The sequence below is a fragment of the Tursiops truncatus genome, chromosome 7 (assembly GCF_011762595.2).
Source record: "Tursiops truncatus isolate mTurTru1 chromosome 7, mTurTru1.mat.Y, whole genome shotgun sequence".
Lineage (NCBI taxonomy): Eukaryota > Metazoa > Chordata > Mammalia > Artiodactyla > Delphinidae > Tursiops > Tursiops truncatus.
Genome location: NC_047040.1, coordinates 13,070,798 through 13,142,886, shown reverse-complemented (window position 1 = coordinate 13,142,886; position 72,089 = coordinate 13,070,798).

The window sequence follows — 72,089 nt, the reverse complement described above, 5'->3', positions numbered from 1 at the left end:
CAGTAGTCGGATTGCTGGGTCATATGGTAGTTCTATTTGTAGTTTTCTAAGGAACTTGCATACTGTTCTCCACAGTGGCTGTATCAATTTACATTCCCACCAACAGTGCAAGAGGGTTCCCTTTTCTCCACACCCTCTCCAGCATTTATTGTTTCTAGATTTTTTGATGATGGCCATTCTGACTGGTGTGAGATCATACCTGATTGTAGTTTTGATTTGCATTTCTCTAATGATTAATGCTGTTGAGCATTCTTTCATGTGTTTGTTGGCAGTCTGTATATCTTCTTTGGAGAAATATCTATTTAGGGCTTCTGCCCATTTTTGGATTGGGTTGTTTGTTTTTTTGTTATTGAGCTGCATGAGCTGCTTACAAATTTTGGAGATTAATCCTTTGTCAGTTGCTTCATTTGCAAATATTTTCTCCCATTCTGAGGGTTGTTTTTTGGTCTTGTTTATGGTTTCCTTTGCTGTACAAAAGCTTTGAAGTTTCATTAGGTCCCACTTGTTTATTTTTGTTTTTATTTCGATTTCTCTAGGAGGTGGGTCAAAAAGGATCTTGCTGTAATTTATGTCATAGAGTGTTCTGCCTATGTTTTCCTCTAAGAGTTTGATAGTTTCCGGCCTTACATTTAGGTCTTTAATCCATTTTGAGCTTATTTTTGTGTCTGGTGTTAGGGAGTGATCTAATCTCATACTTTTACATGTACCTGTCCAGTTTTCCCAGCACCACTTATTGAAGAGGCTGTCCTTTCTCCACTGTACATTCCTGCCTCCTTTATCAAAGAAAAGGTGACCATATGTGCGTGGGTTTATCTCTGGGCTTCCTATCCTGTTCCATTGATCTATCTTTCTGTTTTTGTGCCAGTACCATACTGTCTTGATTACTGTAGTTTTGTAGTATAGTCTGAAGTCAGGGAGCCTGATTCCTCTAGCTCCGTTTTTCGTTCTCAAGATTGCTTTGGCTATTCGTGGTCTTTTGTGTTTCCATACAAATTGTGAAATATTTTGTTCTAGTTCTGTGAAAAATGCCAGTGGTAGTTTGATAGGAATTGCATTGAATCTGTAGATTGCTTTGGGTAGTAGAGTCATTTTCACAATGTTGATTCTTCCAATCCAAGAACATGGTATATCTCTCCATCTATTTGTATCATCTTTAATTTCTCTCATCAGTGTCTTATAATTTTCTGCATACAGGTCTTTTGTCTCCTTAGGTAGGTTTATTCCTAGATATTTTATTCTTTTTGTTGCAATGTTAAATGTGAGTGTTTTCTTGATTTCTCTTTCAGATTTTTCATCATTAGTGTGTAGGAATGCCAGAGATTTCTGTGCATTAATTTTGTATCCTGCTACTTTACCAGATTCATTGATTAGCTCTAGTAGTTTTCTGGTAGCATCTTTAGGATTCTCTATGTATAGTATCATGTCATCTGCAAACAGTGACAGCTTTACTTCTTCTTTTCTGATTTGGATGCCATTTATTTCCTTTTCTTCTCTGATTGCTGTGGCTAAAACTTCCAAAACTATGTTGAATAAGAGTGGTGAGAGTGGGCAACCTTGCTTGTTCCTGATCTTAGTGGAAATGGTTTCAGTTTTTCACCATTGAGGATGATGTTGGCTGTGGATTTGTCATATATGGCCGTTATTATGTTGAGGAACATTCCCTCTATGCCTACATTCTGCAGGGTTATCATAATCGGTGTTGAATTTTGTCGAAAGCTTTCTCTGCATCTATTGAGATGATCGTATGGTTTTTCTCCTTCAATTTGTTAATATGGTTTATCACATTGATTGATTCGCATATATTAAAGAATACTTGCATTACTGGAATAAACCCCACTTGGTCATAGTGTATGATCCTTTTAATGTGCTGTTGGACTCTGTTAGCTAGTACTTTGTTGAGGATTTTTGCATCTATGTTCGTCTGTGATATTGGCTTGTAGTTTCCTTTCTTTGTGACATCCTTGTCTGGTTTTGGTATCAAGGTGATGGTGGCCTCGTAGAACGAGTTTGGGAGTGTTCCTCCCTCTGCTATATTTTGGAAGAGTTTGAGAAGGATAGGTATTAGCTCTTCTCTAAATGTTTGCTAGAATTCGCCTGTGAAGCCATCTGGTCCTGGGCTTTTGTTTGTTGGAAGATTTTTAACGACAGTTTCAATTTCAGTGCTTGTGATTTGTCTGTTCATATTTTCTATTTCTTCCTGATTCAGTCTTGGCAGGTTGTGCATTTCTAAGAATTTGTCCGTTTCTTCCACGTTGTCCATTTTACTGGCATAGAGTTGCTTGTAGTAATCTCTCATGATCTTTTGTATTTCTGCAATGTACGTTGTTACCTCTCCTTTTTCATTTCTAATTCTATTGATTTGAGTCTTCTCCCTTTTTTTCTTGATGAGTCTGGCTAATGGCTTATCAATTTTTTTTATTTTCTCAAAGAACCAGCTTTTAGTTTTATTGATCTTTTCTATCGTTTCCTTCATTTCTTTTTCATTTATTTCTGATCTGATTTTTATGATTTCTTTCCTTATGCTAACTTTGGGTTTTTTTTGTTCTTCTTTCTCTAATTGCTTTAGGTGCAAGGTTAGGTTGTTTATTCGAGATGTTTCCTGTTTCTTAAAGTAGCATTGTATTGCTATAAACTTCCCTCTTAGACTGCTTTTGCTGCATCCCATAGATTTTGGGTCGTCGTGTCTCCATTGTCATTTGTTTCTAGGTATTTTTTTATTTCCTCTTTGATTTCTTCAGTGATCACTTCATTATTAAGTAGTGTATTGTTTAGCCTACATGTGTTTGTATTTTTTACAGATCTTTTTCTGTAATTTATATCTAATCTCATAGCGTTGTGATCGGAAAAGATTCTTGATACAATTTCAATTTTCTTAAATTTACTAAGGCTTGATTTGTGTCCCAAGATATGACCTATCCTGGAGAATGTTCTATGAGCACTTGAGAAGAATGTGTATTCTGTTGTTTATGGATGGAATGTCCTATAAATATCAATTAAGTCCATCTTGTTTAATGTATCATTTAAAGCTTGTGTTTATTTATTTATTTTCATTTTGGATGATCTGTCCATTGGTGAAAGTGGGGTGTTAAAGTCCCCTACTATGAATGTGTTACTGTCGATTTCCCCTTTTAAGGCTGTTAGTATTTGCCTTATGTATTGAGGTGCTCCTATGTTGGGTGCATAAATATTTACAATTGTTATATCTTCTTCTTGGATCGATCCCTTGATCATTATGTAGTTTCCTTCTTTGTCTCTTCTAATATTCTTTATTTTAAAGTCTATTTTGTCTGATATGAGAATTGCTACTCCAGCTTTCTTTTGGTTTCCATTTGCATGAATATCTTTTTCCATCCCCTTACTTTCAGTCTGTATGTGTCTCTAAGTCTGAAGTGGGTGTCTTGTAGAGACCCAAATATATGGGTCTCCACCCAAATATATGGGTCTTGTTTTTGTATCGATTCAGCTAATCTGTGTCTTTTGGTGGGAGCATTTAGTCCATTTACATTTAAGGTAATTATCAATATGTATGTTCCTCTTCCCATTTTCTTAATTGTTTTGGGTTCATTATTGTAGGTCTTTTCCTTCTCGTGTTTCTTGCCTAGAGAAGTTCCTTTAGCAGTTGTTGTAAAGACGGTTTGGTGGTGCTGAACTCTCAACTTTTGCTTGTCTGTAAAGGTTTTAATTTCTCCATCAAATCTGAAGGAGATCCTTGCTGGGTAGAGTAATCTTGGTTGTAGGTGTTTCTCCTTCATCACTTTACATATGTCCTGCCAGTCCCTTCTGGCTTGCAGAGTTTCTGCTGAAAGATTAGCTGTTAACCTTATGGGATTCCCTTGTGTGTTATTTGTTTTTTTCCCATTTCTGCTTTTAATATGTTTTCTTTGTATTTAGTTTTTGGCATATTTCTCCTTGGATTTATCCTGTATGGGACTCTCTGTGCTTCCTGGACTTGATTAACTATTTCCTTTCCCATATTAGGGAAGTTTTCAACTATAATCTCTTCAAATATCTTCTCAGTCCCTTTCTTTTTCTCTTCTTCTTCTGGAAGCCCTATAATTTGAATGTTGGTGCGTTTAATATTGTCCCAGAGGTCTCTGAGACTGTCCTCAGCTCTTTTCATTCTTTTTTCTTTATTCTGCTGTGCAGTAGTAATTTCCACTATTTTATCTTCCAGGTCACTTATCCGTTCTTCTGCCTCAGTTATTCTGCTATTGATCCCATCTAGAGTAGTTTTAATTTCATTTATTGTGTTGTTCATCGTTGTTTGTTTCATCTTTAGTTCTTCTAGGTCCTTGTTAAATGTTTCTTGCATTTTGTCTATTCTATTTCCAAGATTTTGGATATCTTTACTTTCATTATTCTGAATTCTTTTTCAGGTAGACTGCCTATTTCGTCTTCATTTGTTAGGCCTGGTGAGTTTTTATCTTGCTCCTTCATCTGCGGTGTGTTTTTCTGTCTTCTCTCATTTTGCTTATCTTACTGTGTTTGGGGTCTCCTTTTTGCAGGCTGCAGGCTCATAGTTCCCGTTGTTTTTGGTGTCTGTCCCCAGTGGCTAAGGTTGGTTCAGTGGGTTGCGTAGGCTTCCTGGTGGAGGGGCCTAGTGCCTGTGTTCTGGTGGATGAGGCTGGATCTTGTCTTTCTGGTGGGCAGGTCCACGTTTGGTCGTGTGTTTTGGGGTGTCTGTGGACTTATTATGAGTTTAGGCAGCCTCTCTGCTAATGGGTGGGGTTGTGTTCCTGTCTTTCTAGATTTTTGGCATAGGATGTCCAGCACTGTAGCTTGCTGGTCGTTGAGTGAAGCTGAGTGCTGGTGTTGAGATGGAGATCTCTGAGAGATTTTCGCCGTTTGATATTATGTGGAGCTGGGAGGTCTCTTGTGGACCAGTTTCCTGAAGTTGGCTCTCCGACCTCAGAGGCACAGCACTGACTCCTGGCTGCAGTACCAAGAGCTTTCATCCACACGGCAAGAGGAAGAGGGTAAAAAATCATAAATCTTGCTCTCAAAGTCCACTTCCTCAATTTGGGATGAATCGTAGTCTATTCATGTATTCCACAGATGCAGAGTACATCAAGTTGATTGTGGAGCTTTAATCCGCTGCTCTTGAGGCTGCTGGGAGAGGTTTCCCTTTCTCTTCTTTGTTCTCACAGCTCCCAGGGGCTCAGCTTTGGATTTGGCCCCACCTCTGCGTGTAGGTCGCGGGAGGGCGTCTGTTCTTCGCTCAGACAGGACGGGGTTAAAGGAGCCGCTGATTCGGGGCCTCTGGCTCACTCAGGCTGGGAGGAGGGAGGGGCACGGAGTGCGGGGCGGGCCTGCGGCGGCAGAGGCCGGCGTGACGTTGCACCAGCTTGAGGCGCGCCGTGCGTTCTCCCAGGGAAGTTGTCCCTGGATCCCGGGACCCTGGCAGTGGCGGGCTGCAGAGGCTCCCCGGAAGTGGGGTGTGGAGAGTGACCTGTGCTCGCACACAGGCCCCTTGGTGGCGGCAGCAGCAGCCTTAGCGTCTCATGCCAGTCTCTGGGGTCCGCGCTTTTAGCCGCGGCTCACGGCCCGTCTCTGGAGCTCCTTTAAGCAGCGCTCTTAATCCCCGCCCCTCGCGCACCAGGAAACAAAGAGGGAAGAAAAAGTCTCTTGCCTTTTCGGCAGCTCCAGACTTTTCCCCGGACTCCCTCCCGGCTAGCCGTGGCGCACTAACCCCTGCAGGCTGTGTTCACGCCGCCAACCCCAGTCCTCTCCCTGCGCTCCGACCGAAGCCCGAGCCGCAGCTCGCAGCCCCGCCCGCCCCCACAGGTGAGCAGACAAGCCTCTCGGCCTGGTGAGTGCCGGTCGGCCCTGATCCTCCGTGCGGGAATCTCTCCGCTTTTCCCTCCTAACCCCTGTGGCTGTGCTCTCCTCTGCGGTCCCGAAGCTTTCCCCCTCCGCCACCCGCAGTCTCCGCACGCGAAGGGGCTTCCTAGTGTGTGGACACCTTTCCTCCTTCATAGCTCCCTCCCACTGGTGCAGGTCCTGTCCCTATCCTTTTGTCTCTGTTTTTTCTTTTTTCTTTTGCCCTACCCAGGTATGTGGGGGGTTTCTTGCCTTTTGGGAGGCCTGAGGTCTGATGCCAGCGCTCAGTAGGTGTTCTGTAGGAGGTGTTACACGTGTAGATGTATTTCTGGAGTATCTGTGGGGAGGAAGGTGATCTCCGCGTCTTACTCTTCCGCCATCTTCCCGGAAGTCCTAGCCTGGATTTCTAATGCCTGCGACATAGTGATTGCTCAATTGTGTACATATTATAGAAAAAAGCTTGCTGGTCTCAATGTCCATACTACCCCTGGCCCAAGAATCTAGACCTTAATAAATTAATCCAGTAGCTCAAGCATGGTGGCCACATAGGACAGGAGCAGCCTTTCAAAAGTAGCATGAAGAAAAAATACCTTAGATTATGAATAGTTCTAGACCTCTTACTGTTCAAGCAGAGTAGAGGCAAAAAGCTAGAAGATTAAATAAAGAGAGAGAGAGAGAGCGGGCCATGCTGTTATCGGTCCCATGCAGTGAGGACAATTATGGGCCACACCAAATTAAGCTAATCTATTACTTCTTTAAAAGTTTCAGTCATAGAAAGTGTAGCCCAACCTTTGTTCTCAAATATGACCATCAGGTTCCTACTCTTTCTCCTGGCTGTAGCATTAGAGGGGCTGGAATAAGGGGGGCTGACATGAGGGGAAGTCAGGAACATGAAAGACTTTAGCTTCCCTGAAAGACCATTACCTTCATTGGTGATGTTCTCTTGAAGAGTTTAATATGAGAGGTAGTCATAACATCAGAAGCAACGCCAGTGACTAGGTCATCATTATGGCAGAACGCTAGAATGGGCAGCAGGGGACGCCTGCTATTGGGGGAGGGGTGTGTTAAGAAAATCAGGGTGCCCGAGTTATGTTGCACACAGAAAACTTTTCCAGCTCACCCTGAGTCTGTCCATGGCTGAACTGCTTCCTGTTTTTTCTTGCTTCCTGCTGTCTTTTTTTTTGTTTTTAATTTTTATTGGAGTATAACTGCTTTACAATGTTGTGTTAGTTTCTAGTGTACAGCAAATTGAATCTGCTATACGTATACATCTATCCCCCCTATCTTGGATTTCCTTCCCATTTAGGTCACTGCAGAGCACTGTGTAGAGTTCCCTGTGCTATACAGTAGGTTCTCATTAGTTATCTATTTTATACATAGTATCAATAGTATATATATATGTCAAGCCCCATCTCCCAATTCATTCCACCCCCCTAAGCTTCCTGCTGCCTTTACACTAAACCCAGGTTTACTGAGGCACTCACTGAAGCTCTTGTCCAAAGGTAGAACTTTTTCTTGTTTGGGGAAGCCTCAGTTCTGCTCCTAAGGCCTTTCAACTTATTGAAGCTGGCCCACCTGGATTACCTGCACTAATCTTTCTAATTTACAATAAATTGATTATAGACTTTAATCATATGGACAAAATACCTTCACAACACATAGATTAGTGTTTGATTGGATAAATGGGAACAATAGACCAGCCAAATTGATACATAAAACTGACCATCATACTCACCTAACATATTGAGTGTTTCCTCTTTGCCCTGAGAATGTGACAGTAAAATTTTTGGTAGTGTCATGAAAAGGCTCTTCCTAACGTAGCCCGTGCTGCCCTCTTGAGTTCCCATCAAAGCTGCGCCCCAGCCATCATTGAACTTCCACATGTATGTGTCTTTTGCTCCTTTTTAAAAATGCAAGCAGCTTCATTCTCCTGGGATATCTTTACCCTCATCTGCTCCCATTGTTTATCTCCTAGGTGTCCTTCTAGATTTAACTGTCACCTCTGTTAGGATGTTCTCGTGGGTCTTGTCCCTCCTGCACTCCCACCGCATTCTGTGCTGAATACCGTAATAGCGCTGATCACATTGTATTGTAATGACTTGTTTCCTTGTTTGTCTCACAATCAACAGTAAACTTCTAAGAACAGGGACCAGGTCTTATCCAAGGTGCATTTCTAGCGCTTGGCTCAGTGCTACACATACAGTTGATACTCATTAAATATTTATTCATTGATGAAGTAAATGAATCATGAAAGCTACTATCCAGGATCAGAAGCGTAAAGGCTATACCAAATGATCATATTTTCCAGTTTCAGCTGATGTTTTATACTTGTGTCAGGGTAAACTCCCCCACCCCTCCTCAAAAATGCTATAAACAAATCTTGAGCATGCTTATGATAGGAGAGCCAATTCTGATCAATTATTAAAGAAAGTTATGAAAATAATTTTCTCATTTATCTAAAGTTCTCAATCCAGCGCTCCCTTTGAAAGCAATGAATAGTAGATACATAAATATTACTATTGAAATTAAGATGATGTTTGTAAATCATTCCAAACACTCACTCATGCTATAGTTATCTGGCAAAATGAATTGACAATTTAAATATCAGAACTATATATAATATAGATAGAATATATATTCCAGTATTACTAGGAAGTAATAGTAAAATTAGAAGAGAAGATCATATGTCAGTTTTGAATATTTTGTGAAGAATCTTATTCAAAACTCTTCCAAGCAAATTGAACAAAACCTTACTTTGAGATAATTTAACATCTGTTTATTGAATCTACTGAAAAATAAATCTATCATGTAACAAGCACTGTTAGGGCTTTGGGCCTAAGAAGACATAGATTTTTGCTTTCTCGTGGATCGCATTCTATTATCTTTCTTAGGTTTCCTTCAAATTTTCAAAAACTGAGTTAAAATGTCTTCTTTTCTTTCCTGGAAACTGCTACATAAAAAGTATTGTGCTTAGGGTCTCGTTTTTTTTAAATTAAAGAATCAAAGACTATTTTTCTGTAAAATAGCTGGTGTGATGAAGTGCCACTTCACTTTGTTCTGTAAAATGATGTCTTTTTTTTTTTTTTTTTTTTTTTTCGGTACGCGGGCCTCTCGCTGTTGTGGCCTCTCCCGTTGCGGAGCACAGGCTCCGGACGCGCAGGCTCAGCGGCCATGGCTCACGGGCCCAGCCGCTCCGCGGCATGTGGGATCTTCCCGGATCGGGGTACGAACCTGCGTCCCCTGAATCGGCAGGCGGACTCTCAACCACTGCGCCACCAAGGAAGCCCAAAATGATATCTTTTTTGAACATAAAATATAAAATGCCTTCTTACCATATGTAGAAAAAGAGCCATGAAACTGAGATATAATCAATAAATGGTATGTCCAACACACTACTTTATTCTTTGATAATAAAGAAGAAATCCACCTTTAATTAAAGCTATCCCTTAACATTTATATCTCAACCTATATGTCTCTAAAGGGAGGTGAGGTAAGTTAGTGATGTAACACAGGAAAACTGGTAGAATTTATAAAATCTGGTCTTAAGCACTAGCCGGTTTTAGAGCCTCTGCAACTTGCTAGAAACCTCTTGGGAACCTCTCTCTGCCCAGGCTATACCAAGGGAAATTAATTGATTGATTGATTGATAGTCTTTGCTGGTTTCTACAAGACAAAGGTAAAAGAATCAGGGGTCAATAAAGTGAGGTTTGATATATAATAGTCCTGCATCAAATATCTGTCTCTGCTATTTACCATGACCTGGAACATATACATTATTTTGTCAGTTTCACTTTTTTATTCTATAATCTGGATTTATCTATCATACAAAATCATAGGGTTTAATTATTATTAGGTAAATGCACATAAGGAACAGTGTACATAATAAACACTCATTATATTGTAAGTGTCTTATTCGTCAGTATTTAGAAAAGAGTCCAGCAAGCAGTTGCTAAAAAAAGGAAAAAAACAAAACTTTTTGAGTAGCTAGTAGGTGCCAGGCCGTGCATTGTATGGTCCCACATATTTCACTTAGTCTTTATAAAAACACTGTTTCCTCCATAAAAGAGGAAACTGAAATACAGATTGTGACTTTCTCAAAGTCAAAGGTAATGAGTAGTGAAGTCAAGATTCAAATTCAAATCTGTTTTACTCTGAATCCTCTGTTACTTCTACACTTTTCCAAGTTCCACTGGAAAGAAATCTGAAGTTTATACTCTCTGTCTTCAATTCATTAATTATCTCTTTGGCCATATCTAATCAATTTTTTAATCCTTTTTGTTGATTTTTAAAAATCTTCCACAACTTTGTTTTGAATTTCTGAGTTACACTTTTTTTTTCTTTCACACCTGATTGTTTCTGTATTATAATCTCCTCTTGTTTTGTGTTTGGCATTACTTTATCTCACTGAACAGTTAACACATAGTTATAAAGATTCTTTCAAATTCCTCATTTGAGTTTCTCAGTTCAGTTATCTTCTTTATTGGGTTTCTAATCAATCTTTCTTGGTGTTGGACTTGCTCAAATTTTTGTGACATTTGTCTGTGACCTCAATTTCTGTGAAAATTTATCCTCTGAAAATGACATTTGAAAATTTCCTTTGAGCTCTGGTGATCTCCTATTGTTGGCAGTTTCAGAGTTGCCTCTGTCTGGGTGCATGAAGTCATTAGATACAAACAAGGTTTGACATTTATGTCCTGGGTTTTCTTTTCCACATGAGCATTGTAAATGTGGCACAGATGCCTGCATCCTAAAACTGCTATGTCACACCTTGCTTCCACACATGACCTGTGTGCCAAAGATCTGCATCACCTGATAGAAAGGTTTCATTTCAGTGAAAGACCCCATACTAGCTCTCTGGTAACAAACCCCATCCCAAGCAGGCATCAGTATACCAGTTCTTAGGTTTATATCTGGCTCTAGGACATATTTTGCTTTCTTGCTTTGAGCTCAGCTATGCATTTTAATTCTTTAAACACATTTTACTGAGCATTTTTCTATGTATAGAGTGAATAGAGGTGGTTCCCACATTTCTCAGTCCATCATCTTGCACAACTTCCTCCCTAACTATTTTTGAGAATCTTTTACATGCAGAGTAATATACAATTTATCATCTAATCTTTTTTAGTGACACTGGGCACTAATAATAATTATCCTGGGGCAGTTGAACTGTATTGGTCAGGGTAAATGGTCACTGTATTTCTGTGGAAACTAGTGTATCAGAACAGTCTAAGAGAATGGGTTTCAGAAAGGTCTTAATTAGTCTATTCACTGGAATTGCAGGGAATCTTGGAAACTGAGAAACTTAAATGACAGGGTTCCTTTGAGGGCATTTAAAGATTGAGGCTGCCTGGTAATTCTCAGCGTCCATATGCAGTCTGTACTCCCTGACAACTATATGCTATATATAGTAGCTTCTGTTCATTAAACTCCTTAATACAAATCTTTGCTAGGGTAATTGGGAAGAATGGTCTACAGAGTAAGATGAATACTATCTGCTTCAATGTAGTCACTATTCCCCACTCTGTCATTTAGCAAATAGACTGTGAACTTCATAAAAATAATCGAATGGATTCTTTATCACAGCTGCGGGCTTCTTACAAGATACCAATTTGCATAAAAGTCAAAAGGATAGAAAAACAACACGATATTAGAATTTTTATACTGGTGCTCTGAATCCGTTGTTCTAACAATTTCCCTTTTCTTTAGAAGAAATATATAATCAGGAATATTTAAAAAACCCAATCTACTTATTGGCTTGCCCATCTATCTATCTATCATCTATTTATCATCTCTCTCTCTCTCTCTCTATCTATCATCTCTATGTACTCAACCTCATTTCACAAAAGAATTTGAGGTAGAAGTAATTATATTAGTCAGGTGTCCAGCAGAATTATAGTGGGGGAACCATTAGATGATATTATTACCAGAATTTTAGAGTTGGCGAGACCTTAGAAATTATATCATTTTCTGTGACCTTAATTAGGCAATCTGACTATTCATCATTATTTGAGGCCGTGGAGAAAATTCTTGCCTTCTATAATCAGCAGAACTCTTTTATGTATCCGTATTACTGCAACTGATCTTATAGGTCATTTTCAGCAGCTTAGATTACTAATAACTATCAGCAATTACAGTGCTATTGTCTCTACAAAATGCAGAGGTTCCCAACTCTTGTAATATGACCTTAAATACCTGTACTGAATGAAACAAATTTTGATGCTGAAAGAGGTCTCATTCTGAGAGCTTCAATAAAAGATGGAGCTGTACACTAGCCCAATCAGTCTTCTTTGGCAGATAGAGATCAGCACCTCCATCATTTGGGCATGTTCTTTCCTCTCCCTGGGAGGTATACATTCCTTTTCTCATCCCTATACCCAAATCCAATCACAGTTCTATTTATCCTGCATGAACTAGTTTCCTTGTGACCCAGTGTTCTACACTTTAGAATATATTCCTGAGAAATTATCCCAAATGTGAAAAATAATTCTGAACAAAAATTTTCTCCTCCGAATTATTTAAAATAGCCAACTATCTGGAAAAGACAAAAGCTGTAATTTGAAAAGATACATGTACTCCAATGTTCATAGAGGCACTATTTAGAATAGCCAAGACATGGAAGCAGCCAAAGTGTCCATCAACTGATGAATGGATAAACAGATGAATGGATATATTTATATATATACACACACAATGAAAAATTACTCAGCAATAAAAAAGAGTGAAATCATGCCATTTGCAGCAACAGGGGTGGATTTAAGAGATTATCATACTAACTGAAGTAAGTCAGACAGAGAAAGACAAACATTATACGATATCATATATATGTGGATTCTAAAAAAATAGTACAAATGAACTTATTTGCAAAACAGGAACCGACTTACAGACATAGAAAACAAACTTTTAGTTACCAAACGGGAAGGGGGTGAAGAGGGATAAATTGGGAGTAGGGGAATAACAGATGTACACTACCATATATAAAATAGATGAACAACAAGAATTTACTGTATAGCACAGGGAACTATATTCAATATCTTGTAATAAACTATAGTGGAAAAGAATATGGATATACATGCCATATTAAATGTACAAAACAAAAACAGTAAAGAGCAGATCATTGTAACATTGGAAAGACTTCAGATGATTTTAATTTTACCAGTATGCTTTTTGGTATTTTGTATGACCTGTGTGAATTGCTGTTTGATAAAAAATAGTTTCTGAAAAAATGATGTTTATAAAACTATATGATAAGATGAAAACTTACTTATGGCCTGGTTTTATTTTAAAACATTTTATATATAAATTTTGCTATATAAAAATAAAGCCTTTTTGCATTAAAAACAAATGATGAAAAACATCAGTTAACAAAGATTTTATTTTCTTATTTCTTCTTATATTTTTACATTTTCCAATTTTATAACGAGCTTTGACTATTTTTATAACCTAAAAAACCAACAAAACTTACTTAAAAAATCATCTCAAGGTCTCCCTTCTTTATGAAGTCTTTCCTTTAAAATGTGTATGGCTCTGCCCACGTTTCCACATCACTTTAAGCACAGATCTTTACACCATTAGACACATTGTATTTTGATGTTTTGTAAGCTTACTGTAAGCCTGCAGACTCAATCTGTCATCCACTCTAAAACTTTAGAGTGTAGCACATTGTCTAATGGGGTAAACATTTCAGTACAAAATAAATGAATAAATGTCAAATGTTGAATATAGTCTAAACAAAAAGTCTTGTTTCCCTGCCCTTCCGTTCTCCGATTGCCTCATGCATAAATCTTACACAAATATATTTTCTTGTTCTATAATTATCCCTTATTTACTTATAGGGTTATGGATAAGGAATAACAATGAAACAAGAATTTAGAGCTCAAAAGACACAGCTATACCTGATCCTGAAACTGGTTCTTAGTCAAATGTTGTAATATTTAAAATGTGATTTTAAATATGAAAACACAACTAAATTCTTTTAATAGCTTAGGTAAAAGTAGCAGAAAATCATTTTTAGATACTTTTCTGCAAAAAGAAATAAAAATCAGACATTAATTTTTTGATAATGCCCTATGTCAATTATTATTTTAAAATAGCTCAAATATATCTTTGCCTTTATGGAAAATAGATGTGAATTCTTAGTTTGAGGAAAGTAATACTTTTATAGGTATATAGAATTTATTTTTAAGGTCTACAATAGTGATCATTTTAAATTTAAAACTAATTTATTCTTTTTGTGAATATAATTTATATGAGGACATTGCTTCATTGACTTGTTGCTGTTTTTACTGCCTTTTTTATGCTTGAAAATATAAAGGTTTTCAAGCATAAAGGTTAGTGACATATAGTCCTTAATCTCATTTGCTTATCTACTTGTCATAGACGTTGGATATTAGACACCAGGCAGACTAGCAAAAAACAAACAGCACTTTTGCCTTCTATGCAGAAACTGGTGTTAAATACCTCCTTTCAGGGCAAGTATATAAATCACTTAGATATAGGAGGTCGGTGAGAAAGGTTCTTGGCATAAAAGATCATTAGACTAAAAAAAAAAAAAAAAAGAGGAAGAGGAAGAGAAATCTAGACCACCATAATTCAAAGTCTTGAAAATATTTAAAAAGTAACTAAGCCTGTTCAAGGACCAATATCTAGTTTTCTCCTGAGTAGGGGACTTGGCATCCAATATATCATTCATTCCAGGGTACAGGATTATGGAAGGAGGTTATACAAGAGTTTTAGTAAAAGAAGGTTGTTAACTAGCACCAAGAACTACGTATTCAATAAGACCTAATCACTAGCTCTCTGCTACCTTTTAGAAACTGCAGTTGTTAGGAATCATACTAACCATCTTGGATTAATTCATAATAGTATTTGACATTGAATAGAAATAATTGTGTAAATTTTAGACAGCTTAAAAAAAAAGACTAAAATACCACTGTAACACTGGAGTTTCCTGAAGGATTACAAAAAGGGAAAAGTCAATGTGAAATATACCTCCAAAAATATTTGACTCCATTGAATAACAGGCAATATTCACATTGAGATGGAGTAGCAGCAATCATTATCAGTAAACACATAGATGTTCTCTAAACATGATCACTTGGTTTCTCTGTATAACTCTACAATTTCAAACCTAGTGATGCAATTAGGAGTATATACTCTGTAGGTTAATCTGAACATGCAATGACAGCATATAAATCAGATCATTCAGATACTACTTTCGGCCAATAAGAAGCCTGAGACCCAAAGTCACCAGAGTGTCAGCCCAAGTGTGGTTACTAAAAATATTAAGAAATTTTCTTGTTGTCAAAATATTTATTACATTCCTCCTTCTCTAGAAGATTGATGAAATTTACTGTGATTGTGGGAATGTGATTAACCTGGATGAAGAGATCATGGTCACATATGAAACTTGATATAAACATATCAAAGTTTGAATGAAAAACCAGCGTATTTAAACCAATTTTGAGGGGGAAATATTAAATCTCTTCATCTTTTGTAATTGTAATCATCTTTTGTAATTTTCTTAAACATTGTTTATCTCTTTTACTGAAGCTTTATTTTTGTTTACTCAGTAAACAACTATTGACTATCTTTGAGCATAGCAATATGATAAAGTTCACTGAAGAAACCATAAAAATCAGAAAAGGTATCTTATGAGTTGAAGCAGCTTTGCCTCCTAGAAGCAAAGAAAAGAAAATCAGATGTATTGAATAGCCACTACTATAGCTATAATGTTAGCTATAATGCCCAGCATTGTATATCCATTAGCAATTCACAGCCCATGTTTCTGTAGAACAGATCTAAATTGGGATGGGGCTGAGATTTAGATACATCTACATTTAATTTCTGGAGAAGAGTAATCCTCTGCCCTAGCCCCTCACCAAACACCTGGTTGTATCTGTTCATTTATATGGATAGATATGCCACTGGAGGAAAAACACAAAACTAAACAAAAACTCTAAATATATGTCCTTAATCAGAATTCAGGTACATGCGGATACATCTTGTAAAGTTGGGTGATTGTAGTAGTGATGGGGGGGGGGCTGTGAAGCACACGAAAACCATATTAAAATGCAGAATGAACAAGTTTCCCTGCTTGAGAGTTTGCTTTAAGTCAACAAAGAGCTGGTACATGGTAAACTGGATTCAGCAATAAGGTCTCAATGTTGGAAGGAAATTGTAGTTGTGGTTATAGAGAATCTGATGATATTTCAATCCATCCATCATCATATTCAGGATGACATGAATATATGTGGGGGGGATTAATTTCACAGCAATGATGGGGGCAAATAACTTAGCACTGAGATCCCCATAGATTGATGTTCTCAGGGATTAAGAGCCATTCAGCTTCTTACTTTTCGAAGACTTCAAAGATATCAAGTACCATGAGGATGAAAGTTAAACCCTTGGGTGGCAGAGAGCCATGACAATGAAGGGACAGAGTATAGACCTGAAGGGTCTCTATGGACTGTGTGGTGGATTTGGGAATTGCACAGGCCACATTATCAATGAATTGGGTAAGACTACCTTGGAGAATTCATGGAGATGTAGGAGAAAATACGAGATCCTGGGAATTAGTGGTCTAAAAGTTACCAGTGTACCTGACCTTGATTTGCTTTTAACTCTTCATCTGAGATAATATACCCAAAAACTCCTGAGGTAAAGGAAAATTCAGGCTACATATATGCATGTAAATGTGTATTTTTTTTTTTTTTACTCCTCATCTTGTCTCAAAATAGTAGACTAGAAAATTACCAATGATAATGTTTATATTTTTTAAGTAATAAAAATGAAGAAAGAGAAAATAAGTTGAGGCAGGGATTGGATTTAAAAAGACAAAGTACATTATGAAAAAATAAAGACACAAAATAAAGGCAGAGCTCCTATTTAAACTCACGATGCCTAACTTCAAACTCCAAGTTATAATAATATCAGTGAGGATTGCAGGTACAGTTTGTTTAAAGCTTATTCTGTATGAGAAATTATAAGGTGGGTTGGAGAAGATGAAGGAAGAGGTATCTGAATTCCTAAGCTCCATTGCTGTGAAGGTGCAAAGGTTTTCTGCTGTTTTTTTTTTTTTTTTCCCTGAATTTAAGACTGCTTCTTTGTGCAAAAGTCTTGTTGAATTTTATGATGCTATTTATTTTATACAAACCATTTATAAAACAACATCTGGATGGGACATGTACCTATGAGTTTTCTTTACTATGAGTTTCCTAAAAATGGTACTTCATAATTCAAACCAATATATTGTGTCATTGAAATGCTGGGGCATTAGACCATTTTGATATATGCATGCAATATCTTAATATGTTGTTCTCTCTTTTTTAAAGACAGTGAATGGATTAAACCAGAGTGTCTTTGAGTAAGGTGGTCCCAAGAATGGGTAGACATACCCCCCAAAAAGTGATTAGTGGGAAAGAAATGAATTCAGTTTATAGTGTGTTTTCTTTTCTTTCTTCTTGATTATATTCCTTCTCATTTTTAGGCTAATCTTCAGCAATTTTTATGATACTTATGGTGTTATTTCTTATTTTAGTCCTTTTTAGCTTTAGTAAGTAAGTAATAAAAACACTGATCTGATTTGAGAGAGAGAGAGAGAAATAGGAGAGAAGAACCGAGATCCTTACAGTATTACCAAAATGGAAAGACAAGACATGAGAACTTCCTGGGTAAATGTTCCTTTAAGATTCTTTCCAGCCTTGTGATTCTAAGGTTTAGTTTTTGTACCAGGAATTAAAGAATAGTAGAGGTGGAGGGGGTCACAGTGGGAGTTATTGTCTAGATCCCATGCATTCTGACTCCAAAAGCCCAAGTCATTTATAACAAATCATTTTCTATTCTTTTCTTTGTCACTTACGAATGTCCACCATTTACCTGACCCTCTATGTCACTATCATGTCATTTTGATAATAAAGAAATTATTCTTAAAATCTTAAGATTTTTAGGGCCTCCTAAAAATCCCCACAGATGCAGAGAACAACTCCATTTCATCCTTGAAGATTGTAATTAGGTCACCCTTTAGTATTTTTTGTTGCAGTGAAAAGCCAATTTCATTCATTAATTTGTGTATTCATTTAGCAAGTAATTTTAGTGCTTTATTATACCAGATTTTTTTTGCCTGTTTCATTACTTCTGTTTCTATTTCTTGGATTCTCTCCAGTTGTTCTAGAATCCTTTAAAGGCTGATGACCAATATTAGACATGCTATTATAATAAGGATCTGACTTGCCAAATGATTAGATGCTAAGTCTTTCATTTTAATGTTTTTTTAACACCTAAAATATTATATAACTTCCATTCCTCATGTACTACCCACCAACATCAACCCTGCCCCAACCACTGGAAAAGTACGCACTTAGTAACTTATCCATCCTATTTTGCAATTTGTAGTATCAGCAACTGACTAATTTATTCACATTATTTACTTTCTTTAAATTTCCCTTTTTATTTCATTAAAATCAGCTTGATATATAATGAAGGTAAAAATCCTGGCTCCAGCACTTATTAGCTGTGTGCTTTTGGACAAATTATTTAACCCCTCTATTTCTTCGTCTGGAAAAGGGAGTAAAACAAGGTGATCATGGTTCCTGATATATTGAACCATAAAGGTGAATTCAAATGAAATGACTGACACACCGGTAAAGAGGTGACTAAATAGAATAACTGTCAGTTTTAAAAGTGCTATGAAGGAAATAGGTAAGGAACTCAGAGAAAACTGAGGATGGGGTGGAGTAGTCACAGAACACTTCTCTAAGGAGCTCACATTTATTAATCTGGGAGCTTTATAAAATAGACAAAAGCAAAGAAAGGAAAAGAAGACATAGAGATAGAAGATAGATGATGGATAGAGAGATAGAAAACCACCTGTACAAGTAGAAGAAGAGCATCTGTGAGACATTACAGACCTCGGTGTTCTCTTGAAAATGAAAGAAAACCAGTATGATCACAAGATTTGCTTGGGGGAAGGCTGGAGTGGTGGTCAGGGTCTTTTAGGGAATTGTTTTTATTCTAACAGAAATGGAAACTACTGTAGGGGTTTAAGAGAAACCATCAGAAAAGTCATATTATAATAAGATCAATTTAAAATTTTCTCACTTTTTATTTTGAAAAAAAATCAAACAAAAAATTTACAAGAAAAGTACAATAAATTTCTTTATAATTTTGACCTCGATTTGTGATTTATCATATTTGTTCTTTCCCTTTATATAGATAACTATTATTATTGTTATTACTATTAAATCATCTAGATATGAGGTGTAAATTGCATGACACTTTACCTCTAAGTAGTTCAGTATTTTGAAAGAAAAAATAGTTTTTCTTACATAAGCCTAAGTGCAATTAAACCAAATTCAATAAAGGTAACATTGGCATGCTACTATTATCTAATACATAGAGCATATTTAAATTTCGCCAGCAGTTTCTGTAATGTTCTTTACAGCAATGAATCATGTTTTTGGATTCAGGAGGAGCAATTTCAGGACCACATACTGGCTTTAGTTGTCATGTATCTTTCATTTCCTTTGTTCTGGAACAGTTCTCTCAGCCTTTATCCTCATGACATTGACGTTTTTAAAAGTACAGGCCAGTTGAGGAGCAAACTCAAAGCCCTTCAATTTAGGATTGTCTGATACTTCATCACGATTAGATTCAGGTAATGCATTTTTGGCAGGAATACCACAGAAGTGATGTCTTTTTACAGGAAGGATGCAGAAATTATGATCTTCTCACTGCAGCACATCAGGAGAGGTATGATGTCACTTTGTCTTATTAATTGGTGATGCTAACTTTGACTGTTTGGTTATGGCGATATCTGCTAGATTTCCCCACTGGAAAGTTATTATTCTTTTTCCCGGGAGATACTTTGAGAATCTATATATATATCTCATTTTCTTTTTTTTTTTTAAATGATAGATTTTTTTAAAAAATTCATTCATTTATTCAGTTTTATTTTTGGCTGTGTTGGGTCTTTGTTGCTGTGCGTGGGCTTTCTCTAGTTGCAGCGAGGGGGGCTACTCTTCATTGTGATGCACGGACTTCTCATTGTGGTGGCTTCTGTTGCCACGGAGCACGGGCTCTAGGCACATGGGCTTCAGTAGTTGTGGCTCGCGGACTCTAGAGGGCAGGCTCAGTAGATGCGACACATGGGCTTTGTTGCTTCACAGCATGTGGGATCTTCCCGGACCAGGGCTCGAACCCGTGTCCCCTGCATTGGCAGGTGAATTTTTAACCACTGCGCCACCAGGGAAGCCCAAGTCTTTGTGAGACACATTCTGGTTGTTTATTCTCCTTCACAAAACTTTTTCTAAGGAGTTGTCTTTTGCTCCTCAACCCTATTAAGTCTTGCTTCCTTACCAACTACTCCACTGAAACTCCTTGTGTACAGGGCATCGCTGACATCCATTTGTCCAATGCGGTAGGCTAGTCTCTGATTTGTTACCATTCACAAGTACATCTTTTGATTCCTGCAACACTCACTCCTATCTCACTTGGATTTCCTTCTCAGTTTCTTGTTATCTCATAATCCTCTAATTGCTGTAGCTTCTAATGACTTGGTTGTAGAACTTTCCCTAGTCACATTCTCTCTTTCAATGACCTCATCCATTCTTTTAGCTTTAACTACCATGCATATGCTTATAATAGCCAAATTAATGTCTTTTGCTAAGACCTTGTATATGAGTCCAGACTGTTGCATCCATGACAGTCTCCAAGAGTAGCCAAACTTAATACTGAAATAGAACTCTTCCCCTCCCCCTCACAAATCTATTTCTCCACCAGTCCTAAAAATCACAGTAAATGACAATGCATTCTACCCAGTTATTTATACCAAGATTTGAAGTCAATAAAAGGATATCAATGCATAACTAAGTGAATTCTCAGAAAGTAGAAAAAACTAAAACAATTGGTTGAGCTGCATGAGCTGTTTGTATATTTGGGAGATTAATCCTTTGTCTGTTGCTTCGTTTGCAAACATTTCCTCCCATTCTTTGGGTTGTCTTTTCATCTTATTTATAGTTTCCTTTGCTGTGCAAAAGTTTTTAAGTTTAATTAGGTCCCACTTACTTATTTTTGTTTTTATTTTCGTTACCCTAGGAGGTGGGTCATAAAAGATCTTGCTGTGATTTATGTCAAAGTGTTTTTCTTATGTTTTCCTCTAAGAGTTTTATAGTGTCCGGTCTTACATAGTACAGAGAGCTCAGCTCGGTGCTCTGTGATGGCCTAGTTGGGTGGGATGGGAGGTGGGAAGGGAGGTCCAAGAGGTAGGGGAACGTGTGTATGCTTATGGCTGATTCACTTCACTGTGAGGTAGAAACTAACACAACTTTGTAAAGCAATTATTCTCCAGTAAAAACGAAAACAATAGGTTGAAAAAGAAAAGAAATAAGAAAACTAGAGAATCAATATAGAAGATCAGTGATGCCACTAATAGGAGCTGCAGAAAAGGAGAATAGAAAAAGGGAAGAAACTAGTGAGGAAAAATTTAAAACTAGTGCAAGAAAAATTTCCTAGAACTGAAAAGAACCAAACCATGTCAGTGCATTTAAAACTTTTGCTTGGACCTGGTATAATGTCTGCTCACATTCCATTGTCCAAAATAATCCCAAAGTAGTGGAGCAGAGGAAACTACTTTTCCTGCAGTGAAGTTATGACAAGGGTGGGGAGAGAATAAATAGGTGTAGACTAATTGTACAATCTACCACAGAAAGAGTAGCCAAGGGTTCCATGAAAGAGGTACTGAAAATAAAAATATAGTAGCCATATTAGGTAGAGAAGAGAGGCAAGTTGACTTCCAAGATGTTAGTGAAGAGAGATTCTCAGGGTGATTACTGTACACTAGATCTGGAGGCCAACACATTGAGAATGGAGCTGCGAGATGAAGGGCTCTGAGAAGGAGGTACACAGGAAAAGAAAAGGAGCTGATTGATAATCTGATCTGTTAGACTGTATGGAAAATTAAATGGGAAACCCGTGAAATAACTTTTTTTAAACAAGTAAAATTGTCATTCCCTCTTTAAAACAATTCAATATCTTCCATTTCTTTTAGAATAAAATTAAAATGTCAGTAGATCTTGCACCTTTCAGCTACTGCATGTGCCTTATACTCATTTCGTACCACATCTCCCTTGTTCTCTGAGCTTCAGCCACCCAGAGGTTTTCTGGATCCTCAGCCATACCAAGCCCATTCTTGCCTGAAAGTTTTCTTGCTTCTTGACTGCTCTGAGTGGATTGCTCTTAGCCCAGTTTTTCAAATATCTTTCTGGATCTCACTTTTCATATCTTAGTTCAAATTTATTCTTGAATAGCCTTTCGTGATAACACCATTTATATAATTTCTCATCTACTTGTATTCTATCACAAATCCATTACCCTTTATTCCCCTTTAATAGCCATAACAATTTTAATAATCTTATTCATTATTTTTATCATATATTTGATGTCTTCTTCCACTAGACTATAAGTTTTAGGAGGACAATGACCTTCTCTCTTTTGTTCTCCACTGTATTTTCTGTGTTTAGGACAGTGACTGGCATGGAGAAAACATTTAGGTAACTACTGAACACGTGAATGAGTAAATAAATGAATAAAATCAGGATAAATAAAGAAGAATCTAGAGGGTTGCACAGGAACATTAAAGGGCAGCAGCAATCCAGGCTACAATGGTGAGGCTTTGGTTTGAGGAAGGTAATGTCTGAATTGAAATTTTAAGGATGAGGCATTTATCAGTCACCATAGGGGGAGGAATATGCAGGTAGGTGGAGCAGCTTGTACAAAGGTCAGAAGCCTTGAGATAACACAGCCTAGTCAATGGATTCTAGGGTGATAGTACCAGTTCTGCTGAGGCTGAAACATCTGAGGATATGTTAAGACATCACAGAGACCCCACAGTGAATGAGCCACTTACGTATCGGCCATCATCAGGGTCAATACTTAGGTGCTTACTGTTTATAATGACTGCTATATCTTTGCAATCTGTGACATTTAAAGATTGTCAACAGCTGAGTCTTACTGTTGTAGGATTGTTATTAACAATTTTCTCTCATTAAGGAGTACCTCACGTGAAACATCTCGAGTTAGAGATATTTTTAGCTCCTGGAGTTTTCCAGTGCTTTCCAAATAATCATAATCAAAAATCACAATAAAAATTATAGTAATTTGTAGAATCCAAGATCTGAATTTGTATTTAAAGAATTTATTGGTTAGGAGTAAACTAAGATTAGCTTGAGGAAAAATTGGGGGAGTTTTAAAACAATGGTGTCTCAGCATTGAATAGCTGTGGCATTATAATCTGTACTTCAGGATACACTTAGGGTAATTGGGGCCTTATTTTTTTAACTTAAAAAGTTAAAATTTTAATTATGCCAATAAATGTAACCCTTTAGTTTTTCTGCCCAGTGATCATGACAAAATTCCTGAAAATGGGCTTTGTGTCTCAATCTGTGAGTGCAAGTCTGGTCATGTCCTAGAGCCACGTACTATAAACTGCAGAATAATAGGATAATACCCATCCACACAGCCTCTTTGTGGATAAAATGAGTTAATCTGAGTAGAAGTGTATCGTGCATTCTAAGTTCCTAAACAAAGCATGCTATATTACTACAAGTTTGGAGAGCATTGCCAAATAAAAATGCCTCCACAGATTATGTACTGCCAACTCCAATAAAAGATTTCACAAGAAAAATTTATTCTGCTCCATCTTTTTGGGTTGAGAGAATTGAACCTGTGTACCCAAAATTAATCTCCTAAAGTGGGTGTTGAAATAGCGTTATGAAAGAGAAATTGCCCAAGAAAGCTGTCATTCACTGGCTTTCAACACAAATACTTAGATCATATATTTTATAGAAAAATAGTGTTCTAATTCTTGAAGAGGGATGGGTCAATATAATAACCATATACATGCAACACACACAAGAGAATAATGTATTGACAAGAAGTTTCATCTGGTGTCATGGAATTAATTGATCTAGTATTGGATGTATTACAAGGCTACTTTGTGTAAATTCTCAAAGCCACTTCCTTTCCATGGAAACTGACCATGTACTTACTGCTTCTCATTGCTAGGTCTGTTGTTCAATACTTTAATCCTACTTTCCCAAGTTGATTGCAGGTTTCATGGAAGTGGAATCTGGGTTGTCAACCTCTTTCAATTCCCTGCAGAGTCTGAAACAATACTTTGCAATGTGGTATGGGTTGAGAAAATCAATCCTTACATATGGTCAAAGAGTTAATATGTGTGTATTCAATTTAGGTTCATTTTGTCTCTTGGGCGCGCCAGTGAGTTCAGTAGAGCTTGGATATGAACTCATCTTGGCTCGGCATGTTCTTCAGAGGTGAACTAAAGATGTTATCAGCCCCACTTTTTCATTCTGGCTTATTACAGTTATTCTCGGAATATCCATAGTTGCTAAGATATTAATCTTGCAGGCATGAAATAACAGAACTTTCTTCATCTTTGCATTACCTGAAGGGAAATGAGTTGTAATAAAAAGCGTATATTTATTTTCAAAATTAATTTCAGAAGGAAAATTTTTACTTGGGAAATGCATATTATTTTATTCCACAATATAACTGATAATGTGGAAAATGTCATTTCACATATTATGGTATAAAAATAAACTCAGGCAAATAGGGGAGCAGGTGATTTGAAGAAACTTACAAAACTGCTTCATGTTTAGGAATATTCTTTTAAGGTAACTTTATTTGCAGCTTCAAGGAAGAAAAGAAATTACTGCTAATTTCAGTTTATTTTGTTAAATTTTTTCATTTTTAATTAGTAAAAAGTTCATGTTTATTTTATAAAATTTGGAAAATGCCAAAAACATGGGAAAAAAAACTGGCTATAACTTGTACTCTATCCCTTCCTCCCCATCTGGTGATTACTAGTATTAACATATTAGGGCATAAACTTTCTGCTATGAGTGTGTAGGTAAATAAAATTGTGTTCATATTGAACATGATGTTATAACCTATGCAGTTTATACAATGTCATCATAGCACTTAAACTCTAACTTAGTGCCTACTTTATGCTGGGCACTGTTCTAAGCCCTTATTTATTTGTTTGGTTATTTAATCATTGTGACAGCCCTGTGAGTTTGGCACTATAATTATTCCCATTTCACAGATGAGCAAACTGAGGGACAGATAGGATCACACAGCTAGAACCTAGTTCCCTCTGACAGAACGCAGTTAGGTTTAGTACCTACTTCGATGTATGAGAGGTTTTGAGAGGCAAGGAAGGGACATGGCAAAGAGCTTGATGATTATGAAGCTTTCAATATATGATATTATTTGTTATTATTATTATGATTATGCCAGTGGTTATTCATAATTTTATCTCTGGTGTTTCATACAATTCCTAGATATGGTAATAGCAACTACATGCTTTAGTTTCAACCTCCTAAAGCATGAACAGATGATTAGTAGTTGATTACTAAGTCAGCACAATTGAATTTAATGTCAATTTTTTCCTCACGTGAAATCTTCCCTGTTTTTGCCCGCTTTTCACAGATTCCCTCTGACCAGCCCCTAACTTTGTAGAAAATAAATGAGATGTTTCTCAAATAACCCTTACCCCATGCTGTGATGCTTAAGGGGGGTAGTTAAGCCACAGACAGTTGATAAGAACACCTTATGTGCTTTTGTTATTATCTCTTCTCTCTTTTTTGTCTTCATCTCTCCAATCCCATTCTAGTAGTAGGCAGTTTATTTTAGGCAATTGATTTGTTGTTATTGAAACATTACACTTTGAGAGTGGGTCACTGCTTTTTATAACAGATAATGGTTTTTAAATATTTCGGATGATTTCTTTACAAGTAAAAGGTGCCATATTGAGAGATGACAAATAAGGCAGTGAGTTAAGGTGCATGACAGTAAAAATGCCTGGGTTTGTGAGCAGAACCATGGTAGCAATCCTCATTAATAAGAGCATTTACTGAGAGACTTGAAAATGCGTTTGCATTTGCTTGCTGATGTAACTATGCATAATAGAAATAATCCATAGCAAAACAGGCAGAATAGAGCCATCAAAGGGTATCATTCAGAGGGAATAAATTTGATCATCACATGGAAAATATGCTGCTGAGCTTATTGGCAGTATAAATACCAATGTTAGCCAATAGAACTCTTCATAATGGAGTATTAGTGGCTGAATAGGATTTTAAAATGGAAATGTTGAATGCCAGGAAATAGGAACATGAATGACGATGATGATGCCTTGATATAAATATAACAGAAGCACCACGTTGTAATCAAGAAGTACAGGTTTCTTCCAATGGGATAGTTATTCCCACTGTTTATTAGATTGATCAGTTGTACAAGTGCACAGAAAAACAATATTTCTCATAAATACCATGTTTTTTGCACAATGTAAAAATCCTCAGTTTTAGGTCAGATATTCCTGCTGAGCATACTTGAATAACATGGTGTGTTCCCCAATTGTAAGTGGAAGATACCAATAACTGCACAATAATCTTCAATCACAAAATTATGTATTTTTATTTTACTGTGTTCTTTAATTGTAGCTGATTTGGCTCCTTCTACTACTACTAGTAACTGAAGCTTTAGGCTAATCCTCTATATAACCATTTTGTGAATAAAAGTTGAATTCAATTTGAATAAGACAAGCAAATTGACATGAATACCAGAAATCATTTTGAAAACATGAACCAAGTTAATTACCCAGTTTTGCAAATGGGTTATTATAGTTTGATGACTTTGTTTTGGAAAGCATATAAAGGGATTAAAAAAAAAAGAAAATCGGCAAACTATAACCCATAGAGGAAAAGAAATCATTTTAATTAAAGGAAAATGAGGTAAAATATAAAATGAGAGAAATTATGTTTTTGATATATTAAGTATGTCCAATTAGGAAAAAAGGAAGAGAACTAATATTTACTAAGGACCTGTTAAATATCAAGCACTTTATTATATATCTCCATTTAATGTCTCATTTATAGAATTCATATACCTCACCTTATCTCATATTTAGAAAAGATGATTTTTCCTACTATTTATTCGATGGAAAGAATATTTAACAATACTGATCTTACCTTCAAAAATATGAAATTAGGTAACCCTTTATAATGCTACTTTATTTATTAATTAATCCAACAAATTTATTAAGTGCTTACATTATGCCAGTCACCCACCTAGGCAGCCAGTAGCAGTAGTGAGTAATTTAGTTTTAACCAATGAGCGTGCAGATGTTATCATATTTCAAAGTGATATAAAATGATGATTCTAAACTTTTGCCGTGCTTTATGCCTTTCTAATAATCTGAGCGAGGCAAATGAAATACAAAATAATTCAGATTTTTCTGGCTAAGTGGTTGTCTCTAGAATTACTCTGCTTTTCAATTACCAACAGCCTTTAAATATTATTGCTAAAGTTTAGTTTTCCTTTCATTGAAAAAGCATGCTAGTGTTGGTGAGATGGCAGTACAGCTAACATTATTTAGGCAGAAGAAGGTTAGAGCTGTAGTTTTAGGAAGCTGTAAGCAATGCAGGTCTCTAATTTATTGAGGGTCTAATATGTGGCCAGCAACTAGGGGAGACCAAATAATTCAGGAAATTTCAGACCACATGCAGCTCAGACATCGGGTTGCTCAGAGTATGTGTTACAGGAAAGCTGAAATGGGAAGACTAATGCTGTTTTTATGGCCAAGGAAAAAAGAGTAACAAAGGAGACTGGAGGAGAATACTTTAGGATTCCAGCTCTCCCATTGATGCGACCATGACTTTGTGAATGTCCACTCACGACACTTGAGATTATCTGCTTAATGCCAGCATTCCCTTCAAAACTCTAGGCTCTGAGAGGACAGGGCCCCTGTACACCTATTCACTATTGTATTCCTCACTACCTAGTAGATAATGAAAGCTTCATAAATAATTGTGAAATTAGTGAAGACATGGTCTCTAGGTTTAAAGGGTTGATAACATATGAGAGGAGAATGAAAAACATTTTCCTTTTGTAAAAATGGGTGCAATGATAACAAAGAATATTGTAGTTTACCCACCACCCAACACATATACTCTATTCCTTATTTCCATTTTTTTCTATAGCACTATTACTATCTAACATGCAATATGTATTTATTATATACTTTACTTATGGTCCATAAATAAATAAGTAAATAAAATGCAGTATTCAATCCCTAGAAGAAAGGCAGATAGTTTGGCAGATAGTAAGGGCTCAACACTATCCCTCTGAATAAATCAAAGGCAGTGGTGGGTCCTGAGAGGAGGCAGACTCTCAGAGGAGCTTTGCCAGAGCCATGATAAGGGGATGGAGCTCTCTGGAGACAGAAGCTTCTGCCATCGCTGGAGTCATTAGTAGGGAGGTGGCAACAAAGCCAGGAGGAAGCTGGATGAGATCTATCCAAAAGGGAATAGCATCAACTTCGACTTATTCAGACTGCTAAATGAAAATGAAATAAAATAAAAACATATCAGTGGAAGGGTCTGCTGAAAAGACATCTATCCCAGGGCAGGATAATCAGTACCCAATATAACTGGGCTTCCCGTGTCTTGCCCCTCCTGAGTTAGCTAGGCAGCTTTCTTCTAGAAATGATAGTCATAGAGAAAAATGGTGTGAGAGCAAGGGCTCACTTGGATCCAGCAGCCGATGAGAGCTCTGGGAAATGTACTGGAATGTGGAATAGAGAAGTTGTGTGTTCTGCAACACTTAAATACCAAGTATACCCAGCCTCTGCTATCTCTGCCTCTCTTCTCCAGAGTTACCAATATTCTCAAGTTGGTCCACTCACCTCTCATGCATAATGCATGTCATATATATACAGCATTTATAAAATTTACGTGAACGGTATTGCACTATTCATATCCTTTTAAACTTGCTTTTTCCACTGAAATTTGTTTTTGATGATTTATCCATGTTGATCCATATAGAAATTCTCATTTATTTCAACTGCAATGTAGTATGTTATTGTATGTTTGTAGTACATTATTTAAGAAATGTTGGAGGATTCATCAAGAAGGGTTGACCCCTGGTTGACCTACGAGTTGGATCTGTGACATCAGAGGTTGCTCACCCTCTCCTATGTCCATGGAGTACATGTTCTGCCCACCATTCTCATAGTGGTTGCCACTTTCAAGGAGGATGGCTTGAGAGAGCAATGTGTTGTTGAGACCATTTGGATGGTATTTGTGATTGGACCCAGTTTAGGACTATATACAAACTTTAAAAATGCTGGTAACAGGTGCAGAGATCTACTTGTCTAGCAGTCACCCAAGACAAGCCTCTATGTAAGTTCTTTGCTTATTAATCTGGAGTGGTCTGCCTCTTTCTTTGGGCTCTCCTTGCCCTCCATGTACGATGGGCAATTTAGATTTCGCTTGGGAAGCTCTCAAGTTTTGACCCAATAAGAAATTGCTGAAGTAGTGTGGTGGGTAGAATTCTAAGATGCTGCCCAAGATCCCTGATGCCATACATGTCCTGCACAATCCCCAACACTATGCATATGATAGATTTTATGCCCAATGATTAGATTAGCTTAAATGGCCCAGGTCGACTTTTAAAAAGGGAGATTATCTGGGTGAGCCTGACTTAATCCCATGAGCCCTTTAAATCTATGTCTAGAGGTCAGGGATAGAGGAGTCAGAAATTAAAAGCACAAGAAAGATGCTCTGTGCCAGTGCTGGCTTGATGAGGAGGGTGCTACAAGGCAAGGAATGCTGACACCCTCCAGGAGCTGAGAGCAGCCCCTGGCTGACAGCCAGCAAGTAAACAGGGACCTCAGTCCTGAAACCACAAGGAACTGAAGTGTTTCAACAATAAAAATGAGCTTGGGAACAGATTTTTACTTCACCCAGAGTCTCCAGATGAGGACTCAGTCCAGCCCACACCTTGATTCAGCCTTGAGACACCTGAGTAGAGAACTAGGTCACACTGCACCAGATTTATAACTTACAGAAATTGTGAGATAATACATTTCTGTTATTTTAAGACTCTAGGCTTACAGTAATTTGTTACACAGCAGTAGAAGATAAATATAAGCAGTAATGGAAAAAAATTAAAATTTGATATCTGGTAAATGGAACTGTTTTTTTCTATACTTTTCTATGTTCTGGAATTTTTTTTTTAATGATTTTAAAGAAGTTGAAGTTGTCACACTGAGGGGAAATGTCTATTAACTCCATTAGTAGAGACCCCAGTAGGAGCACAAAATTTGGGTAAAGAGAGTGTATGTATTATGGAAAGTGACAGTGGGCCCTCTTCTTCCCCCACCCACTCATTCTGTCTCTATCTTATATTAGCATCTTGTCTTCCCAGAATTGTTTTATTTGATAATTCTCCCAAGGTAAGGTCCAGATTTCAATTTAGATTTTCTTCTATGGTGCTTAATATAACATATATTCGATGTGAAAGAAAAGCAACTGTCTCTTTGGAAAAGCTAGAGTGAGGCAGTAGATAATTAGACTTAGCTATTAGTATGTGGCAAGGCTCTCATTGGGGAAATAATCAGGAAGTATGCACAACAACAGTGGAACTCCAGGAGAAGGTAAATAGACTAGGAGAACCAGGTACATAATGATAATGACAAAGACTGACTTAGGAAGAAATACGGTGACTGGGAAATAATTAGCCATTCAAAAATAATTTTAGAAATCTACAACTGAGGAGCCCTGAAAGGAAGAAAAAGCTGTGGCAATACCTACTGTACATAAATAAATAAAGTATAAAAGTTAATGATGTGAAAAAAAAGTTAATGATGTGAAATGGTCATAAACAAATTGTGGAAATGATTTCAGGAGAAAATCTAGGTCAACAAGAGGCTAATAATTCTTGAGTTCACCCTAAATTTAATTTTAAAAGGCAATGCTATGCTTTCCCTTTTTTTCTACAAGCACTGTAAACTCAAAGTTAATGGGAGTTATGGGTAGCATTTCTAAATCACAGCCTCTTGGAGGCTAATTATTTTGAACTGAATTGTTAAACAGCAACTTTATTTCTGGTTTGGTAATAAGCATGATAACACCCCTGCTTACATGGCATTAGACTTTAAGAAAACATTCATCAAGATATTTCTTGTATAATAGATTTTTTTCCAATTGTCTAAACTGAAGAAACGTGAACTATTCTGTACTGTTTTCATTCTGACAGAATTGGAGAGTTAACTTTCTTAAAGTTATCAAATACCTATTCTGGGATATTTTGCCTTTAGTGGGTAATTGCCATGTGTAAAATCAGGACATCAGAGTGAATGATCTCCATATGACCAACTACTTCTCTCATAAAAGTATGTGACTCTAATTATTTACCCCTCAAGTTTCTGAGAGCTCTACAGAGTAAAGTTCAGAGTAACATCTAACTGTGACCTAAGATGTGCTTATGGAAAGTTATTCATTCATTTACTAAATATTTAATGTGAGTAATTGGTGTCCTCAGCACCTAGGACAAGGTCATGGCAGCAACAGACGTCTCATTAATGCTGGCTGAGTTCAGAGCACTTGGCTGGCTTTAGACGCACAGTGACACACGTTTCATATAATACTAGATTGATACACATACATGAGCACATAAACGACCTGTTCGTGGAAACTTGTTCAAGTGTTGAATAAGAGGCATGTGCTTATCTTTGCTGGTGACGTGTTAGTGCATGGACTTATTAGGAAATGAGAGAGTAGGGATGTTTGTCTCCTCAGTCAAGGAGTACTCTTGGTTCCAGTTTTTCTAAGACTGGAATATGCACTTTGACTTAGAGGACCCCAAGCCCAGGAGTTTTAAGGATAAAATCTAAGTTCTAGAGAGCCATCTTTTCTTGCCTCGCTTACTTATATTTCCCAAGGGAGAAGTTCTATTGGATTGGTTTATTCATCCAAGAGAAAACACAAGTATTGAGCATATTTGGGGCTAAGGAATCTCCTAGGGACTTGGGACCCTTATGTCCTGCTTTTAGGGGGTCACCCTATTTATCAAGCCACAGAAATACCCAAACCCTGCATATTCCAATAATCATATGTTTAAGTACAAACATACTCATTCCACTCTGACAAGATGGTACCCATGTAACACACTACTGGCTAGAGCTGGAGGAGATATTGCTGTAGTGTTATAAGTTGGTCTCAGTGCTTACAATCTCTGGGTTCTGCAAGACTTGAAAAAAAAAATACATCTAAATCTACCAATAACTGAACAACGACAAGAAAAGATAATTTAAAGCTGACAACAACTGGATCGACTGCTATAGTGAAATAAGGAGAAAAAGAAATAAGGAAAAAAGGCAGGAAATATCTCAAATAAGTGGCGGTAAATTCGAATTCATATAGAGGTTACAGAGGTAATATAAATGTGTAAATCTGGACAGGTGTAAGACAGATGTGAGAAATGCAGCCTGTTTGAACAGGAGAGTGGGTGTTTTAAGTGAAAGACATTTTAAATTAAAATTTTAAAATGGAACCAGACACCGTGTGAGCCATCTTCTGCTGGATTCAGCCCACTGGTTGTCATTCTGAACCATTGTACCAAATGTCCAGAGGAAAGCTGGAAAAGAAAGCTAACATACAGGGGAAATTTAAGGCCAGAGGGGTGTCTGCTACTGCCTCCCTCCTCTATTTATTTCTTATTCTTTCTTCCTTGGCCAGGGTTCTAAGCCCAGGGTTCACCCACACTTTCAATTCTGAAGGGTTTGTTCATGGGTAGGCTATCTTGTCTATTTAGGACTGTTGTAGTTTTTCTGCTACCTTTCACTGCTGGACACAAAATGTGCTGTAGAGAGTCCCCAAGGTCTCCACTCTAGAATAGCGACCATATCCCAGTGATGGAAGGCTTCGTCTTGCTCAACATCACTCTACCTTTCTACTTGCTCCCCAGAAGCATTTGGTGGTAGTCTCAGCTTTCAGCTTAATGGAAATATTATCATGGCTCCTAGTGAGGTGCCCTCCCTGTGACTCCTATCTTCTCCAAGTAAGAAGTTTCAGAGTTAGAGAGTGGTTAAAACAATTAAAGTGGCTCATAATTAGGTGAAAGAGCTACTGCCCCACCTCTGGCTTTTGGTGTCTGGCTTTGTTTCAAGCTATAGAGGCAGAGAATACAAATATACTGCATTCTGCAAGTAAGAACCTTCTTATAAGAGTATTCACAACTGATAGAATAGCTGGATGTGTTTTTACACATTTTTTTCCCCAAAACTTTAATATGAAAAACTTTGAATATATAGATAGCGAAATAGAAAAAAAATTTGCAGTAAACATTGATATACCCAACTCCTAGATTCTATATTGCACCTTAACTTGTTTTGTTATGTCTCTATTCATTTGTCTATCTTATTTTTGATGCATTTCATAATTAATAGATATCCGTATACTTTTCCCTAAATACTTCAGTGTGCATATGTTAACGACGGTTCAAAGTTTGTTTAGAGTTTTTTATTTTGATGTCAAATTTAGATGCAATGAAATGCACACATCTTAAGTGTACATTTGCTGAATTTCTTACAAATTTGCATCCATCTGTGTAACTCATACTCCTTCTCTCACCTCAGAAATTTCCCTTATGCCTCTTTCCTTCAGTCGCCACCTACATCTGCCCAAAGCTACTGTTCTGATTACTTTTTACCATAGATTAGGTTCAGACCATATCGTGGATGGAATCGTACAGTGTGCGTGCTTTTTGTAAGGCTTCTTTTACTCAATGTGAGGATTGAGAGTCATCCCTATTGTTTCATGTATCAGTGCTTTGTTTCTTTTTATTATTACATGATTATCCCACATTTTACCCAGTCTTCTGTTGATGGCATCTGGGCTGTTTACAATTTCAGAAATGCTGGTTTGTAATAATCCCATAACTTCATGTCCCTTTCCTTCAATGTATGAGTTCTGGTTGCTTCATATTCTTGGCAGAGATTGGTGTTGTAAGTAATTCTTACAGTTTAGCCATTTAGACGAGCGCATAGTACTATTTCACGTGTTTGCTTTATTTTCATGTCTCTGATGACTAATGAGATGGAATATTTTTTCTTGTGTTTACTTTTGAGTTGTATATCTTCTTTGGTGATGCGTCTGTTCAATCTCTTGTCCATTTAACTTTGGTGTGTATCTTCTTATTGTCCAGTTCTAGGAGTGTTTTATTTATCCTGGACACCAAATCTTTTTCAGGCATATGCGTTTTCTGTTGGATTGTTTTAAAGGGCCATTTCATCGTACCATAAGTCCATCAAAGCACTCATGAACCTTAGAACTCTTACTAGGATGAGCAAACCCCTTGTCATTAGCCTACTGTCTTTTGAAATATGTTCCTTGGTCCTCAGAAGAGCACATACAGAACTTTACAGATTCCTCTTTAAGTATAACATAATACTTGAGAGATGCTGTCCTTTCTAAGATGCTTGATTTCATTTCACCTGTGCCACTTAATTTAAAAATTGGAAAAAAAAAGAGAGTTAAGATAACGTACCAGTCAGGCTCTTATATTTTACAGTTTACAGCTTATAATATTAAACTTTCAAATATATTATTTCATATGTTGTTCATTGATAGCCTTTGAAGAAAGTCTATCAGCTCCACTTTGCAGGTACCTAAACTGAGCCTTAATGAGGATAAGGCCCTTGCTCAATACCATCCAGGTGGTAAAAGGAAGAGTCAAATTTAGTTCTTCTGACCCTGCCCCTCACCACTGCTGGTACCATAGTTGAACTGCAGCCTGGTGGTCAGTGTCGGAATTAGGGCTGGGAGATCAGCATCTTACTATCTTCCTGGCAATGGAGACACTAAAGCTGACACCCAAGAGTGAGTTATTAATTCTGAATTGCCAGGCTCTGCTAAATGCATCTACCTGTGTCCTATTTCTATGAATAACAGGCTTATTTAGCGAAACAATTAGGCAAATTAGTGGCAACTCAACTTTCAAAAGGACACGGTGACCAGTACTCTGGTCAAATTCTTTTCTTAGCTTTAGAATTTTGAGGATGTACACATGTTGAAAAAAAGCAATTCGGGTTAGTTCCTCAAGGGTTTATTTTTAGCAGGTGCTTTGAAGATTATATGCAGAAGACATTTGCTAAGATAAAATTATTCTCATGGTATGAATCAGCTTATTGCTCCTCATCTCCTTTAAAATAATGGGTTCTTTACGTTTGTTGGATTTATTTTAACACATTAAAGCATTTTCAAAAGTAAATGTCAATTTGAAAAATTACTCTCTCCATGTGTTCAGTAATGGAAGGGAACCACACAAACTCACCATCAGCAAATATCCAAGGGGTTCTCTCACTAAGCCCTTGCATGGCATCAGGGCAGGTGAAAGGATTAGACGACTTAATTCCCGCTTCTAATTCCATTTCCATCAGAGCTTTAAATATTTACTACTGCTTAAGACTCCTGCATTTTGGTAATCTTTGATGAATCAGTTTTGGGTTTTGAGTTATCACAAAAGTGCACTATAGAACAGCCTTATCCTTTGCATCTCTCTCCTTCTTCCAATCCCAGGCCCCCTGAAAGTAGGTTAGTTAAACTAGATCAAACATAAGTCTAAATAATTGAAACAGGACTCCCTCTGGGAACAGTTGAAATTCTGTTGTAAAGCCAGCAACATGAATGGGTAGAAAATTGTTCTTCAGACTAATTTTGCTCTAAGTAAAGCGTTTTCTTTCCTTTGACCACATTTCTTGACAAATGTCCTGCACATAGTAGGTACTCAAAAAACATCTACAGATTGAATTTAAATCTATTCTTTCTTGGGGAGGCAGAATGACTTTCTTTTTTTCCCCCTCTGAGCTCTCTAAATATTCAGAATGTTGGGTTAGAGTTTTACAAAGGAGTTCTGAACTGAGGTCAATGGATAGAATTCAAGGAATCGTGCATTTGGGTGGGAAACATTATATCTTTCTCATGACTAATCTCTAATTAGAAGTTAGCATGTTCTTTTATTGTGAATATAACCCTCCCCCCCAAATATAGTAAAGCTAGCAGTATTCCTAGACCTTTGCTACAATAGGAATCACAGATATTTTCAAATTATATTGTTTTTGCAGATCTTTTGAAATTTTTACGTTCATCGACATTTCAAAATTATTGGGCTCACTAGAAGATATTTTTATTTACTGCATTTGTAGTGAGACACATATATTACAAAAATACTATTTTGAGAAGGATTCTCTTCTTAGCTGTCATTCTTCAAGTGCCCTTATCCTTCAATGAAATCTGCATATCATGGAGACTTGTGTGTTTGGGAAGAATGAAGGGACTTGGAGTCCAGAGAAGGATTTTCCTTTCCGACTAAAAATGCATCTAATATAATCCTAACAAAAAGTACATATATTCATTTTTTTTGCACGTTCTTGTATTATTTATTTTTAATTTTTAAAAAAATTTTATTGGAGTATAGTTGATTTACAATGTTTTGTTAGTTTCGGGTGTACAGCAAAGTGAACCAGCTATACATATACACGTATCCACTCTTCTTTAGATCCTTTTCCCATATAGGCCATTGCAGAATATTGAGTAGAGCTCCCTGCGCTATACAGTAGGTCCCTGTTAGTTATCTATTTTATGTATAGTAGTGTGTATATGTCAATCCCAATCTCCCAGTTTATCCCTCCCCCACTTCCCCGCTGGTAACCATAAGTTTGTTTTCTACCTCTGTAACTCTATTTCTGTTTTGTAGACAAGTTCATTTGTACCCTTTTTTTAGATTCCACATATAAGTGATATCACATGATATCTTTCTCTGTCTGACTTATTTCACTCAGCATGACAATCTCTAGGTCCATCCGTGTTGCTGCAAATGACATTATTTCTTTATTTTCTATGGCTGAGTAATATTCCATTGTTTTCTACTTTATCCATCCATCCATCAATGGACATTTAGGTTGCTTCCATATAATCAGGACTCTGTTGTAAGTCAAAGAAAATAAAATAAAAATTGCTCCAAACAGAATCTTTATGTTGTACACCTGAAGCTAATATGATGTCATATGTCAATTATACCTTAAAAAATTGCTCCAAACAATAAGGGGGAATTATTGGATGATGCCATTGAAGCAATGGAGTAGTAACAACCCAGTTAAGACCCTGGGTCCATTCATCTGTGATTCCCTCAGTGTGGTTTTTTAATTTGTGTTGGCTGAGTTCTCTGGCTGCTTCACCATAACTGCAAGATGGGTGCAAGAAAGGATAGTTAATGGCTTCCTTATTCTCATCCTTGTGGAGAGAGCATTGCTTTATCAAAAGAGCTGACCAAGAAAACTCTTGTTGCCATTAGGAAGGGAAGAGAGGGGGAGTATTTATAGATTATGCAACCAACAAGTGCCTAATTATTAGTAAATATTTAAATAAATTCAATGTTCACAGCCAGAATATGACACACTCCAGTTATTTTGTGTTTTCTTATGGTATTTTGAACACTAAAAAAATAAAAACTAATTTAAAACACTGGTGAATATTTATTACATCTCTTAATAGGAAAAGACTTTAAAGTATAAGAGCAATGTACAAAATGAAAATGAAAAGAATCACATTATTTTTAAATAGTTCATGAAAAAATTCCATAAAAAAAAATATAAATTAGGAAAAATAGTTGCCAGTAAAATGAGAATTAATATTCTTCAAAATGAAAAGTTTTTTTACACAACCTCAAAAACAACAGGCTACCTTGTAGTGGACACTGTTGATGCCTCACCCACTCTGCTGGGCTGATACTGTGGGAGTGAAGCCAGCACCTATTTCTCCTCCCCTGAGCATTGCACCCAGGACAGGCTGGAAGTGCCAGGGAGTGAATCCTCAGCCCCCTACACCCACTAACCACAGAGTGGCTACAGTCTTTGTGGAAATATCCCAGCTCCCTAGGCCCTGAATGGGGTGATTTGAAGGCAGAACCTAGTCAAAAACAGACCTTCTATCAGTTACCTTCATCTCTCTGTCTCACTTTCCTTCTCTCAGACCAGAGTTTCCCAAAACTACCAACCAAACTCACTGCTTCCACTCAAATACTACTTTCTGGAAAAGTTCCGATGAGAATCAAAAAGGCGCACCTTGATAACATTTTAAAGAGAGAATATACAAATCATAAAACTCAACCCTTCCCCACTACCCCGCTGTGCTCCAGAGCTTGGTTTTGACCTACCAGGCTATAACATTGTCTTAAACACCCGGCTGACTTCATTTTATAGCAGCCTTAAGTATTTAATAAGTTATCAACTGGTCTCACTATCCCCACAGGTCATCACTTCATCCTCTGCCCAGATGTCAGTGACTCATCTAAATAGCAAATATTGACCATGTTGCTACCCTGGTTAAAGCCTTAGAAAGCTGGCTGGGCTCAGGGCACAGGCTCCTCCTTGGATATGTCTTTCCTTGTACTCAATCAGTTAAAAGAAGAAGCAGAAGAAAAGTAAGTATGAAAAAAAAAAACCCAAAAAACAACAAACGTTTCCTTCCTCGTTTTTAAAGAAATGAATATTTAAGGAAGAGCCTCTTTTTCAGTCAGATTGTCCAAGATTAAGAAACAAAACTCTGTTATTGAGTATATTCAAAGAATTCTCTCATACTCTGATAATGAAAATACAATTCAATACAATCATCAAAGAAGAATATTTGGCAAAACTATGTACACATGTATTTTCAAAAATGTTTATACCATTCAATTTAACATGCCCACTTCTATTCATTCTTTATTGATCTCTTTGAAAATTACATCTAGTAAATTAGAAAACATTTTGATTAATTGCATCCTTTGAACTATGTATAAAAGGAGAAAGGAGGGAAACCTAAGTCCAGGCTCTGAGAGTGTTAGTTATGTTATGAGAGACATTGGTAAGAATGGAAAAGGCAGGACGAATGAAGGAATAGAAAAATGTTCCCTGGAGTCTCTTACCTTTCTCCTTCATTCATTTCTCTTGGCTCCGATGCTGCACTGGCCTCAAGGCCCTGGCTCTGATGCTCACCATTGCTTAAGTCTTGGCATCTCTTTCTCTTGGCCTGTTTCTAGATCTTGAATCTTCCTGAGCTGTGATATTGCATTTCTGGCATACCTATTCTTTGCCAAATGTCTGACTTGGATTTTACCCAGTTTTCAATGTCACTCTTCTCACAATTCAGTGGTAACCCATTCTATATTGTGACATTATCATCCAGACTACTGATCCATTTTCTAGTATGGACTACCATGTCTCATGTCTAAATATCATGTACCAATTTCAGTATTTTACAATTAATGTTGTTAATGATGTGAGAGTGGGCTATAGGCTGATTAACTATAAACTGAAAAGACTTTCTGCATGTCTTTTCCAGAATATAAGAAGTAGACTTTTTTTATTTTTTCAAACACTGGATATTGGCTTCACATTTCTGTAGAAATTCATTCTAAATCATGAAAATCACCAATAAATGGGAGGGGTGCTCATTGCTTGTACCAGGGCAGACTGTCCCTCATCTTTCCTTGGTTACTCTTCCACCATTGTGGATTGAGTGACATTAGGCCTACAAAAGGTTTCTGCAAATTTTGGATCAGTACATCAATGGATGCTTTATTGTTATATCTGATATATTATAGAGTCCAGTATGATGATTCTATTTTCTCAGGAGCTTCCACTTATTTTTATTCTCATCATGAACGCATTTCGTCTCCATCTTACTTTCTTGCACAAAGTAGACTAATGTCACTTTGTAAACATTTTTGTTTCATCTGGTACATTAAAAGGCACAAACCAAGTACTATTTTTCATTTTTAAAAATGGGAAATCATTAGAAATCACCAACGATATGTAAAGTTAATCGAATTGCTGGACTAAAACAATATTATTAATAAAAAACTAAATGGCACATGGTTAAAATGAACTCATTATATGCAGACTATAATTATAAGGTATGAAAAATCATATGCAGAGGTTATCTTCGCTGGAAAGTAAATAACTGTCTCACTCAGAGCTGATTTGCTAAAATATTATCTGGAAAACCAATAAATATTCATTATCATATTAAACATAAAATTCTGTCCGTAGAAGATTACTTCTTTCAAGGTCACCTATGTATGTTGAAAAGCACAAAGAAGAGGCAGCAAATGATATACTTATTCAGGTCCCTGTTAAACCACATAATTTTTGACCTCTAGCAAATTCCTGATTCTGCTCTGTTTCATTGGGAAAGTGGAATTTTGGATTTGCTCATTCCTTTTGCTTTACAAGTATATTGTAAACATAAATTGCATGTAGCTCGATGAAAATACCTGGAAAGCAGATATCTATATAAATATAAGACCCTTATATCTTATTATTTCTAGTAGTTAAAAAATACTTTCTCTGACATATAACATTAAATATCTCCCAAAGCATTTTCAATCTGTGAAAGCTACTCAAATTATATAGTTCTATTACAGGTATAATGGAAAAGATCTAAATGGATATGCATGGAGTTTCATGTATTGAAACACGAAGTCAAATGCAGTTTGACACTTTGAGATTTTTGATCATGTTGATCTAAGCCAGCGTGACATATTTTTCTTTTTTAAATTTTTATTTCTTAATTTTTTGGTGTCAGATCAAACTTGTTACTTTTCCCCCACGTGTAGCTTCATCACAAGGGTATTCCCCAATAATGGAGCAAAGCAGTATGGCTAACTCCATTAGAAGCCAAGCCATATTTATGGCCAAAAGAACCATACATAGACGATGATGTAAGCCTCAGGGTGAGGAGAAACTGTAGGTGGAGGTTGGGGGGAGCCAGAGTAGATGACACCTAATTATACATATGGGTCCATACAATTTCATTCTGATTACTGAAACTTGCAAATAAAGATAGCTGCCCCAAATCAGTACATCTTTGCAAACTGAAGTGAGACTTGTATCACTCTGCCCAATGACACACTTTTAGAGTGGAAATTGCCTAAAGTCTGGTCCCACAAATCCATCAGCAATCCAAAGAGATCATATTTGTACCAGGAGGATGAATACACTTTATTGCACAGTTTATAGAGTGTTAAATGTGACAGATTCTTTTACATATAATGAAAAGTAAATTTCACTTTTAAATAGCTGGCAATAAATTTAAAGGTTTTTTTTAAAATTTTCACAACAGATTTATACCCTCTTTTACCTTCTTGGAATTAATGCCCTTTGAGACTGATATGTACATTTCTCTTCACTAAGATGCGAGTCCAAGTTTGGAGCCCAACTCCCTGGCATTTTTTGAACAGAATATCAGCAGCAGCTCTGATCATCAACTGCGATTACATCTGTAAATCTGGTTCGGTGACATTTCTGCACCTCCCTGTAGACACCAGAACATCTTGGCAGGTGGCCAGTTGATCAAGCACTAGAGAATCCCTGGGATGTGTAGCTGCCACAGGTGAACCCATCATATCATAACCTGAGACTCAGCAAAATTTCATTCTCCTTAAGTAAGAACCTAGGAAGTCTTGGAGTTATCTTTAAAAGTCCTTATAATTAATATCGTGGGGATGACAAAAAGAGTTAGATTTTTTATTTGTTAATGTTGTTTGTTGTGTGTAAAAGAACTCAACAGAAAAGGTGCCCATCATGGAAAATATGAATAAAAAACAAACTGTGGGCTCTTACCCTTTGTTTGTGATTTTCCTGGTTTAGTATGAATTTTTGCAGAAAAGTGAAACTGATACCTAGCATTTAAGAAACACTAATTCTAACACTCTGGAATATATATGTCTAAAGTCCTTTCGTTTTACTTTTCTTCAATCACCACTGAGGACATGAATTGTAAAATAGTGCAGTTGGCACATGATTTGTAGGCATGGAACATGGTGGTATATTCCAGTAAATGGAAGGATAGTCTGGGTGAAAATGAGTCACAAAATAGAATAGATTACCATTGACCTGTGAAAGGATTAACATTGAAAATTGGGTGAGATCCAAGTCAGATATTAGGGAAAGAATAGGTAAGCCAATGCCAGAAATGTAATATCATAGCTCAGGAAGAGTTAAGATCTGAAAATAGGCCAAGAGAAAGAGATGCCAAGACTTAAGCAATGGTGAGCATCAGAGCCAGGGCCTTGAGGCCAGTGCAGCATCGGAGCCAAGAGAAATGATTGAAGGAGAAAGGTAAGAGACTCCAGGGAACATGTGTCTATTCCTTCATTAACCCTTCCTCCCCTACGCTTGCCAATTTCCCGTAATATAACTAACACTCTGAGAGCCTGTACTGGGGGGTTCCCCTCTTCTCTGATCTTAACTTAGCATACAGTATGCTATAAATCAAGTGACATCTTAATTAATTTAATTTAGCTTGGTGAGTAAATGAATAAAGAAAGATAAAAGTGTATCCAATGAGCACAAGGGCATCCACATTTTAAAACTACATATTCTGTCAAATCTCTTTCTTTCATGGTTTTAGCGATGGGTGTTCTTATCAGCAGAGTATGGGAGGATTCCCTGTACGTAGCCTTTATAACTCTGAGGATTGTTTTTTAAATCTTGGACAATCTGATCAATAAGAAAATATTTTTTCTTTTTTATTGTTCGTTTCTTTGATAACTGTGAGCCAGGAATTTCATGTTGATAACTTTTCTTCCTTCATGATTTGTGTCTTCATGTCCTTTTTGTGGGAGGAAGGGATGTGTGTCTTAATTTGGGTTCCCCAGAAGCTGCCTTAAAACCAGATTATGAGAATTAATTGATTTTGTTGGTGATCCTGGAAAACACTGGTAGGAGAGTGGGGAATTGAGATGGGGAGAGAAGAAGGTATTTAACTTGTCTGAGCAGGTTGTCAGCACAGGTACATGGAGTTTAATCCTGTTATGGATCTGAGAAATTCAGGGTTTTGGGAGCTGGGGTAATTACACTCTCCTGTTATCCCTTGACTGGGGGTCCTGGAGGAGGCGAATTTCATTCCCTGGAATTTCTGTCCATCACCAGGTGGAACAGAATAATCTCTGGATGCAGGTGCCGGCCTTTGGAAATTGTTCAGATTTCACTCAAATTGTGTTTGTTGAGAGGCTAGAGAAAAACACTAACTGTGTCTACTACAAGATAGCTTATGTTTTTCCTCAACAATAATTCATCTGAAATTTATACCTTGGAGGTAAGATTATCCATTGTTTACTTTCAAAACACTCAGACAACTAAGCCAAACTATTTTATAAGACTATATTAATTTCACATTGTTTTGAGATAATTTTTAGCTTTTCAAAGTGTTTACATATATGGTAGAGTAGGTCTTCTCTCATGATAACTTTTTTTCCACAATTGCTGTTTTCTCTTAGTGCCTAAAGTTACAGATAAAATTTAGAACGATTTTGTTAATATAAAATGTCATTTGAGATTTTGCTTGGCCTCGCTCACTCTAGTGTTTGCCTTACACAAGAATTTGGGAGGCACTCCAATCTTTTTAGTATCTATTCCTTTCATAACCATGGAAGCATATCTTTTTTTAAGATGTCAGTAAAACATTTTCCTGTGTGTTTATAAGTTTATCCTTGGGCCTTTCCCTGTCATATTTTCATATGAAATTTTCATATTCATATTCGATTTAATCATGAATGGGATCTTTTGGGTCTTAAGATGAGAGGTAGAAATGTCTTGAGAGGGGCATTGGGAAAAGATGAGGTGAAGGATAAAATGTTGTTTGTCTTAGATATTGGCCCTTAGTGCCATGAAGAGGAGAGGGGGAGAGAGAAACTTCCCTCCTCAGTGTGGTTCTGCCTTCTATCCATAGAAAATAAATGAGGGGTGAATGGTCACAGCCAAGGTAACTCACCACAATAAAGGAAAATTAAATCTAATTAATAAAAATTAATAAAGGTTAATTAATAAAAATCTTCCAATGAGAAGGGCATTCAGTGACATTCAATTCAGTTCAGAAAATGTTTATCGGACACCTGGTACATTCCAAGCACTCAGCTGGGAATGGTCTGTGATTATTTTTAAACTTCTTTGAAAAAAGAATAAGCCTTGTCCCTTTTATCATTGATCAGCACAGATAATGCAAAACTTAAATTTCTCTATACAATATCCCTTAGCAACTCCCTAGCAACCTTCAAATGAGCTAGCTTACACCAGTGGGTTCCACGGAACTAAATTTTTAAAAAAACCTTCTTCCTTTTGCCACTAAACCTTTCATTTCAAATGTTTTATAAGAGAAATAAAATAATATTTCCCATAAAGGTTTAAATTATTCATTATCAAATACTCTTTCCCATCATAATATCTAGTATAATATTATGAACAATAAAAGTCTGTTGAATTAAATCTCATTAAATATAATAGGTCTGATAAAATCTAGGAGAAAAAGTGCACTTCTTCTCTTGTGTGGTAGGCACAATTAGGCCCCCTTCCCTCCAAAAGATATTCATGTCATAAACCCTGGAATCTGTGAGTAGGTATTCTTGCAAGGCAAGGGGAATTATGACTGAAATTAGAATTATGGTTGCTAATCAGCTGACCTTGAGATGGAGGGTATCCTGGACATTCAGGTGTGCCCAGTGTATTCACAAGGGTCCTTAAATTGGGAACAGGGAAGCAGAAGAGTCAGAACAGAGAGCTGGCACCATGAGAAAGGCTCAGCTGGACATTGCTGGATTTAAGCATGGAAGACGGCAATGAGCCAAGGAATGCAGGCAGCCTCTAGAAACAAAGAAAGCCAAGAAAAGAGATCCTCCCCTAAAACCTCCAGAAAGAAACACAGCCCAGCTGACACCTTGATTTTAGCCCAGTGAGATCCATTTTGGATTTCTGGCCTCCAGGATTGTAAGATAATACATTTGCATTGTTTTAAGCCACTCAGTTAATGGTAATTTATTACAGCAGCAGTAGGAAACACCTTGCATAAAAATAAGTCCTTGTGGTTCACAATACAACTTTCTGTCCTTTTCCTCATAGATGGTATTTACCTTTTTTTCTGATTGTCCCATTTGATTAATTGAAGATTTGGGTGCCTGAATAAACTCCTGTCCTCTACCTGAGAAGTTTTAACAATCTTTTTTTTTAACATCTTTATTGGGGTATAATTGCTTTACACTGGTGTGTTAGTTTCTGCTTTATAACAAAGTGAATCAGTCATACATAAACATATGTTCCCATATGTCTTCCCTCTTGCGTCTCCCTCCCTCCCACCCTCCCTATCCCACCCCTCCAGGCTGTCACAAAGCACCGAGCCAATATCCCTGTGCCATGCGGCTGCTTCCCACTAGCTATCTACCTTACTACGTTTGCTCGTGTGTATATGTCCATGACTCTCTCTCGCCCTGTCACAGCTCACCCTTCCCCCTGCCCATAACCTCAAGTCCGTTCTCTAGAAGGTCTGCGTCTTTATTCCTGCCTTACCCCTAGGTTCTTCATGACATTTTTTTTTCTTAAATTCCATATATATGTGTTAGCATACGGTATTTGTCTTTTTCTTTCTGACTTACTTCACTCTGTATGACAGACTCTAGGTCTATCCACCTCATTACAAATAGCTCAGTTTCGTTTCTTTTTATGGCTGAGTAATATTCCATTGTATATATGTGCCACATCTTCTTTATCCATTCATCCGATGATGGGCACTTAGGTTGTTTCCATCTCTGGGCTATTGTAAATAGAGCTGCAGTGAACATTTTGGTACATGACTCTTTTTGAATTTTGGTTTTCTCAGGGTATATGCCCAGTAGTGGGATTGCTGGGTCATATGGTAGTTCTATTTGTAGTTTTTTAAGGAACCTCCATACTGTTCTCCATAGTGGCTGAACCAATTCACATTCCCACCAGCAGTGCAAGAGTGTTCCCTTTTCTCCACACCCTCTCCAGCATTTATTGTTTCTAGATTTTTTGATGATGGCCATTCTGACTGGTGTGAGATGATATCTCATTGTAGTTTTGATTTGCATTTCTCTAATGATTAATGATGTTGAGCATTCTTTCATGTGTTTGTTGGCAGTCTGTATATCTTCTTTGGAGAAATGTCTATTTAGGTCTTCTGCCCATTTTTGGATTGGGTTGTTTGTTTTTTTGTTATTTAGCTGCATGAGCTGCTTGTAAATTTTGGAGATTAATCCTTTGTCGGTTGCTTCATTTGCAAATATTTTCTCCCATTCTGAGGGTTGTCTTTTGGTCTTGTTTATGGTTTCCTTTGCTGTGCAAAAGCTTTGAAGTTTCATTAGGTCCCATTTGTTTATTTTTGTTTTTATTTCCATTACTCTAGGAGGTGGGTCAGAAAGGATCTTGCTGTGATTTATGTCATAGAGTGTTCTGCCTATGTTTTCCTCTAAGAGTTTGTTAGTTTCTGGCCTTACATTTAGGTCTTTAATCCATTTTGAGCTTATTTTTGTGTATGGTGTTAGGGAGTGATCTAATCTCATACTTTTACATGTACCTGTCCAGTTATCCCAGCACCACTTATTGAAGAGGCTGTCCTTTCTCCACTGTAAATTCCTGCCACCTTTATCAAAGATAAGGTGTCCATATGTGCATGGGTTTATCTCTGGGCTTTCTATCCTGTTCCATTGATCTATCTTTCTGTTTTAGTGCCAGTACCATACCGTCTTGATAACTGTAGCTTTGTAGTATAGTCTGAAGTCAGGGAGCCTGCTTCCTCCAGTTCCTTTTTTCGTTCTCAAGATTGCTTTGGCTATTCGGGGTCTTTTGTGTTTCTATACAAATTGCAAAATTTTTTGTTCTAGTTCTGTGAAAAATGCCAGTGGTAGTTTGATAGGGATTGCATTGAATCTATAGATTGCTTTGGGTAGTAGAGTCATTTTCACAATGTTGATTCTTCCAATCCAAGAACATGGTATATCTCTCCATCTATTTGTATCATCTTTAATTTCTCTCATCAGTGTCTTATAATTTTCTGCATACAGGTCTTTTGTCTCCTTAGGTGGGTTTATTCCTAGATATTATATTCTTTTTGTTGCAATGTTAAATGGGAGTGTTTTCTTGATTTCACTTTCAGATTTTTCATCATTAGTATATAGGAATGCCAGAGATTTCTGTGCATTAATTTTGTATCCTGCCACTTTACCAAATTCATTGATTAGCTCTAGTAGTTTTCTGGTAGCATCTTTAGGATTCTCTATGTATAGGATCATGTCATCTGCAAACAGTGACAGCTTTACTTCTTCTTTTCTGATTTGGATTCCTTTTATTTCCTTTTCTTCTCTGATTGCTGTGGCTAAAACTTCCAAAACTATGTTGAATAAGAGTGGTGAGAGTGGGCAACCTTGTCTTGTTCCTGATCTTAGTGGAAATGCTTTCAGTTTTTCACCACTGAGGATGATGTTTGCTGTGGGCTTGTCATATATGGCCATTATGTTGAGGAAAGTTCCCTCTATGCCTACTTTCTGCAGGGTTTTTATCATAAATGGGTGTTGAATTTTGTCAGAAGCTTTCTCTGCATCTATTGAGATGATCGTATGGTTTTTCTCCTTCAATTTGTTAATATGGTTTATCACATTGATAGATTTGCGTATATTGAAGAATCCTTGCATTCCTGGAATAAACCCCACTTGATCATAGTGTATGATCCTTTTAATGTGCTGTTGGATTCTGTTTGCTAGTATTTTGTTGAGGATTTTTGCATCTATGTTCATCAGTGATATTGGCCTGTAGTTTTCTTTCTTTGTGACATCCTTGTCTGGTTTTGGTATCAAGGTGATGGTGGCCTCGTAGAAGGAGTTTGGGAGTGTTCCTCCCTCTGCTATATTTTGGAAGAGTTTGAGAAGGATAGGTGTTAGCTCTTCTCTAAATGTTTGATAGAATTTGCCTGTGAAGCCATCTGGTCCTGGGCTTTTGTTTGTTCAACGATTTTTAATGACAGTTTCAATTTCAGTGCTTGTGATTGGTCTGTTCATATTTTCTATTTCTTCCTGATTCAGTCTTGGCAGGTTGTGCATTTTTAAGAATTTGTCCATTTCTTCCAGATTGTCCATTTTATTGGCCTAGAGTTGCTTGTAGTAATCTCTCATGATCTTTTTTATTTCTGCAGTGTCAGTTGTTACCTCTCCTTTTTCATTTCTAATTCTATTGATTTGAGTCTTCTCCCTTTTTTTCTTGATGAGTCTGGCTAGTGGTTTATCTATTTTGTTTATCTTCTCAAAGAACCAGCTTTTAGTTTTATTGATCTTTGCTATTGTTTCCTTCATTTCTTTTTCATTTATTTCTGATCTGATTTTTATGATTTCTTTCCTTCTGCTAGCTTTGGGGTTTTTTTGTTCTTCTTTCTCTAATTGCTTGAGGTGCAAGGTTAGGTTGTTTATTCGAGATGTTTCCTGCTTCTTAAGGTGGGCTTGTATTGCTATAAACTTCCCCCTTAGAACTGCTTTTGCTGTATCCCATAGGTTTTGGGTCGTTGTGTTTCCATTGTCATTTGTTTCTAGGTATTTTTTGATTTCCTCTTTGATGAACCATCTACTACAATAGCCTTGAACTCCATTTATGTGGTTTTCTTTCTTCGCCTCTGCTTCAGCCAATAAAAACAAAACCAAATCTAACTAACAAAACAAAAACAGCCTGGCATTTTTCATTACCTTCCATGTCACAGATATTAACTGTCAATATTTTTCACACTCTGACCATGACCTCCTATCCTTCTAAATGGCTAACGACCACTTTCCCACTCTTTAATCTAAAGGTGTGCTGGTACCCTGCTTCCCAATTTGTCAAGCTTGCCAATATCTGTGGCATAAATACTCCCACCAGAGCTTTTATTCAAGCTACCAACTTGAGGTCATTGAAACCAAGTTAAAAAGAAAGGTGCACAACCAATTCTTGTGAGCCCCTTAGGGTCTAGCCTGCCACTGTGCTAATCCTATTTTCCCTCTCTGAAAAATCCTATTTATGGCCTTTCTCTTCTGTCTTCCTGTCTTAACCTCCTGTGTGATGACATGAATTTACTTTCTTATAAGCTTTATCATCAACTTACACTCAACAATATCTCAACTCTGGAATCCCTACAACAATCTACCCTTTGTCTCCAATCTGGGTTTCTGAGAATTGTGTAAAAAAGGACCCAACTGGTTGGACTGGTACCTCTAGAAATGTATAGAATCCCCTTGTTTTTGGATCCTCAATGCTGCTGATCCACACTCTGGCTTTACCATTGCTGACTCTTCATTTAATGGCCTTTAAGAACCTTAATGGCTCTCCTCAAGCCCACTATCCTGTCCCACCACCATACAAGCTTTGAAAACCTTGGCATTGGTATTGACAAGAAAATGAAGACCTTTGGGGAAATCAATCAATCTCATGTTCTGACCTCCTCAACATTTCTTCTTCACTCATCTTCATTTCAGTGTCTAACCTCCAATTACAGGAGGTCTTTTTCATGCTGTTTGATGCCAGCTCTTTCACTTTCACTTATTTTCTCAGCACTCCCATCTCTCTGGGAACTTCCTTCATCAGTGTAATTCTCTCTACTGCCATAACTGCAGATTCATCCTTGCAGATTGAATCTCCTCTTTTAGTGCTAAACATTTTCTGGTCATGTCCAATTCTAAAAAAAAAAAAAAAAAAAACAACTCTTTTAAATTGGCATCCTTTTTGCTGTTGTCATGTCTTTCATGTAGGATTCTAGAGAGAGTCATGTACACATGGCAGAGCCTTTTCTTTTCTGGTTCATTTGTTTTTCTCCCATTCTTCATTTTCATTCACTTCTCAGATCTTACACCATCCTTCCCACCCCCACCTGCAACACACATACACACACGCACACACTCATTAAACTTCACATATAGCTGATTCATTTCATTTTACAGCAGAAACTAACACAACATTGTAAAGCAACTATACTCCAATTAGAAAAAAAAAAAACAAACTTCTATGATTTCTATGAAATGTTACTTTATCTTCTTTCCTCCTTCTGTGGTCCTTTTCCTCTATCCATTTATCCATTTTTAAAGGTGGCTGGATATGTGACTCACAAACTGGAGAACAATTATACCACAGATGTCTACCCACTGAAGTGAAGGTTCTGAGCCCCACGTCAGGCTTCCCAACCTGAGGGTCCAGCAATGGGAAGAGGAATTCCAGAGAATCAGACTTTGAAGGCTAGCAGGATTTGGCTGCAGGACTTTGACAGGACTGGGGGGAACAGAGACTCCATTCTTGGAGGGCACACACAAAGTAGTGTGCATATCAGGACCCAGGGGGAAGGAGCAGAGACCCCATAGGAGACTGAACTAGACCTACCTGCTAGTGTTGAAAGGTCTCATGCAGAGGCCAGGGTGGCTGTGGCTCACTGTGGGGACAAGGACACTGGCAGGAGAAGTTCAGGGAAGTACTCCTTGGCATGAGCCCTCCCAGAGTCAGTATTAGCCCCACCAAAGAGCCTGTAGCCTCCAGTGCTGAATCGCCTCAGGCCAAATAACCAACAGGGAGGGAACTCAGCCCCATCCATCAGCAGACAAGTGGATTAAAGTTTTACTGAGCTCTGCCCACCAGAGCAACACTCAGCTCTACTCACCACCAGTCCCTCCCATCAGGAAGCTTGCACAAGCCTCTTAGATACCCCATTGACCAGAGGGCAGACAGCAGAAGCAAGAAGAACTAAAATCCTGCAGCCTGTAGAAAGAAAAACACATTTACAGAAAGATAGACAAAATGAAAAGGCAGAGGACTATGTACCAGATGAAGGAACAAGATAAAACCTCACAAAAACAATTAAATGAAGTGGAGATAGACAACCTTCCAGAAAAAGAATTCAGAATAATGATAGTGAAGATGATCCAGAACCTTGGAAAAAGAATGGAGGCAAAGATTGATAAGATGCAAGAAATACTTAACAAAGACCTAGAAGAATTAAAGAACAAACACCTAGAAGAGTTAAAGCACAAACAAACAGAGATGAACAATACAATAATGGAAATGAAAAATACACTAGAAGGAACCAACAGCAGAATAACTGAAGCAGAAGAACAGATAAGTGACCTGGAGGACAGAATGTGGGAATTCACTGCCGTGGAACAGAATAAAGAAAAAAGAAGAAAAAGAAATGAAGACAGCCTAAGGGACCACTGGGACAACATTAAACGCACCAACATTTGCATTATAGGGATCCCAGAAGGAGAAGAGAGAGAGAAAGGACCCGAGAAAATATTTGAAGAGATTATAGTTGAAAATTTCCCTAACATGGGAAAGGAAATAGTCACCCAAGTCCAGGAAGTGAAGAGAATCCCAGGCAGGATAAACCCAAGGAGGAACACACCAAGACATATAGTAATCAAACTGACAAAAATCAAAGACAAAGAAAAATTATTAAAAGCAACAAGGGAAAAAAGACAAATAACATACAAGGGAACTCCCATAAGGTTAACAGCTAATTTCTCAGCAGAAAATCTACAAGCCAGAAGGGAATGGCATGATATATTTAAAGTGATGAAAGGGAAGAACCTACAACCAAGATTACTCCACCTGGCAAGGATCTCATTCAGATTCGACAGAGAAATCAAAAGCTTTACAGACAAGCAAAAGCTAAGAGAATTCAGCACCACCAAACCAGCTCTACAACAGATGCTAAAGTAATTTCTCTAAGTGGGAGACACAAGAGAAGAGACTGACCTATGCAAAAAACCTCAAAACAACTAAGAAAATGAAAATAATAAAATACATATCGATAAATACCTTAAACGTGAATGGATTATATGCTCCAACCAAAAGACACAGGCTCGCTGAATGGATACAAAAATAAGACCTGTATATATGCTGTCTACAAGAGGCCCACTTCAGACCTATGGACACATACAGACTGAAAATGAGGGGACAAAAAAAGATATTCCATGCAAATGGAAATCAAAAGAAAGCTGGAGTAGCAATACTCATATCAGATAAAATAGACTTTAAAATAAAGAATGTTACAAGAGACAGGGAAGGACACTACATAATGATCAAGGGATCAATCCAAGAAGATATAACAGTTATAAATATATATGCACCCAACACAGGAGCACCTCAATATATAAGGCAAATGCTAACAGCTATAAAAGAGGAAATTGACAGTAACACAATAATAGTGGGGGACTTTAACACCTCACTAACACCAATGGACAGATCATTCAGACTGAAAATTAATCAGGAAACACAAGATTTAAATGACACAATAGACCAGACAGATTTAATTGATATTTATAGGACATTCCATCCCCAAACAGCAGATTACACTTTCTTCTCAAGAGCACACAGAACATTCCCCAAGATAGCTCACATCTTGGGTCACAAATCAAGCCTTAGTAAATTTAAGAAAATTGAAATCACATCAATATCTTTTCTGACCACAGCACTATGAGATTAGACATAAATTACAGGGGAAAAAATGTAAAAAACACAAACTCATGGAGGCTAAACAATACGTTACTAAATAACCAAGAGGTCACTGAAGGAATCAAAGAGAGAATCAACATTTAGAGATGAGCTAACACCCATCCTTCTCTAACTCCTCTAAAAAAATTGCAGAGGAAGGAACGCTCCCAAACTCATTACACAAAGCCACCATCATCCTGATATGAAAACCAGACAGAGATATTACAAAAAAAGAAAATTACAGACCAATATCACTGATGAATATAGATGCAAAAATCCTCAACAAAATACTAGCAAACAGAATCCAACAACACATTAAAAGGATCATACAACATGATCAAGTGGGATTTATCCCAGGGATGTAAGGATTCTTCAATATATGCAAATCAATCAATGTGGTACACCATGATAACAAACTGAAGAATAAAAACCATATGATCATCTCAAAAGATGCAGAAAAAGCTTTTGATAAAATTCAACACATATTTATGATAAAAACTCTTCAGAAGGGAGTGTGGAAGGGAGACACAAGAGGGAGGGGATGTGGGGATATACGTATATGTATAGCTAACTCATTTTGTTATACAGCAGAAACTAGCACACCATTGTAAAGCAATTATACTCCAATAAAGATGCTAAAATAAAACTCTCCAGAAAGTGTGCATAGAGGGAAACTACCTCAACAAAATAAAGGCCATATACAACAAACCCACAGCAAACATTATTCTCAAAAGTGAAAAACTGAAAGTGTTTCATCTAAGATCAGGAACAAGACAAGGTTGTCCACTCTCACCACTATTATTCAACATAGTTTTGGAAGTCCTAGCCACAGCAATCAGAGAAGAAAAAGAAATAAAAGGAATACAAATTGGAAAAGAAGAAGTAAAACAGTCATTGTTTGCACATGACATGATACTATACATAGGTAATCCTAAAGATGCCACCAGAAAACTGCTAGAGCTAATCAATGAATTTGGTAAAGTTGCAGGATGCAGAATTAACGCACAGAAATCTCTGGCATTCCTATACACAAACAGCGAAAAATCAGAAAGAGAAATTAAGGAAATAATCCCATTCTTCACTGCAACCAAAAGAATAAAATACCTAGGAATAAACCTACCTAATGAGGTAAAAGACCTGTACTCAGAAAACTACAAGACACTGATGAATGAAATCAAAGATGACACAAACAGGTGGAGAGATATACCATGTTCTTGGATTGGAAGAATCAATACTGTGAAAATGACTCTACTACCCAAAGCAATCTACAGATTCAATGCAATACTTATCAAATTACCAATAGCATTTTTTTTTTTTTTTTTGCGGTACGTGGGCCTCTCACTGTTGTGGCCTCTCCCGTTGCGGAGCACAGGCTCTGGACGCGCAGGTTCAGCGGCCATGGCTCACGGGTCCAGCTGCTCCGCAGCATGTGGGATCCTCCCGGACCAGGGCACGAACCCGCGTCCCCTGCATTGGCAGGCGGACTCTCAACCACTGCGCCACCAGGGAAGTACCCAATGGCATTTTTTACAGAACTAGAACAAAAAGTCTTAAAATTTGTATGGAGACACAAAAGACCCTGAATATCCAAAGCAACCTCGAGAGAAAAAAATGGAGTTGGAGGAATCAAACTCCCTGACTTCAGACTATACTACAAAGCTACAGTCATGACAACAATATGGTACTGGCACAAAAACAGAAATATATATCAATGGAACAGCATAGAAAGCCCAGAGAAAAACCCATGGACCTATGGTCAACTAATCTATGACAAAGGAGTCAAGGATATGCAATGGAGAAAAGACAGTCTCTTCAATAAGTGGTACTGAGAAAACTGGACAGCTACATGTAAATGAATGAAATTAAAACACTCCCTACCACCATACACAAAACTAAACTCAGAATGGATTAAAGACCTAAATGTAAGACCAGACACCCTAAAACTCTTAGGGGAAAACAGAGGAAGAACACTCTTTGACATAAATCACAGCAAGATCCTTTTTGACCCACTTCCTAGAGTAATGGAAATAAAAACAAAAATAAACAAATGAGATCTAATGAAACTTCAAAGCTTTTGCACAGCAAAGGAAACCATAAACAAGACCAAAAGACAACCCTCAGAATGGGAGAAAATATTTGTAAATGAATCAACTGACAAAGAATTAATCTCTAAAATATATAAACAGCTCATGCAGCTCAATATTAAAAAAACAAACAACCCAATCAAAAAATGGGCAGAAAGCCTAAATAGACATTTCTCCAAAGAAGACATACAGATGGCCAAGAGGCACATGAAAAGATGCTCAGCATCACTAATTATTAGAGAAATGCAAATCAAAACTACAATGAGGCATCACCTCACACAAGTTAGAATGGGCATCATCAGAAAATCTACAAACAACAAATGCTGGAGAGGGTGTGGAGAAAAGGGAACCCTCTTGCACTGTTGGTGGGAATGTAAATTGATACAGCCACTATAGAGAGCAGTATGGAGGTTCCTTAAAAAACTAAAAATAGAATTACTGTATGACCCAACAATCCCACTACTGTGCATTTACCCAGAGAAAACTATAATTCAGAAATACACATGCACCCCAATGTTCATTGCAGCACTATTTACAATAGCCAGGTCATGGAAACAACCTAAATGCCCATCGACAGATGAATGGATAAAGAAGATGTGGTACATATACACAATGGAATATTACTCAGCCATAAAAAGGAACAAAACTGGGTCATTTGTAGAGACGTGGATGGACCTAGAGACTGTCATACAGAGTGAAGTCAGAAAGAGAAAAACAAATATTGTATATCAATTCATATATGTGGAATCTAGAAAAATGGTACCGATGAACTGGTTTGTAAGGCAGAAGTAGAGACACAGATGTAGAGAACAAACGTATGGACACCAAGGGGGGAAAGTGGCAGGGGGAGGGGTGGTGGTGGGATGAATTGGGAGATTGGGATTGACATGTATACACTAATATGTATAAAATAGATAACTAATAAGAACCTGCTGTGTGAAAAATAAAATAAAATTCAAAAAAAGATATGATGAAAAAATATGAAATAAAAAAAAATAAAGGTGGTCATATTAGTAAATACCTCTCTCCTTATTATAATACTCTTCTGGGCAATATTATCCACTTGTATGGTTTTAACTATTTTTTAATGAGAATGATGCCTAAATACATATCTCCACCCCCATCTTTTCCACTTTTTACATGAATACTACATGAGAATCTCCAATCTAAAGGATCAAAACTGAATTCAGTTTCTTTCTCCCCAAACGTATTTGCCTTTCTGTATTATCTATCTCACCTAAGAAAACCAGTATCCATTCAGGTAGGAAGCTTGGAAGTTGGCTTTGAGTCCTTCCTCTCCCCTTTAGTATTCCCATGCCCAGTCAATCACGAAGCCTTAAAAGTTTCTGGAATCTATGAGTTTTACCCCTTATTCAGACAAATTATTTTCATTAGAGTTATTGCAGCGCTTCCTCACTGATCTCTGCTTTCCCACAAATCCTGCCTCCATACTACTAGTCGGGTGTTCTGGCTAAAATAGAAATCTTATGATGTTAACATCCATGTTAAAAATGCTTAGTGACTCTGCATGGCCTACATGGTGAAGTATGAGCTTTGTTCACATCAGAAAGACTCACCCTGACCTGGTCTCTGTTTTCTTTTCCTCTGCCACACCTTACCTCAGACACAGTGAGCTAGCAACCTTGAATTTCAGCAAGCCCCCATTCACACCATGCTAATCAACACTGATGCAAACTTCTTCCTCTACCTGGAGTCCCTTGCCCTTTATTTATCTGGTTAACTGCTTCATATCCAACTTGAAACCTACCTGGACACCCCCATTCCCCGTGGGCTCACTGGGCTTCCTCTGTACTGTGAGCTACTCATTCCATTGTTTTGAAATCCTTTATTTACCTTTTTGCCTTATAGAATTTAGCTGTCCCATAGCAAGGAGGATGTCATATTAATAATGAAGCAGTCCACACAGAGCTTGGCACACAGTTTACACTCAGTAAATGTTGGTTGTTCTTGATGTGAGGCTACTAAAATGTGATAAACATCATTAAACTCTCCAACACCAGCACAGAATGCTTAATGAATGTTGCACAGTTAATAGTTGTGTTGAGTGAAATCATTATTCCTGTGGCTTCTAATACATCAAAAAGAAATAAAAGGAAAGTATGGAAGGAAGGAAGCAAAGATCTGCAATAAGCTTTCTAATTGATTTTCTCCTTAAACTAGAAATTCTACTGGAGAAAGGGTCAAGATCGGGGGAATGTGACATAGAAGATGAGAGAAGGACACTGAGGACTCATTCTAACACCGTTTTGTCCAAGGCAGGTCTTTCACCTGACCCGGTGGCGACCAAATGCTCTGAGCAGTAACTTGCTATATTAATCAGTGAGGCCTGGACCAAGATCCGTTGCTGTTTCTTCCCTCCGCCAGCAGAGGGTGTGATAGAACACAGGCCTCCGTTGGCAACTTAACACTAATTTGAGACAGTTTCCTTTCCCAACCACCTTCTGTTTCTCCAAACTGGTCTACCTCTAGGGGGATTTCTGTTATCCACTGCACTGTTTACTATCTCACCATCACGTATCCGCTGCAGCCCATGGCATTTTGGTGCTGTCAAAATAGGCACAAAAAAAAAAAAAAAGGGTTTTCTATGGTAAGATAAGGCTAAAACCCATGGATTAAATGTGCATTAAGTTCATTATAAAGCCAAGGATGAGTAGATGCACAAAAGTTTATTTTGAAATCCTTTCTGCCTAATCTTCACAGGGCAATGGAAATATACAGATATTCTGAACTCTCTTTCACCCCTCTCCCATCCGCCATCAATTCTGCCATTGCTAGTATAAGTCAACCAACCTCTTAAATCACCGCATGCTTTTAGTGTCATTTCCATTCGGCAGCACTGCAAACAACTCAGTTGTCAGAGGAGACAGATCTGGGCGTAATATCACTTGCAAATGATTTATTCCATAAAGTACATAAAAATATATTTTGAACTCCTAGGCTTATTATTCCCGTAGTAAACAGTGATGTAAAGAGAACTCTTAATTTGCTTGCAGTGTGAGAAGTATCAAGGGAAAGTCATATTACATTTAACATCTTTTGCATTATCAGTTAACTAACAGGGTTGATGGGGAGAAAAGCCACTTGTATTAAGTGACTGGAAATCTCACTGTGAAGATGTGCTGAAGACAGGAAGCCAGATGAAACTAATCTCTCCCCATTTCCTTTATTTCTCCTAAATGCTTTTTTGTTTTATTTTGCTTTGTTAGAGTGGCACTATTCTGTGAAGATTAAATGAAGCTGGATGCAATTCTTTTAAGATGTTTCACTACATAAAAGGAGAGAGAGTCATTCAAGAGAAATGAACAAACGACCGCCTGCCAATGTTTTTCCATGAAGCCCAGTTGACATTTCGGGTAAGATTATTCTTTACTGAGGGAGGCTGTGTCTCGCACTCCTAGGCATTTAGCATCTTCGTTTCCCACCTATTAAATACCAAGAGCATGCTATAGTTATCATAAGAGTCAGCTGCACACATTTTAAAACAGTTCTTTGAGGAGACAGAATGGCCTTCATTCAAGAAAGGCCACTCGGAAATGCCTCATACTATATGAGGTCATCTTGAAGGTTTTTTATCAGGGTGTTTTAATTAATACCATTGATAACCTTGGGGATAAAATACTTGCAGAGATGGAAGAGCTTGAAATAACACATGCAAAGAGGGTGGACACCACATAGTAGATATTTTGTAATTAGCAGTTAATATTATTGTGAGGAAATGTATGAGATATAATGGTGAATGAAGATGCCCTCTTGCCCTCAAAGAAAAAATAGTGGAGAAAACATACATACAGGAATGCACCCAAATAATAAAACAAGTGAATTCAATAGTCAGGGATATCGGGGCTGGGAAGGAGCTGAGTGCAAATTGCATTAGGGCTGTCTAGCTTCTGATCTTAAATGAGGACTCATGCTAGGGTTGAGTGAAGGTATGGTTCTAATTTCCTGGTATCGAGTACATAATTTCCATCCAGATTTTGAGGTGGGAGCAGAGATGGATAGATGAGTTTATCGTAGATTTCAACCTGGGACACAGCTGATACTTAAGTGTAGCCAGAGGGGAAACTTCAAAATTGCTTTAGGAAATTAATGTTAAATCTGTTTTTAATCTCCATTAAGAGGAATATTTTTTGACTTTGAATAAAATAGACAATGACTTTGTTGTACTTCAAATTCTTATGAATATTCTCCTTCAATATCTAGTCAACCCCTAGTGTTTCATTTGCCAGTATTTTTAATACAATTTAATTCCCAGACTCACATGTACCCTTGGCTTATCTAATAGCATTTCACATCCTTTCTGTTTCTTTTTTCCTGTATGTTTTATTTATGATTATGACTCCAACTTATATTGCTTTTGTAAGGTATCTAGGGTCAATTGAGTCTCTGGGCATTTTTAAAACTGAGGTTTACCATTTTAATTACTTTCAATTGGGGAATATTCAGTACTGTAGCATTTTTGGTGAAGTAAATTAAAATAATTCCCTGAGATACTTAGTCTGGATATCCTTCTACTCTTGTTACTGGAAGAAAGAGGTAACCAAAAAAAAAAAAATAAAAAGACGGCAAATAAACCAGGTTTAAATTCTATGTAATATGCAACACTTCTGCCTTATCTTAGGCTAAATTAGTGTATTTCAAGTTTTATAAACTATACAATAAAAAAAAAGGGTGGAGATTTCAGAGAAATCTGACAATGATGCAGCTGTTACCTGCAGTTTCTTTCCTGAATGAAGTACTGAGTTGATGGTGGTTCATTACCCAAAGAGATTACCTTGGCATCCAAGAAATACAGAATCTCATTGCAGGGGAATCTGATCTCTCAGGGCCCATTTCTCTCTGCAAACCCAGGGGAACCATATGGCCGTTAAAATCTGGGGCTGTGGAGTCTGACGCCATGGGTTCAAATCCCTGTTACTACCAAGTAATTGTCTGAAGGCAAAGTTCTTTGTTTTCTTCACCAGGGTATTTTTTTTGTCCAAGAATGGTATTCTTTTCACTGAGCTTAGTGCACTCAGATTCCTCTTAACACAGCACTCCAGGCAGAATTAGAACTAAGTATCACATATGAAACATAACTACACTAATTAAGGATGTTATCTGTGACTTGAAGAAATGTTTCCTCTACTCCACCTTCCATTCCTACAGTAACAACCACCACAATATCAGCATAACACGTGCCCATCTATCTCTCACCTTGTGCCAGACATGGTCTAAGTCCTTCAGATATAATATGCCACTTCATTCACTCCTTTAGGAGAAGTTCAATGCTTGATTTTAAGATCTGGTAGCAATAAAAAACTAAATTCTTCAGAAACAATGCTTAGTTGGAAAGTATGAATCAATAACTTTAAAATGAACGACTAAAGCGTAACAAAGTTCTCTTGTTATAGTGGGGGTAAAAGAGGAAAATAAATATGGTATAAAAATGGCAGGCATCTCTTATAACATGACACACTCAGCTGGTGCAGTGAGCCCCACCTACGCCACCACACAGACATTTTGGGTAAAATACAACAACCATAAACCTATATCTATATTTAATATCATCATATTTAATATCATCTCATCTTTAATATCATTCTATATCTCATTACTTGTATCTCTGATGTCATTTTTCTCATACCATCTACTTAATATTTATTTTATTTATATTATTTATATTTATTTATTTATTTTGGCTGCACCAGGTCTTAGTTGCGGCATTTGGCATCTTTAGGTGCGGCACGCGGGATCTTTTAGTTGCGGCATGCGGACTTCTCTTAGTTGTGGCATGTGGACTCTTAGTTGCGGCGTGGGAACTCTCAGTTGCGTCATGCATGCGGGATCTAGTTCCCTGAGCAGGCATGGAACCCGGGCCCCCTGCATTGGGAGTGCGGAGTCTTACCCACTGGACCACCAGGGAAGTCCCTCATACCATCTATCTTATATCATTTTATATTTATATCTATGCCTAAGCATTGGTCTATATTTTCATCTCACATCCCTACCTGAATCTGGATCTATAATTTGTAGTAGAAAACTGTTCTGTATACTAGGTGATTGTACTCCCTTGGTCAGAAACAACATCTTCAAGCAGTCAAGGGCATTTGCAGTAAGCAGTCTTCGGGCATGTAGATGCAAGTTCCAGTGGATATGGGACACCTCCACCGCAGGGACCGTCCTCAGCTATCAAGTGAGAAAACGTTGTGCTTGCGGGTCTAAGAGATTATATTGATTTTTCAATGACTCCAACATTATTACTAGTTAATCTGGTTGTGATCATACGTGGCCAAAGGCAACAATGAAAAGGAAAAAATAATAATCACATTGCACCTCTATTAACGGCTAATACAGAATTCTCTTAACAGTGTTTTCACACCTGCTATAAGAAACGTGTATAATTCCAACTGGATTAGCCAAATGGAATTCTGCCAAGTTTAAAGAATTAATATAGTCATGCACATGATTAAGGGTTTTATTTTATTTTGTGTTTTGGAAGGGTTTTCTCAACAAAAGGCATGGCAGACTAGCAGAGCCTGTGCGTAATCCTCACTCATCAGCCCAGGGCTGACAGTATTATTCAACTCTCATGCCTTCCTACCTTCTGCCTTTTTGTGTGTTTTCAGAGTGGAAGAATCCCATTTCTGACAGCTATTTGGAAGTAGAGGTATCATAAAACCAACAGAATCAGCCTCATGATTCATTGTTGTCCATTGACTAATTGCGCTGACAACTGGGACACAGGTTCTGGGCCAGGCATCAGAAAGACATGAAGACACAGAAAGAGCCACCTACAGTCCTGAAAATGTCTTAAGTGATGTGCCTGAGGCCCTTCTAACCTAGGACTGAAAGTTATCAAGTCTGACTTGTAGTTACTGTGATTCATCCTGGGGAAGGCAGTCACTCGTATTTCATTTTTTTCTACTGATGAGAAGTTCAAAACTGTTGATTTAACATGCCAATGTTCACATCAGCTGAACTATCCTCTAATGGCACTTTTGTAAAATATAATTTTTTAACCTTTATCAGCAATGATTCTTTTACCACTTAATACAAAAAAAACCCCATTTTTAATATTACTCTTGTGATTTGTATTAACATTCACTTTGAACATTGGGAAAAATGATCAGGGCTTGACATTGACATTTTTTGGTGAAATATTTGTCAGGAGGGAGGGTTTCAGCAGTTGCTTAGTGAAAGCACCTGAAAGCATCATTTGTACTGGGTCCCACTTGCCCACAGGATAAAGTTACCCACAACCCCTTCCTGCGTGTCAGGGCTTTCGCCGTCTGGACCCAAGTCCTCTCAATTTCTTGGTTCCCACCATTCCCCGCCAATCCTTCTGTTAAGTTTCTAACTGAACTTGTAGCTTATGACTTTAAAACCTCCCTATGCTTGCCCATGCTGACCCCTCTGCCTGAAGTTACATTCTTATCAGTGTTTTTTTAAATTTTACTTTATATTGGAGTAAAATTGGTTTATAATGTTGTTAGTTTCAGGTGTACAGCCCACTGATTCAGTTATATACACATATCTATTCATTTTTCAGATTCTTTTCCCATAGAGGTTATTACAGAATACTGAGTATAGATCCCTGTGCTATATAGTAGTTCCTTGTTGATTATCCATTTTATATATAGTAGGGTATATATGTTAATCCCAAACTTCTAATTTATCCCTCCTCCACTTTCCCCTTTGGTAATCATAAATTGGTTTTCTAAGTCTGTGAGTCTCTTTCTGTTTTGTAAATATGTTCGTTTGTATCATTTTTTTAGAGTTCACAGATAAGTGATATCATATGATGTTTGTCTTTCTCTGTCTGACTTACTTCACTTAGCATGATTGGAAAACATATCTCCCCCAAAGCCATGCTCGAACATTACCTTCTCTGACAAATCTGACATCTTCCATCTTTCATCATCACTTCCTCTCCTGGACTCCCTAAAATATCTTATTACATCTCTCTAGTATGTTCTTTTAAGCAACCTATTAACCTGATTGCCTCTGCCCCTAAATGCTGATCTTGAAAGATGGGGCCATAGCATGTATCTTAATATTCCCCAGCAACAAGCAAAGTATCTGGCACATAGGGCCATCCTTAGTAGACAATCGAATGTGTATAGATGATGTAAGGAACCATAAAGATATGCAGAAAGCTTTGTCAGACTCACATTAGGCTGCCACACACCTAAGAGGAATAGGAACAGGTTTTTTATTAAATTTTTAATATGTGACATTGCATTAAGTGCTTCATGTCCGAAGCAAAATAATGCTCTGAAATATTTATCTTTGCACTTTGCTTTTCAGCATTTCTTGTAGTTGGGTCAGTGGCATCCATTTTGCCTTAAGGAATCTTAGAATCATCACAAAAGGGAAAAGTGAGGGAAGAAACTGTATTTTAGTGTTAAAACATTCAAAACAGGCTCTTAGGTGTCTTAACAGGAGCAACACCCTGAAAGCCAAGGTTTTCCATTTGAAATAAGCTTATTTTTTTTAAGGGAAGGAAAAGCTTTTGGAATAACCCCAAAGGAAGCAAGGCATTGAGTTTATGTCACAACAGATTAGAAAGAGAATATAAGAAGGCCCAGCCTAGCCCACTGTCAGAAAGACAAGAGGGGAATTAACTGCACTGGGGCCAGAGATGGTGGGAAGGGCAGGAAAGGGTTTGACCTTGGTGGAGGTCAATGAGCTAGAATCTGAGGGACCCACAGAAGGAGGTTCTGGTCAGCACTGGCTTCCTGTTGAGCTCTTCTCTCCGCTGGCAGGGCCACATCACTGGATCTCAGGGGTTGGAACATCCCATTAGGGTTCAGGTAAGCTCTTCATCTTGCCTATGTCACATTTGCTTTCCTCATTGCCATCTGATAAATCCTTCCATCCACAGCTCTCTAAGTATCTCCTATGGATATTCCAGCAGAAGTGATTCCCAGTTGTGACCCGGACTTTTCTAAACTTCCCATCCAAACTCTTTAGCAAAAATGTGCCCATTTTTAAAGTCTTGACTATGGCCCTAATATGAAGGACGGGGTCTCTGAAATCTAGAAAGGCAGTTGTGGTAGGAGCAGGAAAATCCTGGGCATATGTGCTTGGGTGGGACTGGACAGCGGTAAGGCTCATATCCTTTACACAAGAAGAGTTGTATTTAATCAGCACAACAATAATGTAGGAATTACCATCTGGATTTTACATATAAGTAAACCAAGGCCCAAAGAGTTTGACTAATTTGTCCAAGATCATACCACTTGAAGTGTCAGAATAAGACAATAACATAAGCAGACATGATCCATTATACTGTGCTGTGTTGTCTCTATTTAAAAAAAAAAACTAGAGTGTGTATATGTGTGTATGTATATGTGTGTGTGTGAATGTGTGTTTGTGTATGTATGTATGCAGGTGTGAGGCTGGTGTTCATACAGTCTGTGGGCATTGACAGATTCATTTATGCCTAGTTTTTCCACACTGAGCACTTGTACAAAAATAAAGTGGGTCCATAGCCATCCTCCTTCCTCTTTCCCTTCTCCTCTCTCTCTTCTCTTCATTTTTCCCTTTCTCTTCTCTCTCCCCATTTTCTAGGGTTACAGTTCACTGCCAAGCCAAGGAGAAGAATGTATCTAGAGCAACACTAATGATTCTGGCCACTAACTGGGAATCTGATCTTCTGGGCTCTTTCCCAGCTCTCCTACTGTGCAAATTTAAACTTGATGAAGCTTCTGTTTATCCAACTGTAAAATACAGGTAATACATTCCTACCTCAGTGAGGGCTGAGGAAGAACACTGTTATGTACAGCACTTTATGATCCATAGACAAAAGGTAGAATCGGTGACAATTTCACTATATTGAAAGTGTTTTCAAACTCACCTTGTCCTCTTCTTTCTCTTGGCATCACTACTACCCTAGAGGTGAAGGTGTAAGATGGCTCCTTCTTTGGAGGTGCACAGAATATTCAAGAAGCTTATCATTATTATGTAAAATGTTTTTCTTCAATGCAAGGAAACAATATATTGGAATAAAATTTTCTTGTGTGACATTAAGAATAGAAATTCTGAAGTCTTAAAAATTGCCTCTGAGAGTCCACAAATTAATATTTTTATTTAGCTTCAGCCAGAGAACACACAAATCTACTCCCAACCAAGTTATTGACCCTTAAGAAATCCTGGGCCATGCAACTTAATCTCTCAAAATCAAGTATGGATCAAAGAAATGTGTCTAGTCCTTTTAGATGTACTTGAGCTGTGTCCTTCATTTGAATAATAAGCTAGAAAAAATGAATCAAGATATAAATGGTATAGGATACTTTCCTAGAAGGAAGATGAATGGATGATGGCTTTGCCAATGTGCTGACTTCTGTCATTCTCATGTTCAGTGACAAGCACCGTATGAATGATTCCACTCGGTTGATTCTGGAGAGGTCCACCATGAACAGATTGTCAGAGCTGCAATTGGACTAACCTGCCACCGCAGCTCACCGTAGTGTCGGCATGGAGAAGAGTGCATTTCTTTATTTTGAAAATGCACTGGCCTGCCAGAAATCTCATTTTAGCAATTTTAAAGCCAGCAAATTTGACCATTAATGAGTACAATTGCTTTCATTCTAGCAATTGTTTTCCTTGGTCAAAAAAGGCTGCAGGTTATGAATACGTATTTTTGAAATCTAATTTAGGGCAGAGAAAGGGGAAAAAAGCATTATAAGAGAGTTTCCCATTCATGAGAAAAATAGAAAATAAATATGACTACTAAACTATTCTTCAAACTATTTATGTCCCCAGATGAACTCATCATCATCATACCAGACGCAAAACTCTTGGTCACAGAGGCTTGAAGCCTTGTAGTTATTATTGGGTCACTCTTTTGTCACACATAAATGCCAGTTTGTGTAGCATGAATTCTACACATGTAGCATTAGTCCAATTCATCCCTTCCTATCCACATGGTCTACCCTAACACGAACTCTACTATTATCGCAGCCTCTTAATTGGTCCCCGGATTCTATTCTTTCTACGTGCTAAAGCATCCTGTGTATGCTGCTAGACTAATCTTTATAAAAATTGCTCTGATTCACAACAGTCAAGAGTTCCCAATTTTCTGTCAAATAAAGACTAATATCCTTAGTGTAGAACCCAAATCCCTCCTCAATCTAATATCAACTAACTTCCAGGTTTATCTTTAGTTCATTCACCTTCCACTGCCATAAAACTAGGTTAACTCTTCCATATAATCCTGTGCTTTAGTTGCCTTCTTCCATCATTCTGTTACCTACTTTTGGAATGTTAATGTCTCCGCCTCTTTGTGACCAGATCCTACATTTGTCCTTAAAACCCTAAGCCATACAGTGTTTCCATTCAACAGTGGCTTGATGAATATCTCCTGTGTTTCAGGTTCTGTTCCAAGTGCTCCAGTATGGTCCTTTAATTATTTTTCCAGGTGGAAATAATATTTCTTCTTTAAAGTCCCATGCCATGCTTTCTGTACTTTTCTCTGCTTTGTGACCTAGTTAAGGGAATAGATTCTATACTGTCCTGAAAGTGTTGGCACCCTCCCTGACAGTCTGTCGGGGTTTGCAGTCTCCGTAAAGCCTAAAGAGCATCTATCACATAGTAAGTTCTTTGTAAAGAGTTTTGAATTGAAAGAAAAAAGCACAATATTTTCTGTGAGACATGGCAAAGCCTAGAGCAAATATCTGAAGCCATGAGTTGTAAAATTATGAATGCAGCTAATTTTTTGTATTTCATTAGTCAACATCAATGAGGACTCCTAAATTGTTGGGATTTTTTAAAACATATATGTTGGCAATGGGGCACGTTTATCCAGTTTTCCTAAAACTGGAGTTAGTTTGTGTGTGTTTATGTGTGAAAACCTATATCTCAATATACATACAAAGTGTAAATCAGGCTAGTATTTCAGAAAACCTCTATGCAAATTTGTACTTGAGTAGATAAGGGATGAGTAATTTTTGTTCTGTTTTTGTCTATTTAATTTTTATGTAAAGCATATTTAAATGCATGCTTGCATTTCTTTTGAATGAAATGGGAAATAACTGTTAATGTACTAAAGTTATACTTGGGATATAGTAAGACTCAGTGTCTCTACTAGAAAATTGAAGATTTTCTTCAGATGATGAGGACTTGAATCTTATGATGGCTGCAGGGCCTTGATACTTAGAGCACAGTCTTCGGGCATGAAGCTTTGGCCTCAGTTGGCATCTAACATTACTTGTTAGAAATGCCATATGATCCAGCAATTCCACTCCTGGTCATATATCTGGAGTAAACCATAATTCAAAAAGATACATGCACCCCAATGTTCATTGCAACACTATTTACAATAGCCAGGACATGGAAACAACCTAAATGTCCATCAACAAACGAATGGATAAAGAAGATGTGGTACATATATGTAATGGACTGTTACTCAACCATAAAAAAGAACAAAATAATGCCATTTGCAGCAACATGAATGGACCTAGAGATTGTCATGCTGAGTGAAGTAAGTCAGACAGAGAAAGACAAGTATCATACGATATCAGTTATATGTGGAATCTAAAAATAATGTTACAAATGAACTTATTTACAAAATGAAATAGAGTCACAGATGTAGAAAACAAACTTATGGTTACCGAGGGGAAAAGGACGGGAGGATAAATTGGGAGATTGGGATTGACAGATACACAGTACTATATATAAAATAGATAACTAATAAGGACCTACTGTATAGCACAGGGAAATCAACACAATACTCTGTAATGACCTATATGAGAAAAGAGTCTAAAAAAGAGTGGATATATGCATATTTATGTATATTTATAACTGATTCACTTTGCTGTACAGCAGAAACTAACACAGCATTGTAAATCAACTATACTCCAATAAAAATAATTTTACAAAAAAGAAACGCAACTGAATGAGTGCCAACCCTGACACACGGATTCCAACTCTGTGGATGGATCCCAGAGATCTGGGTTTTAGACAACCCTCCAAGTGATTCTGATGCTTGCTAAAATTTGAAAAGCAGAGAGAGTTAAAATTCAGAAGTCCATTGCATGAGTAAACTTCGACATGTAAATTAAAGGTGACAATGTGCCTTAAATCAGGAATTAACAGTTTTAGGGAAAGGGAACTGTTATTTTACACAAATCGGATTCAGTTACAATCCGTACGTTGCTTAGGACTTCGTCTCACAAAGCCACCTGATGTCATTTTGCTGAGAGGAGAAAAGATGAAAGCTGTATTAAGAAAGAATTTTAAAGAACTAGTGTGTTATTTATTTCTCATTTGAAGAAGATTAAAAAACCCTACATTTCTCCTTCACACCTTATTGCTCACCCTATGCATACGTCAACAGAATCAAGCCAAGTTAAAAGTATGGCATCCTAAGCCACTCCATTAGCTGCATAGAGAAGATTAAAAAATAACTCGAGGCACAGACTGGCTTGTTTTCCTAACCGTTGAAGTAATCCAGCTGTTCTGAAGACATTTTTTCTTGTCCCCTATCTTGAATTAGTTTTCTATTGTAAAGTCCTCTGTTTAAGACATTTGGGGAAAATCTTACTGTTGATAATATTTTAATTAGATTTTGCATTTGGGGGAATTTGTTATGTATTCAGAAGTATGAAAGTTCCTTATGGAGAAACTTCTTTATATATGAAAGCAGACCCTGTTGGGCTTGTGAAATGTTTGGGTAGATGAAATGAAAAACTTTCTTAAAGCCCTTTCTTTCAGTTTTTTTCTCAGGCTCACACAGATCCACTTGCTCAGAGAGTTGAATAACGAAAGAAAAAGATATACTAATATTACAGGGTTCAATACTAAATGCCAGCACAAAATAGAGGAGGGCAACAGGTGACACAGGAAATGGATCCACATAATATAATACAATGAAAAGACAGGAAAAATCAACCAATAAAAACAACCAGATTTGATTCCCTCCCTCCCTCCCTCCCTCTTCCTTGCTCCCCCACTTCTTTCCTTTTCGTTCTTTCTTCCTTCTTACCTTCCTTCCTTCCTTCCTTCCTACCTTCCTTCCTGCCTTCTTTCCTTCCTTCCTTCCTTCTTTCCTTCCTTCCTTCCTTCCTTCCTTTCTTTCTTTCTTTCTTTCTTTCTTTCTTTCTTTCTTTCTTTCTTTCTTTCTTTCTTTCTTTCTTTTCTTTCTTTCATAGTGAGATTGTGCATGCAACCAATTTGAAAGAATTTAGGACAGAATAAAAGAAATCTGGATGTAAATGAAAAGAAACATTAATAAATTAGCCAGTATTTATGTCTTATCTGGATTTTGTTTTTTATCCTGTAGATGGAAAATATCCACATATTACTGTCCTTTTGTCCAACAAAAACAGATTTTTCTTAAAAATGGCCATACAATTACCATCAGAAAAGGCAATTAATATATTTTTACTCCTACCAATATTGGTTTGGGTTCATTTTTTGTCTAGATTTTGAGTCAATTTTCTGTTGGTCAGTTTTATATTTTGCTGTATTTATGTCTTAGTCTCAAATGCATGTGAATTTCTATTACAAATGGTATCAACTGTGGAAGAAAAAGCAAGAGAAGTTAGTGGCTCAGTGTACTGCAACACAGAAAAATGCCCAGGGGCTCAGGACGATGAGCATGTCTTCATAATTCTCAAAAAACCAACAAAACCCTCCACTAACAGTACACTATATTTCTTTGTATAATAGGTTAGTAATGATGAAGTGATTTGCACTGTATCCTACTCAGCTACTGAAATTTTTATACTCTTCAGATCACTGGGTATAATGGCAAGAGTAATTTTGAATTCTTTGGATGAAAGAGTTACTAGTAATTTAAGAGATCACTTGGATTTCTATAGCAAATTATGACAAGTTCATCTTCTTCTTTGCTGTACAAAGACCTTATAATCAGTCTTAAAGACATATAAGTGCCTTTGCCTTCTGTTTTGTACAGCTTTTTATAGCAGTTTTTTGTAAAGATTTTTTGTCAGTTGTGATGGAACATCCTATCAGAATTTATTTTTCTCAAGGGAAGAAGAGGTTTATCTTTAGTTCAAACATTCACCATTGGACTCAAATCAGTGTTTAAATTCAGTCTTTAGTTATCAGGTGAGAATGTTTATAGCCTTCATGTTAGGGTAGGTCCATCCTTGATCCCTTTACCAAAACTGACCAAAGATTGTTAGTGAGCAGGCTAAACACATCAAACCTTTAAAGAGTATGCAAAATTACTTTCAAATGAAGGCATTCCTTTCAATACAAGAGCTGATAGAGAAAATACATGAATAAACAAAATCTCATTACATATGATGATTATGAAACTTTTAATAAAATCTCTGTGGGATTACGTCAGTAAAGGAGAGTAAAGATTGTACAGTATCTTCAATGGGATGATACTCATTGATGATTTTGCACTGAATTCATTTGAATACATATAGACAAATTGTTTCCAAAATCAATTAATTAAAAAGGGATGTTAATGTGAGAGTTGCAGTGGCACTCTCAAACCCTTCCGACCTTCCAGTTTCCAATTTGAAAAGGCATAATTAAAAATACACATGAAACGTTCATAAAGGAGGTGGACACAGTCTAAAGAAAACCAGATTGGGAGAGAGATCAGTGTTCTAGTTCTGGCTCTGCTGCTGAATGCAGTGGCACAGTCCTTTATCAGATATGTCTTTTGCAAACACTTATCTGGCTGTGCCTTGTCTTACTCTCTTTATTAAAAAAATTTTTTTATTTGGAGTATAGTTGAGTTATAATGTTGTGTTAGTTTCAGGTACACAGCAAAGTGAATCTGTTATATATACATATATATATACATATATATATAATCTAAAAAAGAATGGGGGGATATATATATATATATATATATATATCCCCCCATTCTTTTTTAGATTCTTTTCCCATATAGGCCATTACAGAGTATTGAGTAGAGTTCCCTGTGGTATACAGTAGATCCTTATTAGTTATCTATTTTATATATAGTAGTGTGTATATGTCAATCCCAATCTTCCAATTTATCCTTCCCCCCTTACCCCCAGTAACTATAAGATTATTTTCTACATCTATAACTGTAGTTCTGTTTTGTAGATGAGTTCATTTGTACCATTTTTTTAGATTCCACATATAAGCGATACCATATTTGTCTTTCATATTTGTCTTTCTCTGTCTGACTTACTTCACTCACTATGTGAGTGAAGACTCACATATGTGAGTCAGACTCTGTCTGACTGTCTCATATAAGTGATATCATATTTGTCTTTCTCTGTCTGACTTACTTCACTCACTATGACAGTCTCTAGATCCATCTGCATTGCTGCAAATGGCATTATTTAGTTCTTTTTTATGGCTGAGTAATATTCCATTATATATATATGTACCACATTTTCTTTATCCATTTCTCTGTTGATGGACTTTTAGGTTGCTTCCATGTCTTGGCTATTGTAAATAGTGCTGCAATGAACACTGGGGTGCATGTATCTTTTCCAATTGTGCTTTTCTCCAGATATATGCCCAGGAGTGGGATTGCTGCATCATACTGTAGCTCTGTTTTTAGTATTTAAGGAACCTCCACATTGTTCTCCATAGTGGCTGTACCAGTTTACATTCCCACCAACAGTGTAGGAGGGTTTCCTTTTCTCCACACCCTCTCCAGCATTTATTGTTTGTAGATTTTTTGATGATGGCCATGTTGACTGGTGTGAGGTGATACCTCATTGTAGTTTTGATTTGCATTTCTCTAATAATTAGTGATGTTGAGCATCTTTTCATGTGCTTTTTACCATCTGCATGTCTTCTTTGGAGAAATGTCTATTTAGATCTTCCACCCAGTTTTTGAATGGGTTGTTTGTTTTTTTGATACTGAGCTATGTGTGCTGTTTGTATATTTTGGAGATTAATCTGTTGTCGGTTTCTTCGTTTGCAAATATTTTCTCCCGTTCTAAAAGTTGTCTTTTCATTTTGTTTACGGTTTCCTTTGCTGTGCAAAAGCTTTTAAGTTTCACTAGGTCCCATTCACTTATTTTTGTCTTTATTTTCATGACTCTAGGAGGTGGATCAAAAAAGATCTTGCTGTGATTTATGTCAGAGAGTGTTCTGCCTATGTTTTCCTCTAAGAGTTTTATAGTGTCTGGCCTTACATTTAGGCCTTTAATCCATTTTGAGTTTATTTTTGTATATGGTGTTAGGGAGTATTCTAATGTCATTCTTTGACATGTAGCTGTCCAGTTTTCCCAGCACAACTTATTGAAGAGACTCTCTTTTCTCCATTATATATTCTTGCCTCCTTTGTCATAGATTAGGTGGCCATAGGTGTGTGCATTTATCTCTGGACTTTCTGTCCTATTCTATTGATCTATATTTCTGTTTTTGTGCCAGTACCATACTGTTTTGATGACTCTAGTTTGTAGTATAGTCTAAAGTCAGAGAGCCTGATTCCTCCAACTTCATTTTTCTTTCTCAAGATTGTTTTGGCTATTTGTGGTCTTCTGTTTTTCCATCCAAATTGTAAAATTTTTTGTTCTAATTCTGTGAAAAAAGCCATTGGTAATTTGATAAAATTGCATTGAATCTGTAGATTGCTTTGGGTAGTATAGTCATTTTCACAATATTGATTCTTCCAGTCCAAGAACACGGTATTATTCTCTTGATACTGTCTTTTGCAGGGCAAAAGTTTCTAGTTTTAATGAAGTCCAAATCATTAATTACTTCATTCATGAATTGTGTCTTTGGTGTTGTATCTAAAAAGGCATCACCATACCTAAGTTCATCTAGACTTTCTATGTTGTCTTCTAGGAGTTTTTATAGTTTTGTGTTTTACTTTTAGATCTATGATCTATTTTGAGTTAATTTTGATGAAAAATGCAAGGTCTGTGTCTGGATTCTTTTTTTTTTTTTTTTTTGCTTGTGAATGTACAGTTGTGAGACTTTTTTATTCTTAAATGAAGCACTGGCAACAAGAACACCGACAAATCATTTCATTTCTTTATGTCTTGGTTTGCTTACATGCAAAACCAATGTGATCCCTGACCTGCCTG